The 61703-nt window shown below is 41.3% G+C and overlaps 1 protein-coding gene across 1 annotated transcript; it reads left to right on the top strand.

The window, feature by feature from the left end:
* Positions 1–25707: 25707 nt before the first annotated feature.
* adgrl4 (adhesion G protein-coupled receptor L4) lies at positions 25708–56819 on the top strand. Its single transcript, XM_020493054.2, has 16 exons — positions 25708–25810; positions 26332–26481; positions 30830–30979; positions 33038–33187; positions 33475–33545; positions 33846–34025; positions 34286–34469; positions 52273–52386; positions 52633–52832; positions 53187–53366; positions 54124–54327; positions 54574–54794; positions 54880–54946; positions 55213–55304; positions 55598–55766; positions 56035–56819. The coding sequence occupies exons 1-16, from the start codon at positions 25765–25767 to the stop codon at positions 56095–56097; spliced, it is 2241 nt and encodes a 746-aa protein (XP_020348643.1). The 5' UTR covers positions 25708–25764; the 3' UTR covers positions 56098–56819.
* Positions 56820–61703: the final 4884 nt, after the last annotated feature.

Below are 61703 nucleotides of genomic sequence, written 5' to 3'. Positions count from 1 at the left end.
AAAGCTTACATTCTTGCTAATCTAACTGCACGGTCCAATGTTCAGTACCTATTACAGTAAAATAATACCATGTTATTGTTTGAGGAGAGTGCACAATTTTGAACATGAAAAGTAATTAATGAGAAAAAATTGCACATTTGGGAAGTCTTGGCACAAAAGTTTGAACAGAAATGCGATGGTTCATTGGATCAGTCTAAAACGTTGCACATACACTGCTGCCATCTAGTGGACAAAATCAAAATTGCACTTGGGCTGGAATAATACATTATGGCCTTTCTCTTGCATTTCAAAGATGATGGTACAAAAAAATACGTTGTTGCTTTTTCTTTGTATTATTCAGATCTTTTGTGTTATATTCTCCTACATTCCTTTCACATTTCCACAAACTTCAAAGTGTTTAATTTCAAATGGTACCAAGAATATGCATATCCTTGCTTCAGTGCTTGAGCTACAGGCAGTTAGATTTGGGTACGTCATTTTAGGCGAAAATTGAAAAAAAGGGCGGATCCTTATTAGGTTTCAAGGTCTTGTAAGTAAGCATTTCAGTTGGATCTCATTTATAACCATGGCTTACATTTTTAAGTAAATATCTGCGTAAAAAATTTCTGAAAATACTATACGCACAAAAACATTTCGCTAAGCTGTGCACGTGTGAACGTGCATTAAAACTGTGCCTGAATAACACCCATCATTCACCTTTTATGGTGACGATAACACCCTTATTTACTATATGGTTTGGAAGTATTGGAATTAGGCTCAGACAATATATCTGAAGGAAATATCAATGGCGCAGTTGATCAAATGTCTGGAGATGTTGGCAGAATGTTGTTTTTTTGCCGTGACATTTGCTGTATCTGATTGTTCCTGAAATACAAAACCAATTCCAAGTTTTTGTGGAACTGGTAACAGATCGTTTGAATTCAATTTTACATTTATTTCTCCCTAACCTAAATATGCTGCATTCCCTGTGAATTCTGAAACATTGTCTACTCTGAAAAAAATGAAAACAACAGTAGCAGTGGTAGCCTGTAAGTTTTTATTTAACTAGGCAAGTCAGTTAAGAACGAATTCTTATTTAAAATGACCGCGTCCCCCGGGCCAAACCCAGACAACGCTGGGCAAATTGTCCACCGCCCTATGGGACTCCCAATCATGGCCAGATGTGATACAGCCTGGATTCAAACCAGGGGCTGTAGTGACACCTCTTGCACTAAGACCACCGCGCCACTTGGGAGCCATTGCATAGAGAGAATACGTGAATTATAATAGCCTATCTAATAGGCCCAATTAAACAAGAGATGTGCATGGCAATTTGTTGTATGGCTACTCATCATGGCCAGAAAAGGTGGTTACGATACACTATAAATACAAAAGTATGTGGGCACCCCTTCAAATTAGTGGATTCAGCTATTTCAGCGACACCCGTTGCTGACAGGTGTATCAAATCAAGCGCACAGCCATGCAATCTCCATAGACAAACATTGGCAGTAGAATGGCCTTACTGAAGAGCTCAGTGACTTTCAACATTGCACCGTCAGAGGATGTCACCTTTCCAACAAAAATGAAATATTGTCTGGGCTACTCGAGACATTTGACATTAGACGACAGTAGGCTATTCAGACGTAGCCTACAAACGTCAGTGGATAAGGTGAACTGCATGTTCTACCTTTAAACTGCGCTTCGGATCAGATCACAGAGCAAAATACTTTTAATACCGGTAGCTTATCTATTTACTACTGTGAAGTGAGTCCAATTCAATGAGAGTTGTGAAAATGGCAGCCGATCCTAACTTGTTGTAGGCCTATAGGCTATTTAGTGAGTATGAAACCATCACAGTCAGAAAAGTGAGAAATATATTCCTCAATGATCATGGAAAATAAATAAATCATCGAAAATAGATTGAATGAAGATAAAAAATTAATTGATTTTCGCTTTTCTCACTAACAGCCAATGATTGCATTTTGTTATAATATTTAGCTACCTGTTTTTTTGTTATGAATAAGTCATCGTATATCAATCCAATTTATTTAGAATGCTCTTCTTACATCAGCTGATGTCACAAAGTGCTGTACAGAAACCCAGCCTAAAACCCCAAACAGCAACCAATGCAGGTGTAGAAGCACGGTGGCTAGGGAAAACTCCCTAGAAAGGCCAGAACCTAGGAAGAAACCTAGAGAGGAACCAGGCTATGAGGGGTGGCCAGTCCTCTTCTGGCTGTGCCAGGTGGAGAGTATAACAGAACATGGCCAAGATGTTCAGATGTTCATAGATGACCAGCATGGTCAAATAATAATAATCACAGTAGTTGTCGAGGGTGCAACAGGTCAGCACCTCAGGAGTAAATGTCAGTTGGCTTTTCATGGCAGATCTTTCAGAGTATCTCTACCACTCCTGCTGTCTCTAAAGAGTTGAAAACAGCAGATCTGGGACAGGTAGCACGTCCAGTGAACAGGTCATGTCTCCCGTTCTGACCTTAGTTCCTTTGTTTTGTCTTTTGTTTTAGTATGGTCAGGGCGTGAGTTGGGTGGGTTGTCTATGTTCGTTTTTCTATGATTTTCTATTTCTGTGTTTGGCCTGGTATGGTTCTCAATCAGAGGCAGCTGTCAATCGTTGTCCCTGATTGAGAACTATATTTAGGTAGCCTGTTTTCGATTGTGTTTTGTGGGTTTTGTGGGTGGTTGTGTGTGTCTACACCAGAAAGAACTGTTCCGGTTGTTTCTTTGTTGTTTTGTTATTCAGTGTTCAGTTTACTTTATTAAAAAGATGAACACGTACAACGCTGCGCTTTGGTCTTCATCTTATTCCACTGACGACGTCCATTACATCAGGGTTCCATAGCCGCAGGCAGAACAGTTGAAACTGGAGCAGCAGCATCGCCAGGTGGACTGGGGACAGCAAGGAGTCATCAGGCCAGGTAGTCCTGAGGCATGGTCCTAGGGCTCAGGTCCTCTGAGAGAGATAGAGAGAGAGAAAGAAAGAAAGAATGAATTAGAGAGAGCATACTTAAATTCACACAGGTCACCAGATATATCTGGAGTATTTCTCCTGTCTAACAGATTGACCCTAGCCCCCTAACACAGGGCCAAACAGGCAGGATATAACCTCACCACTTTGCCAAAGCACAGCCCCCACACCACTAGAGGGAGATCTTCAACCACCAACTTACCATCCGGAGACAAGGCCGAGTATAGCCCACGAAGATCTCCCCCACGGCACAACCCAAGGGGGGTGTGCCTACCCTAACAGGAAGACCACGTCAGTGACTCAACCCACTGAAGTAACGCACCCATCCTAGGGATGGTATAGATGAAAACCAGTAAGCTAGTGACTCAGCCCCTGTAATAGGGTTTGAGACAGAGAATCCCAGTAGAGAGAGGGGAACCGGCCAGGCAGAGACAGCAAGGGTGGATCGTTGCTCCAGTGCCTCTCCGTTCACCTTCACACTCCTGGGTCAGACTACACTCAATCATAGGACCTACTGAAGAGATCTTCTTCAATAAAGACAAAGGTTGAGACCGAGTCTGCGTCTCTCACATGGATAGGCAGACCATTCCATAAAAATTGAGCTCTATAGAGGAAAGCCCTGCATCCAGCTGTTTGCTTAGAAATTCTAGGGACAGTAAGGAGGCCTGGGTCTTGTGACCGTAGCGTACGTGTAGGTATGTACGGCAGGACCAAATCGGAAAGATAGGTAGGAGCAAGCCCATGTAATGCTTTGTAGGTTAGCAGTAAAACCTTGAAATCAGCCCTTGTCTTAACAGGAAGCAGGAAGCACTGGAGTAGTATGATCAATTCTTTTGGTTCAAGTCCAGATTCTAGCAGCCGTGTTTAGCTCTAAGTGAGGTTAGTTTAGTGCTTTATCAGGGGTAGTCGGACAGTAGAGTATTGCAGTAGTCTTACCTGGAAGTGACAAAAGCATGGATAAATTTTTCTGCATAATTTTTGGACAGAAAGTTTCAGATTTTTGCAATGTTACGTAGATGGAAGAAAAGCTGTCCTTGAAACAGTCTTGATATGTTCGTCAAAAGAGAGATCAGGGTCCAGAGTAACCGCAGAGGTCCTTCATAGTTTTATTTGAGACGACTGTACAACCATCAAGATTAATTGTCAGAATCAATAGAAGATTTCTTTGTTTCTTGGGACCTAGAACTAGCATCTCTGTTTTGTCCGAGTTTAAAAGTAGAACATTTTCCGCCACCCACTTCCTTATGTCTGAAACACAGATTTCCAGGGAGGGCAATTTTGGGGCTTCACCATGTTTCATCGAAATGTACAGCTGTGTGTCGTATCCATTGCAGTGAAAGTTAACATTATGTTTCCGAATGACATCACCAAGAGGTAAAATATATAGTGAATATAATAGTGGTCCTAAAACGGAGCCTTGAGGAACACTGAAATGTACAGTTGATTTGTCAGAGGACAAACCCTCCACAGAGACAAACTGATATCTTTCCGATAGATAAGATCTAAACCAGGCCAGAACTTGTCCGTGTAGACCGATTTGGGTTTCCAATCTCTCCAAAAGAATGTGGTGATCGATGGTATCAAAAGCAGCACTAAGGCCTAGGAGCATGAGGACAGATGCAGAGCCTCGGTCTGACTCCGTTAAAAGGTAATTTACCACAAGTGCAGTCTCAGTGCTATGATGGGGTCTAAAACCTGACTGAAGTGTTTCGTATACATTGTTTGTCTTCAGGAAGCCAGTGAGTTAGCACTAACACAAAGTTAGCACCGCATCACTGCCTGGTACGGCAATTGCTCGGCCTCCGACTGCCTGCCATCCAGGACCTCTACACCAGGCGGTGTCAGAGGAAGGCCCTAAAAATTGTCAAAGACCCCAGCCACCCCAGCCATAGACTGTTCTCTCTACTACCGCATGGCAAGCGGTACTGGAGTTCCAAGTCTAGGACAAAAAGGCTTCGCAACAGTTTTTACCCCAAGCTATAAGACTCCTGAACAGGTAATCAAATGGCTACTCTGACTATTTGCACTATGTGCCCCCCCCGAACCCCTCTTTTACACTGCTGCTACTCTTTGTTAATCATATATGCATAGTCACTTTAACTATACATTCATGTACATACTACCTCAATTGGCCCAACCAACCAGTGCTCCCGCATATTGGGCAACCGGGCTATCTGAATTGTGTCCCGCCACCCACCACCCGCCAACCCATCTTTTATGCTACTGCTACTCTCTGTTCATCATACAGTATATGCATACTCACTTTAACCAGATCTACATGTACATACTACCTCAATCAGCCCGACTAACCGGTGTCTGTATGTAGCCTCGTTACTTTTATAGCCTCGTTACTGTATTATAGCCTAGCTACTGTTATTTTTCACTGTCTTTTTACTGTTGTTTTTTACTTCTTTACTTACCTATTGTTTACCTAAAACCTTTTTTGCACTATTGGTTAGAGCCTGTAAGTAAGCATTTCAATGTAAGGTCTACCTGTTGTATTCGGCGCACGTGACAAATAAACGCCGACGCAGATTTAAAGAGGAGTCCATCATTTTCTTTCTAATGATCATGATCTTTTCCTCAAAGAAGTTCATGAATTTATCTCTGCTGAAGTGAAAGCCGTCCTCTCTTGGGGAATGCTGCTTTTAAATACATTTTGGATTGTTCTTATTTTCCTCAATTAAGTTGGAAAAATAGGATGATCAAGCAGCAGTGAGGGCTCTTCGACACTGCACGGTACTGTCTTTCCAAGCTAGTCAGAAGACTTCCAGTTTGGTGTAGCGCCATTTCCGTTTGAATTTTCTGGAAGCTTGCTTCAGAGCTCGGGTATTTTTTGTATACCAGGGAGCAAGTTTCTTATGACAAATTATTTTTGTTATTATGGGTGTGACTGCATCTGGGGTATTGCACAAGGTTAAACTGAGTTCCTCAGTTAGGTGGTTAACTGATTTTTGTACTCTGATATCCTTGGGTAAGTAGAGAGAGCCTGGAAGGGCATCTAGGAATCTTTGGGTTGTCCGAGAATTTATAGCATGGCTTTTGATGATCCTTGGTTGGGGTGTGAGTAGATTATTTGTTGCGATTGCAAATGTAATAAAATGGTGGTCCGATAGTCCAGGATTATGAGGAAAAACATTAAGATCCACAACATTAAGATCCACAATATTCCCCATTTGCACATGGCTACTAGGCTACACTGCTTGAAAATGTACATTTACGGGTTGAACACTCCAGTTTACAATTCACAATTTGGGAAATTTGCGGGCCAGTGTCCAGCCGTGTATGGCCCTGCACAAGTCCCTTATATCTTTGATAATGGACCACTTTTGTGCACGGACGTGTACGGGTGTGTATATGTGCAGAAATGGTTCAGTAAATCCCCTGAAACTACCACCCACGTCCACCCACGTACCAAGACACATCTTGAAATTCCAGTGCACGTTTGACATCAGTTGCATTACCATCTCCGTCCACGTCCGCCAAATTCTCTCCCATAAATGTCAGTTAATGACTGTGCACTTTTTCAAGGTTGTGCATGCTTATTTGCCCCACTGAATGCTAATGCTAGTCATTGCTAGCTTGCCTTAGTGGCTGTCACTGGTATATTAAAAGCACAATTAATTATTAAATGAATTAATCATTACAGTGAATTATGAATGAATGAGTACATTTTTTATTATTTGTTATTATTATTTAATATCACAAATCCGGGTTCCTACACCTTTTCAGAAATCAAATTTGAGCACCACTATCAAGGTTTTCCCAGCACCTCACGACTTAGGTATACTAATCGATAAACATCTCTTAGATCCTTGAATAAAACACACAAATCCACTTAATCATTTCGGATGGATGATAATGATGATGAAGGATGATAATTAATTTCAGATGAGCAGGAAAATGCGGGTAATAGTATTTGCATTTATGCTAAGCAGGGCCCGAAACTAAAGTAACTCCCATGGAGGCTCGCCCTGGGTCAAGCTGGATGACTCCTGCCAGTGATCTGCTTAATTATTCTTTCATTAATCTTTGCATTTCGAATGTGGTGCTTACCTGCTTACATGGGTGTCAACAGGTAACCCCAGATGAAGGATATGCAGTTGAAGTCTGAAGTTTACACACACTTAGGTTGGAGTCAATAAAACTTGTTTTTCAACCACTCCACAAATTTCTTGTTAACAAACTATAGTTTTGGCTAGTCGGTTAGGACATCTCCTTTGTGCATGAAAAAATCATGACATCATTTGAGTCCATTGGTGGTACACCTGTGGATGTATTTCAAGGCCTACCTTCAAACTCAGTGCCTCTTTGTTTTGACACCATTGGGAAAATCAAAAGAATTCAGCCAAGACCTCAGAATTGTTTTTTTAGACCTCCATAAGTCTGGTTCATCCTTGGGAGCAATTTCCAAACACCTGAAGGTAACACCTTCATCTGTACAAACAATAGTACGCAAGTATAAACACCATGGGACCACGCAGCCGTCATACTGCTCAGGAAGGAGACGCGTTCTGTCTCCTAGAGATGAATGTACTTTGGTGCAAAAAGTGCAAATCAATCCCAGAACAACAGCAAAGGACTTTGTGACGATGCTGGAGGAACAGGTACAAAAGTATCTATATCCACAGTAAAACGAGTTCTATATCGACATTTGCTTCACGGAAACATGGCTCACTGGAGAGACGCTATCCGAGGCTGTGCAGCCAACGGGTTTCTCCACGCATCGCGCCGACAGAAACAAACTTCTTTCTGGTAAGAAGAGGGGCGGGGGCGTATGCCTTATCAAATCAAATCAAATCAAATGTATTTATATAGCCCTTCGTACATCAGCTGATATCTCAAAGTGCTGTACAGAAACCCAGCCTAAAACCCCAAACAGCAAGTAATGCAGGTGTAGAAGCACTTATGGCTAACGAGACATGGTGTGATGAAAGAAACATACAGGAACTCAAATCCTTCTGTTCACCTGATTTAGAATTCCTCACAATCAAATGTAGACCGCATTATCTACCAAGAGAATTCTCTTCGATCACAGCCGTATATATCCCCCCCCCCAAGCAGACACATCGATGGCTCTGAACAAACTTTATTTAACTCTTTGCCAACTGGAAACCATTTATCCGGAGGCTGCATTCATTGTAGCTGGGGATTTTAACAAGGCTAATCTGAAAACAAGACTCCCTAAATTTTATCAGCATATCGATTGCGCAACCAGGGGTGGAAAGACCTTGGATCATTGTTACTCTAACTTCCGCGACGCATATAAGGCCCTGCCCCGCCCCCTTTTCGGAAAAGCTGACCACGACTCCATTTTGTTGATCCCTGCCTACAGACAGAAACTAAAACAAGAGGCTCCCACGCTGAGGTCTGTCCAACGCTGGTCCGACCAAGCTGACTCCACACTCCAAGACTGCTCCATCACGTGGACTGGGATATGTTTCGTATTGCGTCAGATAACAATATTGACGAATACGCTGATTCGGTGTGCGAGTTCATTAGAACGTGCGTTGAAGATGTTGTTCCCATAGCAACGATTAAAACATTCCCTAACCAGAAACCGTGGATTGATGGCAGCATTCGCGTGAAACTGAAAGCGCGAACCACTGCTTTTAATCAGGGCAAGGTGTCTGGTAACATGACCAAATACAAACAGTGCAGCTATTCCCTCCGCAAGGCTATCAAACAAGCTAAGCGTCAGTACAGAGACAAAGTAGAATCTCAATTCAACGGCTCAGACACAAGAGGCATGTGGCAGGGTCTACAGTCAATCACGGACTACAGGAAGAAATCCAGCCCAGTCACGGACCAGGATGTCTTGCTCCCAGGCAGACTAAATAACTTTTTTGCCCGCTTTGAGGACAATACAGTGCCACTGACACGGCCTGCAACAAAAACATGCGGTCTCTCCTTCACTGCAGCCGAGGTGAGTAAGACATTTAAACGTGTTAACCCTCGCAAGGCTGCAGGCCCAGACGGCATCCCCAGCCGCGCCCTCAGAGCATGCGCAGACTAGCTGGCCGGTGTGTTTACGGACATATTCAATCAATCCCTATACCAGTCTGCTGTTCCCACATGCTTCAAGAGGGCCACCATTGTTCCTGTTCCCAAGAAAGCTAAGGTAACTGAGCTAAACGACTACCGCCCCGTAGCACTCACTTCCGTCATCATGAAGTGCTTTGAGAGACTAGTCAAGGACCATATCACCTCCACCCTACCTGACACCCTAGACCCACTCCAATTTGCTTACCGCCCAAATAGGTCCACAGACGATGCAATCTCAACCACACTGCACACTGCCCTAACCCATCTGGACAAGAGGAATACCTATGTGAGAATGCTGTTCATCGACTACAGCTCGGCATTCAACACCATAGTACCCTCCAAGCTCGTCATCAAGCCCGAGACCCTGGGTCTCGACCCCGCCCTGTGCAACTGGGTACTAGACTTCCTGACGGGCCGCCGCCAGGTGGTGAGGGTAGGCAACAACATCTCCTCCCCGCTGATCCTCAACACTGGGGCCCCACAAGGGTGCGTTCTGAGCCCTCTCCTGTACTCCCTGTTCACCCACGACTGCGTGGCCACGCACGCCTCCAACTCAATCATCAAGTTTGCGGACGACACAACAGTGGTAGGCTTGATTACCAACAACGACGAGACGGCCTACAGGGAGGAGGTGAGGGCCCTCGGAGTGTGGTGTCAGGAAAATAACCTCACACTCAACGTCAACAAAACTAAGGAGATGATTGTGGACTTCAGGAAACAGCAGAGGGAACACCCCCCCATCCACATCGATGGAACAGTAGTGGAGAGGGTAGCAAGTTTTAAGTTCCTCGGCATACACATCACAGACAAACTGAATTGGTCCACTCACACAGACAGCATTGTGAAGAAGGCGCAGCAGCGCCTCTTCAACCTCAGGAGGCTGAAGAAATTCGGCTTGTCACCAAAAGCACTCACAAACTTCTACAGATGCACAATCGAGAGCATCCTGGCGGGCTGTATCACCGCCTGGTACGGCAACTGCTCCGCCCTCAACCGTAAGGCTCTCCAGAGGGTAGTGAGGTCTGCACATTTCATCACCGGGGGCAAACTACCTGCCCTCCAGGACACCTACACCACCCGATGTTACAGGAAGGCCATAAAGATCATCAACCACCCGAGCCACTGCCTGTTCACCCCGCTATCATCCAGAAGGCGAGGTCAGTACAGGTGCATAAAAGCTGGGACCGAGAGACTGAAAAACAGCTTCTATCTCAAGGCCATCAGACTGTTAAACAGCCACCACTAACATTGAGTCGCTGCTGCCAACACACTGACACTGACACTGACTCAACTCCAGCCACTTTAATAATGGGAATTGATGGGAAATGATGTAAATATATCACTAGCCACTTTAAACAATGCTACCTTATATAATGTTACTTACCCTACATTATTCATCTCATATGCTTACGTATATACTGTACTCTATATCATCGACTGTATCCTTATGTAATACATGTATCACTAGCCACTTTAACTATGCCACTTTGTTTACATACTCATCTCATATGTATATACTGTACTCGATACCATCTACTGTATCTTGCCTATGCTGCTCTGTACCATCACTCATTCATATATCCTTATGTACATATTCTTTATCCCCTCTTACACTGTGTATAAGACAGTAGTTTTGGAATTGTTAGTTAGATTACTTGTTGGTTATTACTGCATTGTCGGAACTAGAAGCACAAGCATTCCGCTACACTCGCATTAACATCTGCTAACCATGTGTATGTGACAAATAAAATTTGATTTGATTTGATTTAACATAACCTGAAATGCCGCTCAGCAAGGAAGAAACCACTGCTCCAAAACCGCCATAAAAAGCCTGACTACGGTTTGCAACTGCACATGGTGACAAAAATAGTACTTTTTGGAGAAATGTCCACCCTGTCTGATGAAACAAAAATAGAACTGTTTGGCCATAATGACCATTGTTATGTTTGGATGAAAAAGGGGGAGGCTTGCAAGCCGAAGAACACCATCCCAACCGTGAAGCACGGGGGTGGCAGCATCATGAAGTGGGGGTGCTTTGCTGCAGGAGAGACTAGTGCACTTCACAAAATAGATGACATCCTGAGGCAGGAAAATCTTGTGGATATTGTGGTAAACCGTGGGGCGTTTGGTTGAGCGGGCAGAAACTGACACAGAGACAGGGAGGCTTTAGTCCGCAAAAACAACTTTACTAAGACAGAAAAAAAACATAACAAGAAAATCACTGAGGTGTGGCTTGGTCCTTCTTCTCTCCTTTCGCTTGGTGTCGGTCTCTCCCCGTTCTCTCTTGCGGTGTGCCACCGTGCTCCTTTTATTTGGCCTCCACGGCTGGTTGGCACTTTCCTCTAATTACCTCCACTTAGAGCTGTCTGTGTCGGGGTGCCCAGCTCCCGTATTCCCAGCAGAGGGAGCCAACGTCGCCTCACGTACCTCCCCTCTATTACCATCCCCCTTGGTAAACCTCCTGGGACACCACAATATATTGAAGCAACATCTAAAGACATCAGTCAGGAAGTTAAAGCCTGGCAGACCATGCACAAGCTCCACCACAGTCTGGATCTTCAATTCTTGATCACAGACCACACCAAGTTTGCCCCCAACTGGTGCTTCGGCCTCATCAAGCAGTGCTTCTGAAAAAACAGAATTAACACTTTGTCTGAGATTGCTGGTGTTACGAAGGTCAGCACTGTGACAGGGGTCAACATCCCACAGTTGGTCGGACTGGAGGATGATACGGTGCTGGTGGAAAGCTATGGCTGGCAACAACACCTGACTCCGTAATTCAGGCAGCTGCCACAGAGCAAGTAGTACCAGCACTTCAGGTGAAAATAATTTTCCTTGCATTGTATGAGGTTATTTTTCTTATATAAACTTGGGAGGTGAATTGATGTTGTGCAAGATTGTAATGTCTTCTGATTTTTGTTGTTGTTATTCCCTGTTTTATAGCTTCGATGCTCTGGAGCCTGGTGTTGTTGTCGCCAAGGAGCATTCGGACTGCTGACATCCTTCCTCCAATTGATGGTCTGCATGTACAAGCACCACCTGGACTGGACACAGCTTGACAAACGTATCTTTTTGAGAAGATCAGGGAGTTTTGCGATGAAGAGTCTGTGGACATCACATGCCCTGCACCAAAGTCAAGGGCAGGACAGAAACAGGCTCTCCGAATGTAGATTCCCTTGTTCATGCGTGGTTCGGACAGACCTCTCATCAGCACTATCAGCAGTGCCTCTATTCAAATGACTCTCTCCTAACACAAACGCCATACGTTGCTACTACAATTTTTTTATGTATCCTGCTGCTCAGCCACTTTACCCCTGATTGTATGCATATAACTACCTCATCATTGATATTGATATTGTTCATGTACATGCTATATATGTTATTTATATTTACACTATCTACTTCTGATATTGCTACTATGCAAGTAACCATTTTGCTGTGCCGTTTACACCTTCCGTAGAGACCCATCCACTTAGCTTAATATTAATACATAAAATGAATATTGATATGTGTGGTCGTAACATGATTTTGTGACATACCACAACAATATCATGTGACCGTATCAAGTGTCCACCACATAAATATATGGTGAATGCATCTGTTTATGTACTGTACATGTGCACCTCACTCACTTTCAACTCAGGTTGCATGGCCTTAACTTATGTATGGAATACTATGTGATGCATGCGTATGTAACTGTGTATATAAGGTATGCTAATGTACTGGTGTGATGGTATTTGGGCAGTGGTGTAAAGTACTTCAGTAAAAATACTTTCAAGTAATACTTAAGTTTTTTGGGGGGGTATATGTACATTACTTAACTATTTATATTTTTGCCAACTTTTACTTTTACTTCACTACATTCCGAAAGAAAATAATGTACTTCATTCTCCATACGTTTTCCCCAACACCCAAAATGACTTGTTACACTTGTTTGCACACACTGTTTTTAGATTTCTTCTATTGTGTTATTGACTGTACCTTTGTTTATTCCATGTATAACTCTGTGTTGTTTGTGTCGCACTGCTTTGCTTTATCTTGGCCAGGTCGCAGTTGTAAATGAGAACTTGTTCTCAACTAGACTACCTGTTTAAATAAAAGTGAAATAAAAAATTATAAACATTTTGACAGGACATTTGTCCAACTCATTAAATAGCATATATATATTTATTCACTATAAATCATTATAGTCTATATATAGCGCATATAGGCTGTGACTTAGTTAGAATTAAATACAAATGAAACAAAAAATGGCCTATTGTATAGATAAGAGATCAGATTTTTTGTTTATAAATACTTTGCTACAATGACACACTTAGTTACAGTATCTACCCATCTCATTCCTGTAATATAGCATGTGCACGTAGTAAGCATACCATCATGCTTTTGGGATACGTATCTTTTCAGATTTCACAATGGTTTTTACATCACCGGACTCCCTCTTTGCGTGTTTTGTAGGTTTCTTTATGAAAATATTTAGCGAACTCCATTACAGTTGCTAAAGGAATCTCGCTCCACACTCCAGTCAAATTGGGCATGCTCTGCTCCTCACTCAGCTCTGCTCACATATTCTGACACAAATGCACTTTTCCACTCATCATTTGCTGCTCTGTTTGTTATTTACTCATATTATTATCTATTCTGATGCCTAGTCACTTTACCCTGCCTTAGTGTACATACCTCAAATACCTTGTACTTCTGCATATTGATATGGTACTGGTCTCCCTGTAAATAGCTCCATTCTTGTGCATACTTGTATATTTCTTGTGTTACTATTTTATTATCAAACTCTGCATTGTTGGGAAGGGCTTGTAAGCAAGCATTTCACTGTGAAGTCTACACCAGTTGTATTCGGCGAATGTGACAAATACAATTTCATTTCATTGATTTGATACAGAACTAGTTATTGGTTTATGGCCACAGCGTGACACTCTTTCGGGCCAGATAGGAAATGTGAGTCCCAACTGCTCCCCTCCCATTGTCTGGAGCCTCAAGGAAGCAGTCCCTGCCCTAATGCCTGACCATTTTTAATAGGTCATGAGATGAGCCAACTGCGGAGCACAGAACCAATCTTTCCTTTTTCCGTAGTACCACTGAACCAGTAGGGACAATGTAGTGTGGGTGGCGAAGGAAAACTGTTGGTAAAATGTAATTATATTTCATGAGTCATTTTGCTCGTTTTATTGTAGTCAGACTTCATGCTGTATTTCTCTCAACAGAACATTTGAGTCATGCCTAACACATTCAAGGCCATTCTGTTTCTCTGTAAAACATTGGGACAGACCAAATCAAGGCCATTTTGTTTCTCTGTAAAACATTGGAACAGACCAAATAAGGTGTTACATTTCTTGTAACACAGAAACATAATGTGGGCCAATTATAGTTAAAGTCGGAAGTTTACATACACTTAGGTTGGAGTAATTAAAACTCATTTTTCAACCACTCCACAAATTTCTTGTCAACAAACTATAGTTTTAGCAAGTCGGTTAGCACATCTACTGTGTTCATGACACAAGCACTTTTTCCAACAATTGTTTACAGAGAGATTATTTCACTTATAATTCATTGTATCACAATTCCAGTGGGTCAGAAGTTTACATACACTAAGTTGACTGTGCCTTTAAACAGCTTGGAAAATTCCAGAAAATTATGTCTTGGCTTTAGAAGCTTCTGATAGGCTAATTGCCATAATTTGAGTCATTTGGAGGTGTACCTGTTGATGTATTTCAAGGCCGACCTTCAAACTCAGTGCCTCTTTGCTTGACATCAGCAGCATACCACCCTGTATACCACTGCTGGCTTGCTTCTGAAGCTAAGCAGAGTTGGTCCTGGTCAGTTCCTGGATGGGAGACCAGATGCTGCTGGAAGTGGTGTTGGAGGGCCAGTAGGAGGTGCTCTTTCCTCTGGTCTAAAAAAAATATCCCAATTCCTCAGGGCAGTGATTGGGGACACTGTGTAGGGTGCTGTCTTTCGGATGGGACGTTAAATGGGTGTCCTGACTCTCTGATGTCATTAAAGATCCCATGGCACTTATCGTAGGAGTGTTAACCCTGGTGTCCTGTCTAAATTCCCAATCTGGCCCTCAAACCATCATGGTAACCTAATAATCCCCAGTTTACAATTGGCTCACTCTTCCTCTCCCTGTAACGATTCCCCAGGTTGTTGCTGCAAATGAGAACGTGTTCTCAGTCAACTTACCTGGTAAAATAATGGATGAAAATCAAAAGAAATCAGCTAAAACCTCAGAAAAAAATTGTAGACCTTCACAAGTCTGGTTCATCATTGGGAGCAATTTCCAAATGCCTGAAGGTAACACCTTCATCTGTACAAACAATAGTATGCAAGTATAAAAACCATGGGACCACGCAGCCGCATACTGGTCAGGAAGGAGACGTGTTCTGTCTCCACGAGATTAATGTACTTTGGTGCGAAAAGTGCAAATCAATCGCAGAACAACAGCAAAGGACCTTCGAAGATGCTGGAGGAAACAGGTACAAATGTATCTATATCCACAGTAAAACAAGTCTTATATCGACATAACCTGAAAGGCTGCTAAGGAAGAAGCCACTGCTCCAAAACTGCCATAAAATAGCCAGACTATGGTTTGCAACTGCACATGGGGACAAAGATAGTACTTTCTGGAGAAATGTCCTCTGGTCTGATGAAACAAAAATAGAACTGTTTGGCCATAATGACCATCGTTATGTTTGGATGAAAAAGGGGGAGACTTGCAAGCCGAAGAACACCATCCCAACCGTGAAGCACGGGGGTGGCAGAACCATGTTGTGAGGGTGCTTTGCTGCAAGAGGGACTGGTGCACTTCACAAAATAGATGGCATCATGAGGGAGTGAGTTAAAGCTTGGTCGCAAATGGGTCTTCCAAATGGACAATGACCCCAAGCATATTAAGGACAACAAAGTCAAGGTATTGGAGTGGCCATCACAAAGCCCTGACCTCAATCCTATAGATAATTTGTGGGCAGAACTGAAAAGTGTGTGCGAGCAAGGAGGCCTACAAACCTGACTCAAGTTACATCAGCTCTGTCAGGCAGAATGGGCCAAAATTCATCCAACTTATTGTGGGAAGTTTGTGGAAGGCTGCCCGAAACGTTTGACCCAAGATTGACACCTCGTCAACAGCCAGTGAAAGTGCAGGGCGCCAAATTAAAAACAACAGAAATTAAAATTCCTCAAACATACAAGTATTTTATACCATTTTAAAGATACACTTGTTGTAAATCCAGCCACATTGTCCAATTTCCTTTCAGAAATGCAATGGAACTCAAGCTAACTATCATGTGAACGCTCGTGGCTCTCTGGCAGATCTCTGACTCATTCCCCTCTCATTCGCCCCCACTTCACAGTAGAAGCGTCAAACAAGGTTCTAAAGACTGTTGACATCTAGTGGGAGCCTTGGGAAGTGCAATTGGACCCCATAGACACTGTGCATTCAATAGGGAATGAGTTGAAAAACTACAAATCTCAGATTTCCCATTTCCTGGTTCTATTTTTTTCAGGTTTTTGCCTGTCATATGAGTTCTGTTATACTCACAGACATCATTCAAACCGTTTTTGAAACTTCATAGTGTTTTCTATCCAAATCTACTAATTATATGCATATTCTTTTATGTCTGTTTAGCAGGCAGTTTAATTTGGGCACGCTTTTCATCCAAAATTCCCAATGCTGTCCCCTACCCTAGAGAGGTTAAACAATTTAAAGGCAATGCTACCAAATACTAATTAAGTGCACGTAAACCTCTGACCCACTGGGAATGTGATGAAAGAAATAAAAGCTGAAATAAATCATTCTCTCTACTATTATTCTGACATTTCACATTCTTAAAATAAAGTGGTGATCCTAACTGACCTAAGACAGGAAATTGTTACTAGGATTAAATGTCAGGAAATGTGAAAAACTGAGTTTAAATGTATTTGGCTAAGGTGTATGTAAACTTACAACTTCAACTGTACATGTTTGCTTCAAAAGATGCTTTCTTGACACAGCTTCTTGTTTCACCACCCAAAATGTGAGAAGACTGCAGTGCAGAGATGGCCGAGGGCTCCCTCGTAGTGAAAATGACTAAGCTGAGGAATGCGAACAAAGTCTGAGGACAAGTCCAGCGAGCCAACTCCTTCACCACCAACATTACCATCATCAAACCTGTCCCTACCAACTAACTCAGCAACTATCAAACTCGGCTGCCATAGGAAACCGGTAGATGTCTTCACCAAGCGCAGGCATCCTCTGAAAGCTAGAGACTTGATGCTTGTAAATTTTACTTTTCAAGCGATTTAAGAAAAACAATTACTTGTATGTGTTGTGTACCACAATTAGGCCAAGTAAGGCCTACATCTAAAATTAAATAAACCACTCCTAAATTAATCAACAACAGCTCCGTAACAGTATGATAGAAGTGGGGGCATCCTGTTATCAGCAGAGTATCAATCTGGTATGATTTTGCAAAAAGATATGCCTCACAATACATGATGCCTCAGTGAATACATTGCATTCAACTGGGGGGAAGATTAACCTCACACTATTGATGTCTAGAGCAATGCATCAAGGATATGATGCATAAGTGAGTACATTGCATTCAATGGGAGGAAATAATCATTGCACTGTGGAGACAGACAAACTAATCCCACAATCTCCTCTCTTTCTTCTTTCTCTCCCTCCCTCCGTCTCTCTACCTCTTTATCCCCCCTCCTTCTCTTCTCTCTCCCTCCCCCTTCTTTCACCCCTTCAACCTCTAACCCCTCTCTCACTTCCTGCCTCCCTCCATCTCACCCTTTCTCCCTCCTCTCTATCTCTCAATCTCATGCATGTAAATTATGCACATGATGCCTTTCTCTAGGAATCCATATTGTGTTGCTACTCTCACCCCCATTGAATGCAATGTTTAATGTCTTGTGAAGCCTATATTTTTTGTCAATTGTACCACTTTGATGCTTTTTAATGATTTCATCATATCCATGTGGAGAAATGGAAAGAAGTGAAACATTTCAGAGCTTTATTTTCCAATTAGTTTTTACAATGTCATTGTGTATCAAGCACCTCCAAGAGGTTTTAACATTTACAATTAATGAGAGATTTCCTGACTTCAAAGGACTGAAGAGGAAGGGAGCAAACAACATTGGTTTGTTCTAGACAACATCTCTTCCTTCCTCTCCGTTAGAAAAGTGTCAGAGTGAGACATTCAGATGTTTTTTCCTTCGAACATTTGACCCAGAACCAGACCTGGGATAACTATAGTTTTAACTATGCTTTGTGGAAATGAACTATTTTTCCAGGGGAACAAATAGTTACTTTAGGGGTGACTACAACTATTTGAAAACAGATCCCAAAAAATGACTACTTCTGAAAACTATTTGAATACAGTTCTCAGGAAGTGACAACTTTTCTGAAACTATTGGATTGGCTGTTACTGGAACTGCATGTTGAAGATAGAAATATAATGAATAGAGCACACACAACCTCCTACACTATTCCAATCTATCTGAACGTCATATTTGAACTACACAATACATTTCAATTTTTGTGAATGTCAATATTCCTGAATGTCCATTGCCTCAGGTGTACATAATCAAATCAAACCAATGATATGTTGTACACATTAGTATAAATAAGTTGTGATGCTCAACTACTGTATGACTCTTTCAACATGCCATTGAAAAGGTTGAAAGCTGCAACTCATTTTATGATACCTGAAAATACTGCAGAGTAATTCAGGCATTTGCAAACATTGCAAATAGCAAGTTGAATGCTTAGCAAAAACAACTTTGAAACTCTTTGTCCATTTGAGGGTAAGTGTTCTTGTTTAAACACACACTATACCATTTTAAAGGGATAGTTTTATTCAGAATACAAACTAAAATGATTGCCCACCTAACTTGGCTGTAGTTGATTGAAGAAGGCAGTGATGGGATATTTAGTTTCCTTTAGACACATAATAGCCATATCTTGTTACTGTTAGTATTCTCAACAACTCTTAACATTCAACTGTCATTGTGCCTCTGGAGCAACATTTCATTAGCATACATAATACTTTGGTAATTGCATAGCAATGAGCTGAGAGTTTGCGTAACTACTGCACACAAGGGGAATGGTGGCTGTTCCTTATTCCAATTGTAATAACTCCATTATTATGCAATTAAAAAGCCATTTCCAAAGTCCTATGTAACAACAATGTTGCTATTGTAATAATCACACATTTACTACACATGTATAAGAACTTGATGTCAAGTGTTACTGTATTACTCATTATGAAAATACATTTCTTAGTCATTTTGAAGCTGCAAAAGTGGTCTACTCTAATGTTTCAGTGATTCCATGTCCCTAATTTATTTCATATTCAGCTATATGCTATATTAAGAATCATATCTACGTAGATGTAGTTGTTGCACCACTAAATTACATTTTCTCTGGTAAACACAATAGATTTTGGTCCCACATTTAAGTCACCAGTTCATATTCCTTATCTCATCATTTTGTTATGTGTGACTCAGATGTTTGGCATGAGACTTTCTCCTCACCGCCCATAATCTGTTTCTGTCTGTTTCCCACACAAAGAATAGGGTCATTTTGGCATTAACAGTGTCAAATAACAATAAATTAAACCACCAGCTGAGTGTTATTTCATGCCTTATCTTCAAATGCACACTTGGTATAGAAACATGAGACAAAAGGCTTTATCGTTTTGCATGTATGGTTGTTTTTAAACACAACTAGACTCTGTTGATAGAAATATGCTATCATTCTAGGGCATAGCGGTGGCATATTTTTTTTTAACAATGGCAAATTGACCGATATTTCAACACATAGCACATGGCTATTCATTATGACAGTGCATTGTGATGTGTGTAATGTCTGACAAGAAACAGTGAAACACCATTCCATACAATGAAATTTGGTATCATTAGAAAATGTGGTGTTATGGAGACGGTTGTCACGAATACCACCGAAGGTGGCTCCCCTTCCTGCTCGGGTGGCGCTCGGCGGTCGTCGTCGCCGGTCTATTAGCTGCCACCGATCCCTTTTTCCTTTTCGTTTGTTTTTGTCTAATTGTTTTCACCTGTTCCTTGTTGTGGTTTTGGGATGGGTGTTATTTAAGTTAATTTGCCAGCTGGTGTTTATGCGGGCTTGTTGGTTGTTAGGTTTGGTGATGTATCGTGTTTTTGTTTTGGGTTTTCGCTGTCCAGTGTTTGTATCTAGGTTTTGGGTTGGTTTAGCGCCAGTGTTTTGGGCCTTCACCCATGTTTTGGACCTGTTACGATTTGAAGGACATTAAAGCGATTTCCCGTTCATTTCGCTCTCTGCATCTGACTCCTCACTCATTTCACTCACCCGTCATTACAACGGTTTAGACGGTCTACCCCCAGCAGGCATTTCACCCAAAGCCCTTCCTTGTTTTCTTGATTTCATTTAATCTAAATTAATTTACATAATGTTTCTTTTGTTTGTGTTGCGGCCACTCTATCCTGTTGTATTGTTTGGTTTGGAATTAGGCCTATACAATGCTAATTAGCAAATATACTGTTATTACTCATGAGAACTCAAAAGTATATATGCTAAAATCCTAGTCAATGTCTGCTTTAGAAATAGTTATGAGCATTATGTATGAAGGTGTTTTGCCTGTGTTTATAAACTGGGTAGTTTGGATACTGCATTCCTGCCGTGTGTATCTCAGACAATACACCATGGGTATGACACAAAAATACTTCTTTACTGTTCTGAGTGTTACATTCCCCAGGAAGAAAACAAAAATTGTCACTCAAACAGAAGGGAGAACTAACAAGGAGTCATTAACAACAAATGAAAATGAATGTGACAGTTGTCACAAAATGAAACAGTTGTGGCTCTAGAAGGGGTTATGAAACACACTCATGGGAGTGTCCACTGAAAGTTGACTACCAACAACAACTGGGACCTAAAAGACACCCACCATGAGTGCCCACTTAACTTCCAAACAGGAAGTGGAAATTCTGGGGCTGGTTGATTTTCCACTCATCGCCTATTCACATCCCAGTAAGATATGGATCTGTTTGCACTTCCTACGCCTTCCACTAGATGTCAACAGTCAGTAGAACGTGGAATGAAGCCTCTAGTGTGATGTGGGACCGGATGGGAAGGGAATGAGTCAGTGGTCTGGCAGAATGCCAGTTCCTGGTTACGCACATTACTCTTGATATCGCCATGCGTTCCATTACTCTGTAGACAAAAACGAATGCTCCGGTTGGAACGTTAATGGATATATATAATAATAACATCCTGAAGATTGATTCTCTACTTAGTTTGACCAGTTTATTCAACCTGAAATATAACTTTTTGAAGTTTTCGTCCAAGTTCGCCTGGACCGGCGCCAGCTTTTGGACATGTGAGCTAAACGTGCTAGCAAAAGTAGTTAATTGGACACTAGTAATGGACATTATCGAACAAAACAACGATTTATTGCAGAACTAGGATTCCTGGCACTGCATTCTGATGAAAGATAATCAAATATAATGGAATATTTATGATGTAATTTCGTATTTCTGTTGACTCCAACATGGCGGAGAAATGTTGTGTATTTCTGACCGCGTCTCAGATTATTGCATGGTATGCTTTTTTGTAAAGTTTTAAAAAAATCTGACACAGGGTTGCATTAAGAACAAGTGTAATTATATGTAAAACATGTCTTTCGTCAAAGTTTATGATGAGTATTTCTGTTATTTGACATAGCTCTCTGTAATTACTCCGGATATTTTGGAGGCATTTCTGAACATGGCGCCAATGTAAACCGAGATTTGTGGATATAAATATGCATATTATCGAACAAAACATAAATTTATTGTGTAACATGATGTCCGATGAGTGTCATCTGATTAAGATTATCAAAGGTTAGTGATGAATTTTCTCTATTTCTACTTTTGCGACTATCTTTGGCTGGGAGAAGTTTTTTGGGGATTTGGTTGTGATCTAACATAAATATATGTTGTGTTTTCACTGTAAAACATTTTAAAAATCGGACACGATGGGTAGATTAACCTGTAGTGACACCCCATCCCGTGAACGGGACCGTCGTCATCATCTGACACTAATTAGCATAACACAACGGACATACATCTTCCAAGAAAATATTCCTATCCATGAAAATCACAAGTGAAATTTATTGGAACACAACTTAGCCTTTTGTTAATCACCCTGTCATCTCAGATTTTCTAAATATGCTTTACAGCCAACGCTAGACAAGCATTTGTGTAAGTTTATCATAGCCTAGCATAGCATTATGCCTTGCTAGCAGCAGGCAACCTTGTCACGGAATTCAGAAAAGCAATCAAATGAAATCGTTTACCTTTGATGAACTTTTCACTCACGAGACTCCCAGGTAGACAGCCAAAGTTCATTTTTTCCCAAAATATTATTTTTGTAGGCGAAATAGCTCCATTTGTTCTTCACGTTTGGCTGAGAAATCACCCGGAAATTGCGGTCACCACAACGCCGAAAAATATTCCAAATTAGCGCCATAATATCGACAGAAACATGGCAAACGTTGTTTAGAATCCATCTTCAAGGTGTTTTTCTAATATCTATTCGATAATATATCCGTCGGGACAATTAGTTTTTCACTAGGACCGATTGGAGTAATGGCTACCTCTGTATTTTACGCAAGAATCTCTCTTGGAGCCACCATGTGACCACTTACGCAATGTGGCCGCCTACGGCTATTCTTCAACAGAAATGCGTAAAACTACGTCACAATGTTGTAGACACCTTGGGGAATACGTAGAAAGCGTAAGCTCGTTGATGGTACATTCACAGCTGAGTCATTGGAACGCAGCGCTTTCAAAACCTGGGGCACTTCCGGATTGGATTTTTCTCAGGCTTTCGCCTGCAACATCAGTTCTGTTATACTCACAGACAATATCTTTACAGTTTTGGAAACGTTAGAGTGTTTTCTATCCAAAGCTGTCAACTATATGCTTATTCTAGCATCTTTTGCTGACAAAATATCCTGTTTAAAACGGGAAAGTTTTTTTTCCAAAAATGAAAATACTGCCCCCTAACACCAAGAGGTTAACAAGATGTTTATCTTTCATTTGCTGTATTAGACTTGTTAATGTGCGAAAGTTAAATATTTTTGAATTTCCCACGCTGCATTTTCAGCAGAATGTTGGGGGGGTTCCGTTAGCGGAACGTGTGTCCTAGACAGGTTTTTAACAGCTAACATTTCGATGGCAATAATAAATAGTTATGCCGATAGTGGACAACTTTGTTTTACTCCTCAAGAGAGTTTAAAACTTTCTGAGATGTAGCCATTATTTACTATTTTACACCTAGGGTTAATATACATAACTTTAATCCTCCGAGGTGAGGATTTACAGATTTACTCCTGTGTACATCTGTGTCACGGCTGGGGTCCGCCCCTATATAGACCCAATGCCCGCGACACACGTTCTCTTTCATTTTCTCAGCGGACGTCCATATGGTTTGAGGTACACATTTTCTGAAGTTCACTTGGTAAGTCACTGGTAAGTGTAATATCTTATCGGAGTTACTCCATCATATGGTGCTGTTTTCACTGCTTGGATATTAAACCAACTAGATAATATTGCAGTTGGCGTAAAACAAAAACAAAAAAATAATAAATCAAATCCATTACCTGGTTGCTGTTTCTTTGTCTGCCTGCTTTTCCTACACATGTCTTCCCCATTTTTTTGCAGAGGTACTGGGCAATATATTCCTCACCGGGTTCCTATTCCCCCAAAGCGGGTCACGACATAAGCTCTCCCAGGGGGTTTCGATCCCTGCTCCGTGGCCTTGTTGGCTTGGCTGAGCTCATGGCTGAGCTTATGGCTTCCCTTTATGAATTCTGTATGCACTGCCTGGGTTTGAGCCACAGTAAGCTGTTAGTCCCTCTACTGGGCCTAGTGTCCCTCCCAGGAAGCATAGCCGGAGCCACCACAGGCAGAGCCCATCTGCTGCCAGTCCTGGACGGGGGAAGTAGTCGGACCACTGAGACCACCTTGAATGGAGGGCGTTTGCCCTGCATCAGGAGGTTGATAGCTTCGATGGCTATTCCCTGTTGGCCAGTGATAGGCTGTTCCTGGTGGACGATGCTGGCACTGTTCACCACCGTGAGCAGGGCTACCAGGCTGACAGGCCATCAGAAGCCAGCAACGGGGCTTCATTGCCCCCAGCGGCTTGAGAGGTTATGAGGAGCCTACTCACTCAGGTAGCCACTGCACTGGACATCAAACTGGTGGACAGTGATGACTCTCCATCTGTCCCCATCTCTACTGAGTTCCGCAAGGCCTTGCAGGAGAGTACACAAGAGTAAATCTGTAAATCCTCACCTCGGATGTATCCCTCCGCTGCGGAGTGATACCAATTTATTGGAGTGATCCATATAGCTCACATAACCATGGTTACATGCGTAACCTTTGTTATGGTACCTATTCTATTAGCATTGTTTTGTGCGTAATGTCCAAATCATCCTGAAGTATTTACATTTGATTGTGTATTTTAACAAAGTCACTTATAGACAATTTTGGGCATTATGCATGGAAAATACTAATATAAGTATCATAACTTTCATGGGAGTTGCGCTACAAATTATAAAAGTTTAGCATTTGGAAACAGTGCCAGGGAAACTAAAACAAAGCATAGATTTCTGTCATACCTTGTCCAACATATAAAGTGTTACCAATAATCCTTTTAATTTTGGACTTGCACCAGTGTGTTTTTTTTTTCAATCTTTCTGAGCATTTTCCTAAACAATTTTGCCAACCTTAATTGTATATCACCCATCATTTAATGAACCTACAACGAATTTTGCAGGCTAAAGTGTAGGGTACGTTTACTTACATTTTCCATCAAATTTGTTTGGAAGACCCTATACCCCAAAAGTCCTCATTTAATTCTACATGCATGTAAATGAACTGATAATGTGACAGGAGAATATAATACAATGAATCAGTCCAACTTGGCCAAATTGACTTTCCATGCAACTCAGCCAGTGAAATGGTCCACCACTGGGAACTTATCAAAGGGATGAAGAGTGAATTAATAGCATGCAGGAAACCATTACTTTCATTTTCCATATTAAAACATTTACAGTATAAGATATTCATATTCCTTAATTCAATTACTTAGCAGCTTCAGAGTGGCTTAGTGGCTATCATCCTCTTGAGTGCTAGTCTGGAGATCATCTGAATAAAATGAATGAAAAGATGCGTAAATACTGATGCAAGTTAGTCGAGTGCATTGAAATCAGTGTTACATTTGTAGGAAGACATCTCTGGAATTTTTGTAGTGTCCTAGAAAAAGAGGGTGTTGTCCTTCACTGAAGTCAATGTTGTTCAGCTAGTGTTTCTGTTTCTTTTGAGAACAATGTCCTTGTGGTTTTGTAAAATGGCCACCCCAGATGCACAATAACATTACTACTTAAAGAACACTTAGTATTGAGATGGAGTTGAAAGAAAAAGCCACCAAATTGCAAATAATAAATTGTAAGAATGTATACTCTTATACTACAGCTACAATAACTTTAATTAGGAAGCCAGACTATACTGGTTAATAAGCATTCTCTTATGCTGTTGATTAGACTCCATTGTCATGGGACGGTGGCGTGTTCCCAGTTTAATGTTTGTGAAAGCTGATTAAAGATCAGGACAGGAAGGGTCAGGTTTAGGGAAACAGGAAAACTGACGCAAGGAAATGGACCACGTCACCAGCCACAGAGTTTCAGCTAAAAGTATTTCTGTCCCAAAGCAAGTATGGAGTCTTTGCTCAAGTCCCAGATGAAACTTGTACTTTTAGCAGGTAAGTGAGTCTATCCATTCTTCTGTCATATAGTATGCACTGTAGCATAGCAGACCCCTTGAACATGGTACAAATACACATATGTTCTTTGCCATTTCCGTTATGTGTATGTGGGATTTACCAGAGAAAATAATCAGGATGCATGGCGGGATATTTTTTATCCCAAATTCCAGGTCTCCTGGCCTTTTAGTGATCATAGTTGCATAGATATAATTAGGAACTTTGCAGTTGTGCGAGTCCATTTCAATATCAGTCAAACATTACTTCTGAGTAGTTTATTGATGTTGAGTAGGCTTACATATGATTTTTGTCTTTCTGTTATTATATTACCATTTGCTGAAAATGTAATCATTCTTAGTCATAATAGCATAATATGATTGTATGCAACATTCAATACATAACATAGTTCATGGTACCATTGTTCCTTCCATATTGATGAGTTAATGCTGATCTGGTAGTACATTCTTTTCACATATTTTAATCAATTCACAAAGCAAATGTATTCTATTTTTATCTCATAGCATGGCTTTCCAGTGTTATAGACCCATGCAGATGTTATGACATTTGTCATACATGCCATCAACTTGCCTCGTGTAAAACCCTGAATGGATCCAATAATGCCTGTTACTGCAACCGTGGATATACTGGCGATGGAACCAAGTTTTGTAATGGTAAATATAAGTTCTAGATTTTTTACAAACCTATACAGAGCAAGTTTAATTAGGCCTATGGAATACATAGCACTTAAAGGGACATTACACTCAGGTTTAGACCTGATAGGTAGTCTAATGCCTCAACCCCCAAATAAATGAAAAAAATTATTAAATTAAATTATTATTAAATTATTATCCTTGCATTAATTTAGGGTTAAAAGGGTGTATATTACTGGTCTGTAAAGTAAAGTTGCATGATGATGTCTGTGGCTAAAGGCACAATCCGATATTTGTGTTTTAGTCAAACAACAGCCACCTGGTTGGCTGTAAAGCTGAGGGGATGTAGGATTTTAACCATAGTTCATAGAGGATGCTCTGGATGCAAGGACTGAGAGAGTCCATACGATCAACAGGATTTTGAATAGTGTTTTTTTGAGGCTATTCTTTGTTTACAAAGACTCAAATGGACACCATTAATATAACAATGGAAAAGTTGGGATAAAACGGTTGTACTAAGCTCATTTGGGATTTAGAAGTTATATTATTCAAGCATTCAAGCATGAGATAACCATTGAAACTTTTAAATCAACACGTTTAACACCAACACAAGAAGTATTAGCTTTTAACACTCAGAGTTTTTGTAACTCTAGGTGAAAATATTCATGGCCAACACTGGTTATTGTTGCATTCCATCTACACTGGTGTAAAGTGTGAAAAACACTCCAACATTTGACTACCTTTTAACACTAGGAGTAAACTTGAATCATAATCAGCTGATTGTACTTGGATCCTTACTGCATACATGTATGTACTGCTTCACATATATGGAAAACTTTCAGCCGGTGGTACCCATTTGTCTTATATCTTTCAACAGCAGGCGTACTACCATCATCAGGTCTGCAGGTTTGCAAAAATGAACACTTTCTCTGTCCTGTTTTACAATGTTAAGGCTGGAATTTAATTTACACACTGTCTTTGTTTACAAATTACTGCCTGAGAACACTTGCTATTCTTAAAATTTGAAGAATCTACAGTACCTGTGAGAGGAGTCCACTTTGTGGTAATTCAACGTTTACCCAAAACCAATGAGCCAAAACCAATCTGTAATTTAATTTGCATAAGTACAGCAATGCAGGTTCAATTGAATTGAACCCGGGGTTCATCTGTCCATGTGGACTGGAAGTTACCCAAATCTAATTGGAAATATACACTTAGTATACAAAACATCAGAAACACATTCCTAATATTGAGTTCCACCCCCTTTTGCCCCCAGAACAGCCTCAATTTGTTGGGGCATGGACTACAAGGTGTCGAAAGCGCTCCACAGGGATGCTGGCCCATGGCGACTAATGCACTGTTGTGTCAAGTTGGTTGGATATCCTTTGGGTGGTAGACCATTCTTGATACACACAGGAAACTGTTAGGCGTGAAATACCCAACAGTGATGCAGTTCTTTACACACTCAAACCGGTGTGCCTGGCACCTACTACCATTCCCCATTCAAAGGCACTTTCATCTTTTGTCTTGCCATTTCACACTCAATGGCACACATACACAATCCATGTCTCAATTGCCTCAAGGATTAAAACTCCCTTCTTTAGCTACACACCCAGTGCAAATACATTAGGACATTAATTCAATCAAAAAGGGCTTATTTTTCGACAGCATCACTTTTAAGTAGAACAACACTTGACATACATGTATTCCCATGGTAGAAATGGTCAGATTGAGATTTGAGAAGAAAAGTATATCAACAAACTTAGCCGTTTTTGTGGCAAAAAAAAATTCTAGACATGTTAGCAAAGGAAGTTAGCTAACAAATAATAACGTACTCAGCAGTGAACACAGCTTTTTAACAGTGTCACTAAAAATAACTGTCTCACTAATTCCTTACTATGTACTTAGTATTTTTATGCTGCATTTTGTGAATCAGGGCTTCCTTGTAAAAGGGACATTGGTCTCAATGGAACTTCCCTGAATAAATTAAGGTTTAATGACATGCTGAAGAAAGGTTAGACAGCTAACATATTGTTAGGGTAACAAACAATTTGGCCAGTTTGTTTAGCTCCAATATTGACTTAACTTTATTACATACACTGATTGTACAAAATATTAGGAACACCACTTCTTTCCATGACATAGACTGACCTATGATCCCTTATTGATGTCACCTGTTAAATCCACTTAAATCAGAGTAGATGAAGGGGAGGAGACAGGTTAATTTTAAGATAGGACCCTTTTTTTCAATTTTCACCTAAAATGACATACCCAAATCTAACTGCCTGTAGCTCAGGACCTGAAGCAAGGATATGCATATTATTGATACCATTTGGAAAGGAAACACGTTGAAGTGTGTGGAAATGTGGAATTAATGTAGGAGAATATAACACATTAGATCTGGTAAAAGATAATACAAAGAAAAAAAACAGATTTTTTTTTGTACCGACATGAAATGCAAGAGAAATGTCATAATGTATTATTCCAACCCAGGCGCAATTTAGATTTTGGCCACTAGAAGGCAGCAGTGTATGTGCAAAGTTTTAGACTGAACAAATGAACCATTGCATATCTATTTAAACTGCTGTATCAAGACTGCCCAAATGTGCGTAATTGGTTTATTAATACATTTTCAAGATCATAATTTTGCACTCTCCTCAAACAATAGCACGGTATAATTTTACTGTAAATTGGACCGTCCAGTTAGATTAACAAGAATGTAAGCGTTCTGCCCATATCAGATATGTCTACATCCTGGGGAAAGTTCTTGTTACTTACAACCTATGCTAATCACATTAGCCTATGTTAGCTCACCCGTCCCATGGGGTGGACACCGATCCCATAGAGGTTAATTAGCACCTTATGGGCACCATCCTCTCAGGCAACTAGCACAGTTATTGTAAACCTGTTTCAATCATGAATCATTCCTAGTGGGTTTTTCCCCCCAACCTATCTACCCTATTGAAATTGTAAACATCAAAGTGTGTTTATCATAACAAAAGGACTGAAATGTGAAAAATTATTGCTCCTGTTGAAAGTGGTCAAATTGTTTTATTGCTCAAGTTCGTCTGTCAGCCAACATTGTTGCATTTAGGTTTGTGGGGCACTTTTGCTTAGTATTCATATTTCCTTATCTGATCATAATCATGGGGGTTTACATATTCAAGGGCCCGATGTAAATTAAACTGTGGTAATATAAACATACAGTAAATGGCTTCTACATGGAAATACAGTACAAATATGGGTTTTTGAGAATTTAATTTTGAACAATATATCACTTCATTAATATAGAGCAGAATTGATGGCCCCATTAAATAAAATATTCCTACTCTAAATTTAAAGATAGTCCATAATTTTAAGGTACATTATAATTTTTGCTCCCAATGAAATGCTCTTAGATTCTCTAAATCAGACCCCATTCATTTTATTCTAGAGAATAGATATGAGTGGGGAACTGTCCCTTTAAGACAGTCAACTTGAGTACGTAATTTTGTTTATATCCCTAATGCATATTCATTTTGCTACCATTGTACTGTGAAATCCTATTGAGCTACCCATAGGCTACTCAGAGAAAATGGAAGCCAGTCATTGTCATTATGGAACACTTTCCTACACAGTGTTTGTGTTAACAATGGCGGTTCAGAGGTCTGGAATCTTAAGGTCATATTTCATCCTGAATATTGTCACCTCCCTTTCTCAGAACTAAGGATATCCCTTCCCGGACAGGCTTTGTACACAAGGTACAGTGGGGGGGAGGAAGACCAGTATATTCATCATAACTAGACAGATGAACACAACAATTGAAAGTCCTATCGGATCACTTCCAATAAACACTGTGAATAGCTCATGCAGGTGTGTTTTGATGTGAACTGGCATGGTGAATATCTGACGGTTGCCAGATTTTACAAACCAGTTACAACCAGGATGAACTGTGTGCACAGCAAGCTATATCAATGTAGTTAACTTGTATGGGGTCGTAGTAACGTTCCTTGTAAATCTAACTATGACTTGTCTCAGTAATGTTTGAATAATAACCCCTTGTTGATACAGTTAATACTGATAAACAGCTCCTATCCCAAGGCCATCAAATTGTTAAACAGCCACCACCCTTCCCTCTGCCCAGTACCCTACTCTGCCCCTCAGTAACAATCACTAGCCAGCTACGACAGGTATTCTACCCTGCACCGTAGGGACCTGTGCAATATGTACATCGCTGTAAAAAAAAAAACATTGACATTTACCAAATTGATTGATAGGTTCAGGGAACATAAGCATTTCGCTGCACCCGCCATAACACCTGCTAAACTGTGTACGCAGCATCTACAATTGAAATGTATTTTGTTTCTGTGTCCTTCTTCCATCATAACAGACGACAATGAATGCCAAAATGTCACTAATATCTGTGGAAACAACAGCAACTGTACCAATACAGAGGGCAGCTACTACTGCACCTGTGCCTCAGGATACACTTCAACCGGGCTGAATCACTTTCAACCAAATGACGGGACAGAATGCACTGGTATTATATATATATATATATATATATTTATATAGTACCAGTCAAAGGTTTGGACACACCAACTCATTCAAGGGATATTCTTTATTTTGCTATTTTCTACATAGTATAATAATAGTGAGGACATCAAAACTATGAAATAACACATATGGCATCATGTAGTAACCAGAAAAAGTGTTAAACCAATCAAAATATATTTTAGATTCTTCAAAGTAGCCACCCTTTGTCTTGATGACAGCTTTGCACACTCCTGGCCTTCTCTCAACCAGCTTCACGAGGAATGCTTTTCCAACAGTCTTGAAGGAGTTCCCACATATGCTCCAATTTATCCCAAACCATCTCAAAATGGCTTGAGGTCGGGTGATTGTCATCTGATCCAGCCCTCCATCACTCTCCTTGGTCAAATAGCTCTTACACAGCCTGGAGGTGTGTTGGGTCATTGTCCTGTTGAAAAACAAATGATAGTCTGACTAAGCGCAAACCAGATGGGATGGCGTATCAATGCAGAATGATGTGCTTTGAATTCTAAATAAATCACTAACAGTGTCACCAGCAAAGCACCCCCACACCATCACACCTCCTCTTCCATGCTTCACGGTGGGAACCACACATACGGAGATCATCCGTTCACCTACTCTGCGTCTCACAAAGACACGGCGGTTGGAACCAAAAATCTCAAATTTGGACTCATCAGACCTAAGGACAGATTTCCACCGGTCTAATGCCCATTGATCGTGTTTCTTGGCCCGAGCAAGCCTCTTCTTGTTATTGGTGTCCTTTAGCAGTGGTTTCTTTACAGCAATTCAACCATGAAGGCCTGATTCACGCAGTCTCTTCTGAACAGTTCATGTTGAGATATGTCTGTTACTTGAAATCAGTGAAGCATTTATTTGGGCTGCAATCTCAGGTGCAGTTCACTCAAATTAACTTATCCTCTGCAGCAGAGGTAACTCTGGGTCTTCTTTTCCTGCGCCGGTCCTCCTGAGAGACAGTTTCATTATAGCGCCTGATGGTTTTTGCCACTGTACTTGAAGAAACTATAAAAGTTAAATTTTTTCCCATATTCTTAAAGTACTGATGGTCTGTTGTTTCTCTTTGCTTATTTGAGCTGTTCTTGCCATAATATGGACTTGGTATTTTACCAAATAGGGCTATGTTCTGTATACCAACCATTCCTTGTCGCAACACAGCTGATGGGCTCAAAAGCATTAAGTAGGAAAGAAATTCCACAAATTAACTTTTAACAAGACACACCTGTTAATTTAAATGCATTCCAGGTGAATACCTCATGAAGCGGGTTGAGAGAATGCCAAGTGTGTGCAAAGCTGTCATCAAGGCAAAGGTGGCTGATTTGAAGAATCTAAAATCTAAAATATATTTTGATTTGTTATGTGTTTGATATGTGTTATTTCTACAATGTAGAAAATAGAAAAAATAAAGGAAAAACCCTGGAATGAGTAGGGGTGTCCGAACTTTTGACTGGTACATTCGGAAAGTACTCAGACCACTTAACTTTTCCCAATGTTGTTACGTTACAGCCTTATTCTAAAATTGATTAAATTGTTTTTTTTTCCCCTCTCATCAATTACACACAACACCCCATTACAACAAAGCGACAACTGTTTTTGCAATTGAAAAAATATAAAAATACAGAAATATGACATTTACATGAGTTTTCAGACCCTTTAATCAATACCTTGTTGAAGCACCTTTGGCAGCGATTACAGCCTTGAGTCTTCTTGGGTATGACACTACAAGTATGGCCCACCTGTATTGGGGAGTTTGTCCAATTATTCCCTGCAGATCCTCTCAAGCTCTGTTAGCTTGGATGGGGAGCGTTGCTGCACAGCTATTTTCAGGTTCAAGTTTGGGCTCTGGCTGGGCCACTCACAAAATGTGGAAAAAGTCAAGGGGTCTGAAAACCTTCCGAATGCACTTTATATATTAGTTTTTTCTCAACATTACAACACATATTTAAGAAACTGATATTCTAGATTTTTTCTCAGTTTGAAAATGTCATTCATCATTAAAAAAATACCCTGTTATTCTTTTTACTATTAGATATTGATGAATGCAAGAACGACCAAATCTGTGGGCCATTCTCACATTGCACAAACACAAATGGATCTTTCTCTTGCACCTGCCAAAGAGATTACATTTCTACTTCAGGCACTAAGCGATTTCATACAGAGAATGGGATAATATGTCAAGGTAAGCCTATCAATTCACCCTCAAAATTTTGAAACCAAAGTTGAGGGAATTGGGAGGATACATTATTAAAATTATGTGAGGTTACCATATTATATAAAATCTTGATAAACAAATTGTGAGCAGTGTTATCTTAATTATCTTTTAAAAATTAAATATGTAACAATTTTGGTATGTCCTGGTGATATCATAGTTGTAAATATTTAAATATTGTTAAGCAAACAAGCAGTTTTGAGGTTACTCTAGCAGACTGTTAAATTAATATGAGGATTCCATATGTTGTATTCCAGAGCATCCCAAGAAAAATTGTCATGACAACGTTGTGTGCCTAACACAAAGTGTCAACAGAACACTTGAATATGTAAGTACTCCAACAAATGAACTAGGAAGGTAGTACCACTTATAATATATAATAGGACACCGCCCTCTGTTGGTCACTATATAGATATTTAATTGGTACATGTGTTTGTCAATCAGGATCTCCTATTAGGAATATATGTTAATATCCATGTGTAGAAATGTGCATAGGTCTGAACACTTTTTGTGGGAATAACTTAGTTTAAAGATTTAGTAGACATTTTTAAATTGACCATCCTATTTATCCTATTTGGAGAGGAGGCATCCATTGGAGCTTACTTAATCTTGTCTCTTCCATTTGTAGATCAGAAATCTTACAGATCTTCAGAGCCTGCTGGTGGAGATTGAAAAACAGACGTCGGGAGAGCTAACGTCGGTGGATGTGATCTCCTATGTGGAGGCCCTCTCTCAATCGGCCTCGCTGATGAGCTCTGGGGTGAAGAATCAAACCGCCAAACCAGCCGTGACCAAAGCAACTCTCAGAGTAATCTTTATTTCCACTAGCATTGTTATTGCTTTTTTTTTAGAAGTAGGATACTAAATGTTCTTGGCCTAAGGGTATATATATGTATATATATATATATATGGTTTCTGTCATCATTCGTAAGGCTACTTAAACTTTGCTGCGTATACATTAAAACAGAGAAAGGGTTGTTCAATCCATGAAAATAAACAGTATGATTTGTTTGTCTTGTTTCTTGATATTCATAAATGCTTTTGTTTGCCTTCCTTTCTATTCCACAGACATTTTTACACGTGGTGAACAATTTGGTTGAGAAGGATGAGTTGGTGGCCTGGAACAGACTCAAAGAGGAGCACCGGGACCACACCATAACCAAACTCTTACACACAGTGGAGGAGAGTACTTTGACACTGGCCAGGAAATATAAAGGGACAACTGAGATTGAGATCAAAGAGAAAGAAATGGGTAAGAAGAGCACAACACCCATGTCTCTTAGCACGGACACACCTGTAGCAGTTGTCGGCTGAGAGCAGGGGCATTTCTAGGATTTAAGGACATTGGGGGCTTAGCCCAAAGCCAGAGATGGAACACTAGTAGGGTAAAAAAAAAAACTACAGCTAAATGCATAAATCTGGTGCACTTTGAGATGAAAATTGAGAGATTAGATATATATTAAGAGTTTGTACAAAAAACTAATTATTATAATATGTAGAAAAGTACATTTCCTGAAGAAAATGTGGTGTGCATGCTAGCTTGTGAAGGATCGATTAATTGAGAGGATAGGATAGCCTGAACATGTGAAAGTTGGTCTGGTGTCTCTAGCGTGAACGTTTCAAGAGTTGCTAATGGTGGGTTATTTTATGCAAATCTTTGCAAATGTATGTAGTTATAGTTTATAAAAGTGTTTAAGAATTTGAAGTCAGGATAGCCTTAACATCTGAATGTTAGGGTTAGGTTTCTGAGACTTTCTTTGGATGTAATTTGCATCAGTATACACGCACCAAGGCCGCAGGCGACAGAGTCAATTCGGATAACCATAGGTATAAACAGGGGATCAATTTAAGGACTAGAGTGACTCTCAGTCCCGTTGAACTACCGCAGCATCCATGCCATGCAACGAGGGCGAGGTACTGAGCTCAATCGAGAGGATAAGTTTCTGAGACTTTCTCTGGATGTAATTTGCATCAGTATACACGCACCAAGGCCGCAGGCGACAGAACAGCTGTTCAATAGTTAAACGGTATATCGGAGAGACACTTCTCAGATCCAACAAGTTAGAATCTTTAAGTAATTTGAGTCAGGTGCCAATTACCCTAAGTCAAATGGTTGTCTAAATGAATTCAGAATTAAAGAAGGCAGCGCCGATGTATCGGCAGTTTCTCTACATATACCTTTTTATCCCTCACTTGAGGTCACGTGAGTCCTCCCCTCTACAAACTTGGAGGACACACAGCTGCTTTACCACACATTAACAGTTCATATATGGGCATCCGTTTATGACAGTGCGCTTACTCTTATAACAGTACATATATGGTCTTCCCCTTAAGGCGGTGCCTTTTACTCTATTAGCAGTGCTTCAAGCAGTTTCTCCCATTCTGCAGCTTCATCAGATGGTGGAGGTGGTTCTTCCTGGTACCATGTTGTTGAGGTGGATGGTTGACTGGCGCCCTCTCCTGGTGACTGTGCCCACTCTGGTAGCTCATCAGACCTGCTCATGTCTAACTGTACTGGTGGTACGTAGGGTAGTGGCAGTGGGAGGGGGGCAGGAGGGAGATCCATGTTGCGTTTCACTACAGTTGAATTGAACGTTAGGATAGCGTGAACATGTGAAAGTTGGTTTGTTGTCTCTAGCTTTAACGGTTCAAGAGTTACTGTCGGTGAGTTATTTTATGCTCATTTATATAGTTATAGTTGATAAAGATCTTAAAGAATTTTAAGTTAGGAGAGCCTGAATGTTTTAAAGTTGATCTTACCAAGCCTACCTACATAAATGCCTACAAAAAGGCATAGCCTCTTGTAATTCATTTAAAAAAACACAAGTATGCATATTGGATTTAGACATTAGATTGCAGGCAATAAGATACACCAGACAAATTGGGAAGAAATGTAATAATAAAAGAAGTATAAGGAATAACATTACTGTTCTTTCTGACAAGCATATCCTATAATATGAAAGACAATCATAAGTAATGGGAATTGGTCCACTGACTTACATCAACTAGTGTGAAATAAATATATGAAACAGACAATCTCCTGAAGACAACATGGCATAACGTAAATCTGCCCAGGGCTACACCCAAATTAGGCTGTCTATCTATTTTCCCTACTCCCCCCATAGGACAAAACATATACTTCTGGGTTCACAATCTCTTTGTCAATGTGCCATCTTAAACCAAACGTGTGCCTGTCCAGTTACCTGGGGGGGGGGGGGGGGGTAATTCCAAAAAGATGGTTTAACAAATTCAGGATTCCCTGAACATATCCAGCTTACCTTAACCAGATGAGGTAGTCTGTGATTTCTTGGTTCCAGAATGGCTGCCTCTCCTTGAAGTAATTAGACTAACCGAAGTGCAGATTGGTCGATCTGACAATTGGCGCGTGCACACACCATTCAAAAAGGTCCTCATGTCGATGACATAAAAGTATATAGATATGGAGTCAAAAGACAGAGCCCAATAAGTCCACAACAAGAAACACTTGTAACAACATACAACAAATATGTTCACTTATTTACCCCAAAATAGTAATATAGCCGCCACAGCAAAATACAGCCTGACAGAAAATTGCAAACAGAGTAAATGTCTAAGTGAACCGGCACTATTCCAATATCTAATAGGCCTAATTTACACATGGGTGATTAGTAATAATGCTTTCACTTTATAGAGCACTTTTATTGCCACGTTGGTGATAATACATGTGAAGGCTATATACCAATATATAAATTGTGATAGCCTATGTCACAATTGCATTGGTAGGCCCATTCCACAGCCTATGTATGAGGAATAAGAATTTATTGAATTCAGAGTGCTTTTCATGACAACACGGGCAACAATATCTTCTATGTTTAGTTTTAACACCAGAAATGTTAAACTTTTTTTTATCATGTTGCCTAGTGTTGTTCATTTGAGATTAGCAAAACATCGCTGGCAGTCAATTGACCACAGCCAACAGTGCCTGCAATTCTGTAAAAGTCCTCCTTGATTATATGGACAGGTTGATGGCCAAAAAAGTATTCAATGTGAAGCAGACTCTTCTTATGGCTCTACACACAATTGCCTTTCCAAATCATTCTACATCACCCATATTGTACAGGAAACGTTGTGGGGGAAAAATCACTAAGTAATGCACAGAGTTTTTAGGCCTGTAGCAGTCAAAGCAAAACTGGGTACATTGGCTATGTAGGGGTTGAGTAAATTGTCCAGATATATTATTGTGTGGAAAAACTATAAAGTTCCAAAAGAAAATCTTCTGAATGACCTAAAGGATCTATTCGAGATCCAATAATTCCTCCCATTTGTAATACAAGGCGAACAATGCAGGCTCGGATGTCAATTGTATTTTCTACACGAATCTGATTGGCGGAGAAGCCCTGTCTTTATTCGCCATTAAAGGCTAAGATCAACTTAACCTAGTAAGTAGCAGGTTTGCTTCAGAGCATTCGTTACCATTGCTCAAAGTTTGGTTTGACAGATTTCTCTAACTCACGAATCAGGCTTTCTGGAATACCCCTCAGGTTGTCAGCTGATAAGGTAACATGACTTAACCAGCTTGTTTGTTATCAAACAAATAGGCTACAGTCCGTGAGTAGCATAGTTTTAAAACAGCCCACGAAATGGTTTATTTATCTCATGTTTCCCTCGAATTTGCAATAAAAAAAAACAACAGGACAAGAGAAAGAGTGATGGTGTGTACATCATCAACCTGAAGAAGACATGGGAGAAGTCTCCCTCTCCCTTATCTCTGGTAAAATGAACCATATCTTTTGAACAGCTTGGGCACACAGTTTTCAGTAAAGTATTGAGGAAATCATGAAGGTCACGAAGCTGTGCTTATTTTTTCCCTATGGCATTCAGGTTGCACTATGCAGGCACACATATTTTAAAAGATAGTTTATGCCTTTTGAAAAAGTAGACTGCTGAAAATGAGTCAATGGACGTGAGTTGATGGGTCCAGAGTTGATGGGTCCACTGCGTTGTGGAATCTCGACCAATCACAGCAGGCACTGCTAGCTGTGCTTCATTCCAGGGGCTTCTTGCAATGCTTACTCTTCTACTTATACCACAAGTGATGCAGGTTTATGGAAACTCATATTAGAGTACAGCTAGCCAGCAGATCTGCTTGTTGCAGATCGGACAGGCTTCCTGTGTAGATTAAGACACAGCTGAGCTGGTGCGAGATATGTCTCGGAAAACATACCTCAATCCAGGGATGAGAAATGCGTTGTACTCTGAATTGTCCCATTACCCCAATTGTTACACTGAGGTGACAGCTCATTTTTCCAGAAAACTCATGCTAGGTAGCAGAAGCCACAGCATCCATTTTGGAATGGCAATGTCAGCCAATCAGATCCTTTGCCAGTATGCCAAAAATGCCCACCCGCTTGCTATTTTCCGCATTCCCACACCCAAGGCTATAAATTCCTACCACCTGCAGGTAAGCGGTGTTTGGTGTTCAAGACGTAATTTACATCTCTGGCGGGTAGCCAATTAGGCAAGTCAGTTAAGAACAAATTATTATTATTTGTACTTTGTCAGCTCGGGATTCAATCCAGCAGCCTTTCGGTTACTGACCCAACGCTCTAACCACTAGGCTACCTTCTGCCCCTTGCCAGGCTGGTGTTGCATCTCTGGCATTTAGCCTCAGAGGACAGCTATAAACCTGTGTCAAGCCATCCAGCCATGAGTTAATTTGAAAGACAATAGCAAGGAATTTCTCTAATCTCAAATTCGGCCTGCCGCCTTCAAGCTAACCCCAGCCAACCAGAGGCTGCAAGCTGTTTTTGTTGTTTCTATAAGTACCTTACATTTGTTGTGATTTTAATTTGATTCGATTTATTTGCCAATTTAAAAACACAACTACACGTGGACATAATTCATTTAAAATCATCTAGGATGACACAAAAAGGATACACCTAAATTTACAGTTTGAGTAGATTATATTGATTATGCCCAAAAATACCCTACATTTAATCCATTGATTTAATATACTATATTTTCGGGGCAATCCAAACTGCTCCTTTTTTAACAAATTCCACTCCCTAAACCACCTCACTCACTTGAAGAAAAGTGTTTATCGCTATGTTACAGTAGGTGGCAGCACTTCTTAAACCCCACAGAAGAAGCCAAAAAGCCTTCAACAGGAAGTTACCATCCATCCTTCGTATGCTAGCTCAAGCTGGTGCCTTCCTGCTTTGGGCTCAAAACAAAAGAGAAAATCATACATGTAGTTGTGTAGTACCTCATCTGTTCTCCTTTGTAATTTGTCAACTTTTCACCACCTTGGCTTTGTGCTAGCCCGCTCGGTGACTGACGTCTGGAATTAATTTATTTGAGATTTTCCTCGCTATATACACTGTATATACAAAAGTATGTGGACACCCTTTCAAATTTGTGGATTTGTATTAAATCGAGCACACAGGCATGCAATATCCATAGACAAACATTGGGAGTAGAATGACCTTACTGAAGAGCTCAGTATCTTTCAACGTGGCACCATCATAGGATGCAGTTTGTCAAATTTCTGCCCTGCTAGAGCTGCTCCGGTCAACATGGCTCAGCTGCGAAGTGGTAGTCTACACCAGTTTACAGAACAGGACTGCCAAGTGCTGAGGCTCGTAGTGCGTAAATATTGTGGGACCACCTCCATATCAATACCCATGATTTTTTAAATTAGATATTTGACGAGCAGGTGTCCACATACTTTGTGTCATGTAGTGTAGCTACTGGATTTCCCTGACTCTCCCTCGCTTTGGTATCTAACACAGCCTGCACTCTTTTAAAAGTTTTACCATCGGATTGGCCCCCGCCATCAATCTGTAACACGGAACCCAAACCGGCTGTGCGCGTGCGCCATCGTGTATTTGTCCCCCACACCAAACGTGATCACGACAAGCAGGTTAAAATATCAAAACAAACATTACATTAATTTGAGGACAGGTCGAAAAGCATTAAACATCAATGGCAGTTTAGCTAGCTAGCTAGCTTGCACTTGCTAGCTAATTTGCCCGATTTAGCTAGCTTGCTGTTGCCAGCTATTATTATTTTTTATTTTTTTACCCCCTTTTTCTCCCCAATTTTGTGGTATCCAATTGTTAGTAGCTACTATCTTGTCTCATCGCCACAACTCCCGTACGGGCTCGGGAGAGACGAAGGTCGAAAGTCATGCGTCCTCCGATACACAACCCTAACAATCCGCACTGCTTCTTAACACAGCGCGCATCCAACCCAGAAGCCAGCCGCACCAATGTGTCGGAGGAAACACCGTGCACCCGTTGCCAGCTAATTTGTCCTGGGATATAAACACTGAGTTGTTATTTTACCTGAAATGCACAAGGTCCTCTACTCCAACAATTGTTGATAGTGACTGGCTGACTCATTCAGTGCTTAACGTCAGCAGGCTGACTAATAGAGCTAACGTTAGCAGGCTAGTTGGCTAGTAACCTTGCAAGTTGATTTCTAACAATAAATTCATAAAGCATTTGCTTGTAAAATTGGCTGAAAATGTAATTGAAACCAGCATGGGTGCAATGAGTGCAAAATATTTGGTTTAATTTGAAGTTATACATTTGAAGTTATTTCTGTTGGAGTTTGTTATAGTGAATAGGCTTGCTTGCCAGGTCCTTCATATTAAATCACACCCCAGAAAAACATTTTCAGACGTGACTTTGGCATTCTTCAGAATTCTAATAGAAAAATAGAAAAGTGAGGTGTAACTTTGCATTGGGTCTTTGCATGTGCATACTAGTGCAAATCCATATGTTAAGTGTGGTGACATTTATGCTACCCAACCTTTAATGACAGAATATGTTTGAAACTTAACGCACATTAACTTTTATATGACAAATAAAATCATAATTATGATATAATTATTTTATCTATAGGTGTGAAAAAGGTGTTCATGCATTGATAAGCACACCAAAGACGGCATTAATGATAAGAAGTCAAATGAAGATGGCACTTCTAAAAGCCTATTTCACACCATCCTTAGTTATCTAGTAAAACAATGGTCAAATCAACACGTTTGAAAATGTTTCTCGCTTTTAGTTTTCTCGGCTGTTCATGCACCAGATTGGAATGAAACCTTTTTTGTTCAAGTAAGTAACGTTTCTACTTTCCTTCATTTCTGTGTAGTTTTACTTGTGTAATGTCAACAAGGACAATAACGCAAGCTCGCTATCTAGCCTAGCCAGCTAATTAACGTTTCTTGGCTATCTAGCTTGTTAACGTTAGCTAGCTAAAAACATTAACATGGCCGTTGCTAGCTAGCTAAATGCTGTTAAGTTGCTATCTTATTGTGTCCTTGCTAGCCAAGTTACTTAGCTAGCTAGCTTACTAACGTTAGATGGTTTGTTAATGTTAGTTAGTCAATGTTGTTAGCTAGCTAGTTAACTAACATGATATGTACATTCAGAGGAGAAAATAGCCCCTTTATTCATGTAGCTAATCTGGTACGGGTGGTAGGGAAGGGAAATATGTTAACATAGTGTGCCATTTCTAATACTTTCTAATCCTACATTGTAGCTTTGGTTTCTGCTGTAATGGGTGCCAAGGACCTGAAGTCGACGGTGTGGCGGATGCTATCTTGCACCATCTTGCCATCGCCACAAGCTGGATAATTCCATGCTGCTACTGGACAGTATGTTGTCCAACTCACTTTGCACATGGGAAAACAATGTCCACTATGGGTATCCATGTGGGCAATTTAATGATTTGTTGTATATTGTTTATGTACAATGTCACTTATTTGATTGCTTTACTGAATCACTTTGATTACTGTCACTTTTTTTGCCATTGCACTGTCAATAAATGTATTTTATTTTAATTTATTTATTTGTCGTCACCTGTTGATCACCTGTTGATCCAGGGAACCAGGACTGGCCTTAGTTATCATAGAACCTATCACTGTCAATAAATGCATTTTATTTTTATTTATTTATTTGACGTCACCTGTTGAACCAGGACTGGCCTTAGTTATCGTATATGTTTTGGACACACATAATCAAACTGAAAAAATTGCTTGCCCCCCCCCCGGCTGTAGTGTCGCCTGTCGGGAGAAGGGTGGCTGGGTCATGTGAGAAAAGTGTCACGTCAGCGGGAGGAACATGGCTGCCGCGTGACTCATGCAACCTATCAGGAGTTCCCCGTCAATGAGGACGATGGGCAAAAAAAGCTGTTACACGGCACCTGACGACGTCCTCCCGAATGCCCATTGCTAACTGGGTTGTTGTTCAACGTGACGTGCCATTCCATAATGGCTGCTGTGGCTACTGCTTGCTAGCTAGCATGTTTAAAAAACAGCAGTTGTTCAGCCTTCTCAGTGTAACAGTTGGGATAATGGGATAATTCAGAGTACAACGCATTTCTCATCCCGATATCTCATGCCAACTCTGCAGTGTCTTAATCTACACAGGAAGCCTGTCCGACCCTAGTGCGTCTGTTAGCCAGCTGGTCGGCTCTGCTTGCTAACCTACAACTTGCAATTTAAAAATTATTCGACCATCAAAAAGTTTGGGGCTGGAGTAAAAACATATGGGGTTGATGTCCCAGAAGCCCACACTGTACAACTTTTCCCTTTAAATTGACAGCATTATGCTGGCTCCGGAGTTTAGTACTGCAATATAACTTTACAGCAGAGATGCTGTAATATATTTAACAATACTATTTTCCTTATTGTAAAACATTACTGCAGTAGAAATATCTGTTATAAAGCAACATTATAGTATTAAGCTGGAAATTCTAGTGCCAGTATAATGCTGTAAATGTACAGTGTAATTCTCCCTGAAATCTAAATGTGTAAAACAAAAACATACAGTTGATGTTGAAAGTTTTATACATACACTTAGGTTGGAGTCATTAAAAGTTGTTTTTCAACCGCTCCACAACCGCTGCCAAAACTATAGTTTAATTCACTGTATCACAATTCCAGTGGGTCAGAAGTTTACATACACTATGTTGACTGCGCCTTTAAATAGCTTGGAAAATACCAGAAAATGATGTCATGGCTTTAGAAGCTTCTGATAGGCTAATTGACATCATTTGAGTCAATTGGAGGTGTACCTGTGGATGTATTTCAAGGCCTCCCTTAAAACTCAGTGTCTCTTCGCTTGACATCATGGGGAAATAAGCCAAGATCTCAGAAAAAAATGGTAGACCATTACAAGTCTGGTTCATCCTTGGGAACAATTTCCAAATGCCTGAAGGTACCACGTTCATCTTTACAAACAATAGTACGAAAGTGTAAACACCATGGGAACACGCAGCCATCATACCGCTCAGGAAGGAGACGCGTTCTGTCTCCTAGAGATGAACGTACTTTGGTGCAAAAAGTGCAAATCAATTCCAGAACAACAGCAAAGGACCTTGTGAAGATGCTGGAGGAAACAGGTACAAAAGTATCTATATCCACAGGAAAACGAGTCCTATATCGACATAACCTGAAATTCTGCTCAGCGAGGAAGAAGCCACTGCTGCAAAACTGCCATAAAAAAGCCAGACTACGAATTGTAACTGCACATGGGGACAAAGATCGTACTTTTTGGAGAAATGTCTGGTTTGATTTAACAAAAATAGAACTGTTTGGCCATAAAGGCCATTGTTATGTTTGGAGGAAAAAGACGGAGGCTTGCAAGCCGAAGAACACCAACCATGAAGCACGGGGGTGGCAGCATCATGTTGTGGGGTTGCTTTGCTGTAGGAGTGACTGTTGCACTTCACAAAATAGATGGCATCATGAGAGAGGAAAATTATGTGGATATATTGAAGCAACATCTCAAGACATTAGTCAGGAAGTTAAAGCTTGATCGCAAATGGGTCTTCCAAATGGACAATGACCAATGTTGTGGCAAAATGGCTTAAGGACTTAAGGACAACAAAGTCAAGGTATTGGAGTGGCCATCACAAAGCCCTGACCTCAATCCTTTAAATTTGTGGGCAGAGCTGAAAAGTGTGTGCGAGCAAGGAGGCCTACAAACCTGACTCAATTACACCAGCTCTGTCAGGAGGAATGGCACAAATTTCACCCAACTTATTGTGGGAAGCTTGTGGAAGGGGCTACCCAAAATGTTTGACCCAAGTGAAACAATTTGAAGGCAATGCTACCAAATACTAATTTAGCATGCATAAACTTCTGCCCCACTGGGAATGTGATAAAAGAAATAAAAGCTGAAATAAATCATTCTCTCTACTATTATTCTGACATTTCACATTCTTAAAAGAAAGTGGTGATCATAACTGACCTAAGACAGGGAATGTTTACTCAGACTAAATGTCAGGAATTGTGAAATACTGCGTTTAAATGTATTGGGCTAAGGTGTATGTAAACTTCTGACTTCAACTGTACATTTTTACATGAAATACATTTATTCAAATTGGTGACAACATATTAACAGAATTGACAATTAAGTAACAACAGTTAACACATAAGAGCACCAAATAAGAGCATCATTAGCACACTCATTTATAAACTATATTGTGTGCCTGTGCATTGGAGATGTGGGGGAGAGAGAGAGAGAGATGGAGTTAAAATTGGGATTGGCTACAATCCTAGATCTATGATCAGGAGCAACTCTATTCTGGGTATGGTGTTTCAAGGGTGGTGAAACACACAACGGGACAGTTTGGGCAGGAGAGCATCCAGGAGAGAGAAGTCAGTGCAGCATCAAGCGTTCCCCTTGAGTCGCCATAACAATCCTCCTAATTTCTGATTTGTTAGCTCTTCTCACCCCTAGGACAACCATAGAAAAATAAAGAATACAGTATAATGAGAGCACCAGGGCTGTTACTCTGTGGGTAAAAAGAAAGGTGACAAGGGACAGATCAAGAATGTGTGTGTGTGTGTGTCTGTACTTACCACACTAGAGGGCTTCATTCAAACTCAGTGAGTAGGGGTTGAGATCGGTGGGCGGGAAGCCTAGTGGTTAGAGCATTGGGCCAGTAACTAAAAAGTTGCTGGATCCAATCCCTGAGCTGACAAGGTAAAAATCTGTCATTCTGAACAATGAAGTTAACCCACTGTTCCCAGGTAGGCTGTCATTGTAAATTAGAAATTGTTCTTAACTGACTTGCCTAGTTAAATAAAAACATGTGTTTGGCCATGCTCATGTTTCATGAGCTGAAATAAAAGATCCCAGAGTTTTCCATATGCACAAAAAGCTCTCAAATTTTGTCCACATACTTGTTTAAATCCCTGTTAGTGAGCATTTCTTCCTTGCCAAGCTAATCCATCCACCTGACAGTTGTGGAATATGGAGAAGCTGATTAAACAGCACGATCATTACACAGGTGCACCTTGTGCCGGGGGACAATAAAAGGCCGCTTCACAATGCCACAGATGCCTTAAGTTTGAGGGTGCATGCAATTGGCATGCTGACAGCAGGAATGTCCACCAGAGTTGTTGTCAGAGAATTTAATGCTAATTTCTGTACCAAAAGCCGCGTCCAACGTTGTTTTAGAGAATTTGTCAGTACGTCCAACCGGCCTCACAACTGCAGACCACGTGTAACCACACCAGCCCAGGACCTCCACATCCGGCTTCTTCACCTGCAGAATCGTCTGAGACCAGCCCCCCCGACAGCTGATGAAACTGTGGGTTTGCACAACTGAAGAATTTCTGCACAAACTGTCAGAAACCATCTCAGGGAAGTTCATCTGTGTGCTCATCATCCTCACCAGGGTCTTTACCTAACTGCAGTTTGGCGTTGTAACCAACTTCAGTGGGTAAATGCTCACCTTCGATGGCTACTGGCACACTGGAGAAGTGTGCTCTTCACAGATGAATCCTGGATTCAACTGATGGTGTCATGTGGTCGAGCGGTTTGCTGATGTCAATATTGTGAACAGAGTGCCCCATTGTGGCGGTTAGGTTATGGTATGGGCAAGCATAAGCGATGGACAACAAACATAATTACATTTTATCGATGGCAATTTGAATGCACAGAGATACTTTGACAAGATCCTGAGGCCATTGTCGTGCCATTCATCCGCCGCCTTCACCTCATGTTTCAGCATGATAATTTTCAGCATTTTCAGCTAGGAATTGTGTACGTTGCAAGGATCTGTACACAATTCCTAGTTGAAAATGCTGAAAATGTCCCAGTTCTTCCATGACCAGCATACTCACACGACATGTCACCCATTGAACATGTTTGGGATGTTCTAGACCGACGTGTACAACAGCGTGTTCCAGTTCCCGCCAATATCCAGCAACTTTGCACAGCCATTGAAGAGGAGTGGGACAACATTCCACAGACCACAATCAATAGCCTGAACAACTCTATGCGAAAGAGATGTGTCATGCTGCATGAGGGAAATGGTAGTAATACCAGATACTGACTGGTTTTCTGATCCACGCCCCTAACTATTCTTTGAAGTTATCTGTGACCAACAGATGAATATCTGTATTCCCAGTGAAAATGTGTGAAATCCAAAGATTAGGGCCTAGTTTATTTATTTCAATTGACAGATTTCCTAATGAACTGTAACTCAGTAAAATATTTGAAATTGTTGCATGTGCATTTATATTTTCTGTGTAGTTTATGAAATCAATTGAGGCAATGAACAAATACAAATAAGACGACTAGATTCACCTATTTCAATCCAATAAAACATTGATATACTGTACCAGACTCACAACATTTCTTTCTTTCTCTGCCACCAAATGTTTATATACTACTGGTAAAGTGAACAGGTTTGGCTAATACTGTAACATTATGCAACAAAGTTTAGGAGTATATATGGATACGGCTGAGAGCCGAGTGAACAGTGACAGGTTGTTGCCGTTCATGCTCTCCCCATTTAGCATACTGTATCACTGGACATTAGATGGCTACCAATATTAGTAATTTCTTTTATAGGCTGTTATCTTACTTGACATATAATCCTGGGAGGAAAAATTATTGGCCACGTTACTACCTACCAATGGTGACACTGTGATACAGCTCCCCAGTGGAATCACTTTAGATCGGAAAGCACCTCGATACAACACTGGTCATTCGCTGCAGCTGTGATTTATGTGTTAAATGCGACCTTTCAATCATAATGTTGTGCCGGTAATATATTTTGAACTGCTAGATACGAGCCATTTTCTCTGTAGTAATGGTGAAAACATAATGGTCACGAATCTGCACTCAGTTTATGATCTATGGCACTCAGAGGCTGAGGGAGAGCGACGCCTATCATCACAACAATCATTATCAGGGTGATTTGTTTTTTTCCCCTAGGTATCACAGAAATATATTTATGAGCAATTTAGGGCAGACCGGAATGGCTTGTGTCCGCTTGAGCTAGTTTATTATAGCTAGCTAGCAAATGTAAGGCAGCTAGCTAGCTAGCTAGCTAGCTAGCTAGGAAAACATGTAGTAATTCAACATTGGTCAGCAATAAAGATAAACTGTAACGATTCTCTTCTATCTCCTCCTCTGATGAAGAGGTGGAACAAGGATCGGACCAAAATGCAGCGTGATGATGATTCATGATATTTTAATGAAGGAAAAAACTATACATGAAGAAACTACAAAATAATGAAATGTGAAAACCGAAACAGCCCTATCTGGTGCAAACACAAAGACAGGAACAAGGACACTAAAGACAATCACCCACAAAACCCAACACAAAACAGGCTACCTAAATATGGTTCCCAATCGGAGACAATGACTAACACCTGCCTCTGATTGAGAACCATATCAAGCCAAACATAGAAATAGACAAACCAGACACACAACATAGAATGCCCACCCAGCTCACGTCCTGACCAACACTAAAACAAGGAAAACACATACGAACGATGGTCAGAACGTGACAGTACCCCCCCCCCAAGGTGCGGACTCCGAACGCACAACCTAAACCTATAGGGGAGGGTCTGGGTGGGCATCTGTCCGCGGTGGCGGCTCTGGCGCTGGACGTGGACCCCACTCCATAATTGTCTTAGTCCACCTCCTTAGCGTCCCTTGAGTGGCGACCCTCGCCGCTAACCTTGGCCTAGGAAACCTAACAACGGACCCCACTGGACTGAGTGGCAGCTCCGGACTGAGGTAGCTCAGGACTGAGGGGTAGCTCGGGACTGAGGGGAAGCTCAAGAGGAAGCTCAGGACTGAGAGGAAGCTCAGGACTGAGAGGAAGCTCAGGACTGAAAGGAAGCTCAGGACTGAGAGGAAGCTCAGGACTGAGAGGAAGCTCAGGACTGAGAGGAAGCTCAGGACTGAGAGGAAGCTCAGGACTGAGAGGAAGCTCAGGACTGAGAGGAAGCTCAGGGCTGAAAGGAAGCTCAGGACTGAAAGGAAGCTCAGGACTGAAAGGAAGCTCAGGACTGAAAGGAAGCTCCGGCAGGTTGATGGATCTAGCAGATCCTGGCTGGCTGGTGGTTCCAGCAGATCCTGGCTGACTGGCAGATCCTGGCTGAATGGCGGATCCTGGCTGACTGGCAGTTCTGGCAGATCCTGGCTGACTGGCGGATCCTGGCAGACTGGCGGATCCTGGCAGACTGGCGGATCCTGGCTGGCTGGCGGATCTAACTGATCCTGGCCGACTGGCGGCACTTGCGGCGCTGGACAGACTGGCGGCACTGGGCAGACTGGCGGCGCTGGGCAGACTGACGGCACTGGCGGCGCTGGGCAGACTGACGGCACTGGCGGCGCTGGGCAGACTGGCGGCACTGGAAGAGTCCGGTTGACTGGCAGATCTGGAAGAGTCCGGTTGACTGGCAGATCTGGAAGAGTCCGGCTGACTGGCAGATCTGGAAGAGTCCGGCTGACTGGCAGATCTGGAAGAGTCCGGCTGACTGGCAGATCTGGAAGAGTCCGGCTGACTGGCAGATCTGGAAGAGTCCGGCTGACTGGCAGATCTGGAAGAGTCTGGTTGACTGGCAGATCTGGAAGAGTCTGGCTGACTGGCGGATCATGGCAGCCTGACTGATCTGGCTGCTCCATGCTGACTGGCGGTTCTGGCTGCTCCATATAGGCTGACAGCTCTGGCGGCTTCTTACAGACTGGCAGCTCTGGCGGCTCCGTGCAGACTGGCAGCTCCTTGCAGACTGGCAGCTCCTTGCAGACTGGCAGCTCCTTGCAGACTGGCAGCTCCTTGCAGACTGGCAGCTCCGTGCAGACTGGCAGCTCCTTGCAGACTGGCAGCTCCTTGCAGACTGACATCTCTGGCTGCTCCTTGCAGACTGACATCTCTGGCTGCTCCTTGCAGACTGGCACCTCCGGCTGCTCCATGCAGACTGACAGCTCTGGCTGTTTCATGCAGACTGACAGCTCTGGCTGTTTCATGCAGACTGACAGCTCTGGCTGTTTCATGCAGACTGACAGCTCTGGCTGCTTCATGCAGACTGACAGCTCTGGCTGCTCCATGCAGGCTGGCATCTCTGGCTGCGCTGAACAGGCAGGAGACTCCAGCAGCGCTGTAGAGGAGGAAGGCTCTGGCTGCGCTGAACAGGCGGGAGACTCCGACAGCGCTGGAGAGGCGAGGCGCACTGTAGGCCTGATGCGTGGTGCTGGTACTGGTGGTACTGGACCGAGAACACGCACAGGAAGCATGGTGCGGGGAGCTGCCACCGGATGGCTGGTGTGTGAAGGTGGTACTGGATAGACCGGACCGTGCAGGCGCACTGGAGCTCTTGAGCACAGAGCCTGCCCAACCTTACCTGGCTCGATGCCCACTCTAGCCCGGCCAATACGAGGAGCTGGAATATACCGCACCGGGCTATGCACCTGCACTGGGGACACCGTGCGCACCACTGCATAACACAGTGCCTGCCCGGTCTCTCTAGCCCCCCGGTAAGCACAGGGAGTTTGCGCCGATCTCCTACCTGGCATAGCCATACTCCCTGTGAGCCCCCCCCCAATACATTTTTGGGGCTGACTCTCGGGCTTCCATCCGCTCTGCCGTGCTAGCTCCTCATAATGCCGCCTCTCTGCTTTTGCTGCCTCCAGCTCGGCATTGGGGTGACAATAATCTCCAGGCTGTTCCCAGGGTCCTTTCCCATCTAGAATCTCCTCCCAAGTCCATTTCTCCAAGTAGTGCAGCCTCTCCCACTGTAGTTGCTGCTGCTCCTGCTGCCTCTGTTGCCTCTCCTGCGGCTCCTGCCTGTTGACACGCTGCTTGGTCCGGTTGTGGTGGGTGATTCTGTAACGATTCTCTTCTATCTCCTCCTCTGATGAAGAGGTGGAACAAGGATCGGACCAAAATGCAGCGTGATGATGATTCATGATATTTTAATGAAGGAAAAAACTATACATGAAGAAACTACAAAATAATGAAATGTGAAAACCGAAACAGCCCTATCTGGTGCAAACACAAAGACAGGAACAAGGACACTAAGGACAATCACCCACAAAACCCAACACAAAACAGGCTACCTAAATATGGTTCCCAATCAGAGACAATGACTAACACCTGCCTCTGATTGAGAACCATATCAGGCCAAACATAGAAATAAACAAACCAGACACACAACATAGAATGCCCACCCAGCTCACGTCCTGACCAACACTAAAACAAGGAAAACACATACGAACGATGGTCAGAACGTGACATAAACAAGTCAAGGTACCTACCCAGCAGCTGCTGAAAATATTATTCCACTTCACAGCAGCTTCAAGAAGATATTTTACTAAAATAGTCTAGCTTTATATCTCACCTGACAGTATGAGGTTGGCACCTGAAACCGATCATTTGAATCTACAGTAGGAAAAAGATATTACTGTAAAGATGTACAGTATGTTGGATAATTTTTTACTCAAGGCTTCCAATTACAGGTAATAACACTATTTTCATAATTTTACCCATAATTCAGTGAAATCCACAGCAATAATGGTGTAAAACAGATTGACTTATTTTTTTCTGAGCATTCAGTGATTTACTGTTGACATGACTGAAAAGTCTTATGCAGGCCTAATGGCCGATTGTACTTGGCACCTCTGAACAGAGTGCCAACCGTAATTTGCAAACCGATTCTACATGTAGAAACCTGAGAAAATGTCGACAGTTAGATGCCTACCGGCGGTTGGTCCATAAAGCACACAGCGCTGAACGAATGGTGAACAAACGGCATATGAACAACAGACCGTCATTTGGTGCAATGTGTTTCCTCCTTTACATCCAACTCTAACACCAAAAGCTATTCAATGCCTACTTATTTTTTAAACTTTTTTTCTCTCCAATTGGTAGTTAGTCTTGGCCCATCGCTGCAACTCCCCTACGGACTTGGAAGAGGCAAAAACCGCACAGTTTCTTGACACACTGCTCGTTTAACCTGGAAGCCAGCCGCACCAATGTGTCAGAGGAAACACTGTCCAGTTGGTGTCCGAGGTCAGCTTACAGGTGCCCGGCCCGCCACAAGGAGTCGCTAGAGCGCGATGAGACATGGAAATCTCGGCCAGCCAAACCCTCCCCTAACCCGGATGACGCTGGTCCAATTGTGTGCCGCCTCACAGGTCTCTTAGTCACGGCCGGCTGTGACACAGCCTTGGATCGAACCTGGGTCTGTAGTGACGCCTGAAGCACGGCGATGCAGTGCCTTAGACCGCTGCGCCACTCTGGAGGCCACAATGCTTACTTTTGACCATATGGGGATGATGCCGGGGATGATGCTCCAGTGGGGAGAACAAGTATTTGATACATTTTGCAGGTTTTCCTACTTACAAAAGCATGTAGAGGTCTGTCATTTTTATCATAGGTACACTTCAACTGTGAGAGACGGAATCTAAAACAAAAATCCAGAAAATCACATTGTATGATTTTTAAGTAATCAAATTTGCATTTTATTGCAAATTTGATTTTTTTTTTGATTCCGTCTCTCACAGTTGAAGTGTACCTATGATAAAAATTACAGACCTCTACATGTTTTGTAAGTAGGAAAAACTGCAAAATCGGCAGTGTATCAAATACTTGTTCTCCATACTGTATATAGTTAAAGTCAGTTTTATGCTGCAAAGTGTTTATATGTGTTAAGATCTTGGTTTATTGGAAATCTGTTCTCTATTGACGCAGATGCTGTATTAATCAGATAATTATTATTCCACTCAACTGAATCATTTCTGTTCTTTCATTTACAGAAATGAAACTCTACACTTTTGATGTCCAGCAAACAAAGAAAACCGAGCTCTCTGTCTCCATGGGAGGAGATCGTATCAACTTAAATCCTAAAAGGCAGAAGGGAAACAAAAATGGTAAGAGATCAGATTAAAGGGAAAAAACATTCACTATGACAACATTAAGACATTATTGTCAGCTAAAGATGCCTTTAAATGAGATGAGAATCTTATCAAAGTAACAAGTCAAATGTTATTGTTTTTGGGGGAACCTCTACATTTGTCAAATGTAGAACCAGACACTAGCACTTACTGTATCAACACCTGACATAAACTTCAATATTACTACATTCAAATTCAATCATTTTTTTTTCTGTACATCAGGAAGTGTGTCCATAGTTTTCCTGCGGTATGACAGTGTCGGTGGCATCCTGAAACCAAACACTGACCCTGGTGTTACAGACTACACGAGCTACGCAGAAACAGGGGAAATCACTGTGAACTCTCGGGTGATAGCGGCTGCCATCAAACCTGCTGACATGTACCAGCTGGACCATGTGACCTTCACTCTCAGACACACAGAGGTACGTTTGCAGTCACGCAGACAGCCTAGACTCATCCATTAGCTCTCCAGTGGCAGACCTCTAACTTGTGACACACACACAAAATTACAACACTCCTGTAAATCCTGTTTTGATGTCAATGGGAGATTTGTGTTACAATTTAAGTTAAGTTATGGAGAGTTGTGATTAATGTGTATGGCCATATGTTAGTTTAAAAGTGCATGCAGGCACGATATGGTCGTTCAGTATTTCCACAATCAAAAGGTAGCCATTTTTTTTACACAAACCACCTTGTTTATTTTGTACCTTTTTCGAAAACATATTTTGCCATAACATATCCAATTCCTATCCTATTTCCTTCCCTTTCTTTTGAAGCCTATTGACACTAAAGATGATGTAACCAAATGTGCCTTTTGGGAGTACGATCCGGCCAGCATGCAGGGCCATTGGGCCACACAGGGCTGTGAGCAAACCCACGTCAACAGCACCACCACCACATGCTCCTGCAATCACCTCACACACTTCGCCATTCTTATGTCTTCTGGACGGGCCAACGTAAGTGTCCATACCATCCATATGAATGTATTCCAATCCCCTGTGGCTGTCTCGTTGGTGATCTGAACATCTTGCATGAAAGGCCAAATGGAAGGGATTTTTAATAGAAAAGACAAGCTAACTTGTATTTAGATTTTTTTTAAAGGAGAGTGGAATTGCACCCTCTTTCACATTTTTTTTGTTGTTTATTCAGACAGCACATAAATATAGAGGGATATAGGGCAGGATAATAGAAAATGGTGATTGAACCCACAACCTTTTGGGCTCTATCCATAGTATTGGCGGCTATACCAATCAACCACACCTACTAGATTGTAGGTTTAACCTCTCAAACTCTGACGCCTTCCGGTGGCCTTTTCTAAACAACACATAATATTGTAAACTACCCTCATAAAGTACCGATATACAGCAGGCCAAAAAAAACTGAATATGTTTACAATAAAATATGTTATTACTGTTCCAATTACTGTTCCAAAAGGATTAAAAAAATATATTTTAAAAAATTCAGTTAATTGTTTACCTAATGGTGTCGCTCTAAACATGTGCAAATTCCCATAGGAACACACCCATTTGAAAAGCACAGGGCATTCTTATGACATTGCCAGCAGTAAGATGCGAGTTTGATTTCCAAAACCACAAGGGCTGAAGCTTTCGAATGATATGTCACTTTCTATTTTCTGACAACAACAAAACTAGAGGAGAAGCAGGGAGCTGTAAAAATGATTCACCTTTCCATTGTGTTGGTTCTTCTTTTCAGATGGCGGCCCACTACAACATTCTGACCAGGATCACTCAGCTGGGAATGATCATCTCAATCATCTGCCTGTCCATGTGCATCTTCACCTTCTGGTTCTTCAGTGAGATACAGAGTACCAGAACCACCATTCACAAGAACCTGTGCTGCAGCCTCTTCATGGCTGAGTTCATCTTTCTGGTCGGGATCAATATGAACACCCATAAAGTGAGCACTGACTGCACTTCGGCTCCAGTAAATATTGAACAGTATATCCTTGAACATATAAAGACAGTATGTTGAATAAAGTGAACCTGTGTGTGTATTTGTGCCTCCGTCTGTATCTCATTTGCATTTGTTTACATGTGCAGTCACCGTTGCCTTATATGATTTCATAGATGTCATAGATTTCATAGATTTCATAGATGTCTAATTTGATAAAGGTCCATTTTGTTTCTCTTTCTCTGCCCTCAGCTATTCTGCTCTATCATTGCTGGGCTTCTCCATTATTTCTTCTTAGCGGCTTTTGCCTGGATGTGCATTGAGGGGATCCATCTGTACCTGATAGTGGTTGGTGTCATCTACAACAAAGGATTCCTGCATCGCAACTTTTACATCTTTGGATATGGAAGCCCTGCAGTGGTGGTGGCCATTTCGGCAACACTTGGCTCCAAGTATTATGGTACCAATAAAGTGTAAGTAGAAAAAGTGTGTGCTTGTTAAGTGTTGTTGTAGCACTACACACCAGCATGTGGTTAAATAATGTTTTATGTTTCAAAGGTGTTGGCTGAGCACAGAAAATAACTTTATTTGGAGTTTCATTGGGCCTGCGTGTTTGATTATCCTGGTAAGGTTCAACATTTTAATTTCATCATATTATTTTCAATACATTTTCACAAATTTTATTGGACATTCAAGAATTTCCTTTCTTTCAGAAATGTCTGGAAACACTGATTAAATCATTTACAACATGTTATCATTTTGCATGTCAGTAATGGGTAATAAAGTTTATGACATTCCACAATTACATCAAAAAGTTGTTTACTCCAAAGAACATATTGCAGTAGTCCTAGGTTGTTTCTCATGGTTTTGTATGCGTCTATCCGGTCTAAGGTCAATCTCCTGGCTTTTGGAGTGATCATTTACAAAGTGTACCGACACACTGCTGTGAAGAAGCCAGAGATTAGCCATTACCAAAACATAAGGTAAGCTTGATAAAAACATCCCAAGAATGTATTGACTTTATGCCAAAGACCCAGTGTTTGTTGAGGAAAATTCAACATGTGTAAAAAAAAAATATATATCAATAAAGATTACTACAGTTAGTAAAATTGTCACACAGGAGTATTGAATATTGAGCAGATACTTTACGTTAGGGCAGAACTTGAGCTACAAACGTTAGCATTAAGCTGATTGTATGAGCCTTAGTTAAGCACACATACTGTACATCACGTCAGAATATGGCTCACAATGACAAAACCATATATGATCCTTCCAGGTCCTGTGCTCGTGGTGCCCTTGCCCTTTTGTTCGTCCTGGGCGCAACCTGGACATTTGGTGTGTTGCACATTCTCAATGAGACTACCCTCACAGCCTATCTCTTCACCATTGCCAACGCTTTCCAAGGGATGTTCATCTTCATCTTCCTCTGTGTGTTGTCCAGAAAGGTAAAACCTTTCTCTAAAATAGATTCATAATTATGGCCAGGGGTTTTTCCTGACCACATGACCTGACCAGGAGAAACGCAGGGCCCAGAGTTTTGCCTGGACATATCACATGGTCAGGAGATAAACACCTTCTGGCCCTCTTTGTAATTACTTTAGCATTCCTTCATTTAGTTTCTTTATTATAAAATGTTGTAATATTTTACCTCATCCACACACTGAGGCTAACTAATGCGTGTAACACATTCCCCCTTCCATTTGACTTTACCAGATCCAAGAGGAGTATTACCGGCTGTTCAAAAATGTGCCATGTTGTTTTGAGTGCCTGAGATGAACAAGGCTGCGAAATCCAGAGGGCCCATCATCGGCAAAAGTTACTGGGGAACTCTGGAGTCTTTTTAAAAAAGTAGAGTACAGCACTGCAATATCTTTACCCCAATGTATGCTTTGTTTACCAGGCAAAGAGAATAATAATGAGAACAGACTTGTTCAACTGATGTAAATTGTTCATGTAGCAAATAATGTTTTGTGTTTAAATCTATTTTGTCTTCTCGTAAGATTGACTTAAAGGTAGACTCTGGGAAATGACATTGCCACAAGCAGCACCACAGCTTTGTGATAAGTGAGATGTAAGACTTCTCTCTCACACACAGCAGTATCTGTGCATGTGCACGGGTTCGCTTCACCACGGGCCCAAAACAGCTGAGTTGTTGCTGAAATTGACCCACTATGCTTTTTACATCTACGGCACATCGCTGAGTCGACCTTAAATATTCTACATTTTGACTTGTAAGGATTTTTGGAGGGTTAGTTTTTATCTTATCTTAAACCTAGAATCTTACTTCTGTTCTATTTTTATCTAATGACTGAGCATTCTCACATTACTTAACAGTTTCTCAGATACCTTATTAACTTGGTGCTCACCAGTTTGCACTTCTGTTTTCTATCAAAATCTCTCTTCATTGTTAGCAGATGGAGGATAAGGGTAGTACACCAACACGGCATGGTATGTCCTATTAAGTATTTCCTTTTAATAAAGATTCAGCTTTTTCAGTATGTGTGTCATACGTTTGTAAATTATTCAAGTTAGTCAAAAACAAATAAAAATGCACTAAAATATAGACAGAATGACCTCTTCTGAACGTTTTCCACTTTGTAAAACCTAAAGGTGTTTTCTTTATCTTCTCATCCCTTTAACAGTAGTTATTTGTGACCTGTTTCTGGAAACTAGGCGTATGTCGTGGGTCACTACTTCACAGGAGAGCCGTTTGCACCGAAAAAAAACGTTTTTTGGCTGGCTCGCTAGCTAACATTACGTATATGCTCTCCACTTTCTGGAGGACCGAGTTTTAAAATGAGTGGGATTCGAGTATGATAATTAAGGAGATGGACAAAATGCCTGTCTCTGGATTACATCTTCAAACTAAGGGCAACCATGACATCCGACAGGGGATGCGTCCATCCATGATGTATAAGATAGTCTAGCTAGTGACATTTACAGATATTACACATTTCTAATTGTAACAGTCTTTTCATTTCAAGTTAGTGTACTGTTAGCTAGCTAGCTAACGTTAGCTGGCTAGCTTGCTAGCTAACATTACATGTATGATCTTATTATTCGTATCTCAGAGCCATTTGCTTGACTAGTTATAGCCTAATGTTAGCTACCTAACATTGAACCTGGTTGGCTAGCTACCTGCAGATACATGCAGGGTAGAAGCGTCATGAGTTGGATTATGTTTTATTGTTTACCTAGTTAAATGTCTTAACAAAAGACTCTCGTCTGAGTGTGCCAGAGTGCAGAATAACTGAATTTATGAACACTCAATACCCATTGAATAGGGCCGGTGTCAGTAAACATCGGCAAAAAAGCATAATTCAATTGTTGCCAGCAGCACAGTTGCAGTCACCAACACTCTAGATAACATGAAAACAGCCTAACCAGCTCTGCTAGGTCGAGTAAAATGGTCAGAGTGGGGTGTTCTCTCATCATGTGTCTGGAAGTAACTAGCAAGCTAGCCAATTAGCCCGTTAGCTTGGGTGCTTGACTGCTGTTATGAGGTTAAAACGTTAAGACGCCAAAGCGTCCAGTGTGATCTCTGAACACTCCGAGAGCAAAACACTCTGAATTTACAAACGGACAATCTGACAGCAAAGTTGCAGTCACCAACACTCTGGATAAAGTAACAGCCTAACCAGCTCTGCTGGGACGAGTAATATTCAGTGAGCTGTTCTCTCATTTGTGTCTAGAGTAGCTTGAGTGCTTTAAAAAATATGAGCAAAATAAATACAAAACCAGAAATCTACAAACAAAAGTACATAAACCTAACAGGGGTATTACATATCAAGATACGTTTTTAATTTGTCAAAGTTTTATGGTATGTATTGTTTTACACTTACTGATAATTTCAAAATAGTATTTAAATTCTCTCTTAAACAATGTGAAGAGGGATTTGTTCTTCCCCCACTTCATTTCATGGATAAAGAATCTGCCATGAAAAACTAACAAATTAACCATGAAAGTTAAATCAGGGTCCATATAATTTGGATCAAAATAAATCTGTCTTTCTAATTAACATTAATAGTAGTTTCTTTTAAAATAAGATCTTCTAACTCACTCCAACATTTTCTGACATAAGAACAGTCCCAAAATAAATGGTCACGAGTCTCTGGGTCACAACCACAACATCGGAGTATAATAAGTATTTTACAGGGGTGCTTCACTGCTGTTAATACAGAACGCTCGGCTCAACACTTAAAGAGATAGGTGGGGCTAAAGCTTAAGAAGGTGTTGTCTAGTTTTGCACGCTTTGTACAAAATAATAAAATACTACAGGATATTTCTTAACGTAGATCTTTATTAGCTAGCTTGTTCACGTATCTCCAACCATGATCAACTGCCCATGACCTACAGTGCCTTGCGAAAGTATTCGACCTTTTGCCACATTTCAGGCTTCAAACATAAAGATATAAAACTGTATTCTTTTGTGAAGAATCAACAACAAGTGGGACACAATCATGAAGTGGAGCGACATTTATTGGATATTTCAAACTTTTTTAACAAATCAAAAACTGAAAAATTGGGCGTGCAAAATAATGTATATCTTTCCTCTATCCGATAATGCTCTCACCATTTCATATTCCGGTTTTCCTTCCTGATCCTAGATCAGCACTCCTACCCTGAGATGCTTTATGAATACAGGTCCTGGTTTTTACAACAGAGATTTACATAACTAAGGCCAGACAGGAGCTACAAGCAAAACCACAACAAAGACTGTCAGGAACATTGCCAGAAGAAAATATATATATATTTTTTTAAATGGCCACTCAAATGGTTGATTGCTGCTTGATGACATCATCCTCCTGTAGTTATCTGTGTCTGTGGCCTTCATGCTCTTTTACTGGGAGTAAGAGCCAGATGTCCATCAAACAAAGAAAACCAAGCTCTCTGTCTCCATGGGAGGAGATCATATCAATTTAAATCCAAAAATGGTAAGACATCAAATGAAAGGTTTGGAGAGCATGGCACTTGCAACGCCAGGGATGTGTGTTCGATTCTCACAGAGGACCAGAAAATGTATGCAGTCACTGCTGTAAGTCGCTCTGGATAAGAGCGTCTGCTAAATTACTAAAATGTAAAATGGCACTTGCAACGCCAGGGATGTGTGTTCGATTCTCACAGAGGACCAGAAAATGTATGCAGTCACTGCTGTAAGTCGCTCTGGATAAGAGCGTCTGCTCTTAACATGATAACATGTTAATGTTAATATGATAACATGAACACTAGAACAGCTGGGTGTCGATGCCCCCCCACCCCCACCCCCACCCCACCCTTCAAGCTAATGAGAAGTAATTTTGACTGCAACATTCTTGGTGTAATTCATATATGCTAAAGCAAAAATAATCATTTTGTTGTGTTTATGAAGGCCTTGGGTAACATTAGAAAACAATTTGTATTTTATTTCAAATAACACAATAGCAGACGCGTGGTCAAATGATGAAAACATCAGTACTCTAAACATCATTATAAGCACGAAGTGGCCTGAACAAATTGTGAAACTCGGCACAAAAGCAATAATGGCATTATAATGAATACAGTATGTGTCGATATGACAGCAGTCCAAAATAAATTGTCAGCTCGTGCTTGTGTGCATCTTCACGGAGTAGCATTAGTTGGGGCATGACATTGATACGGCGGTAAAATGCGTACATGACATTGAAGTGAAGAAATTGTCCATGGTGACATCGCTCCCCTTGCCAACATAAGGTTCCACAAGCCTCATCACCACATTCTCCAACTCTCACGCCTGCTAACCGATGTGGATATTTTCCCAGAGATTGATAGACATTCAGCATGTACAATTACGAACGTTTTTACCATGTAGCCTATTCCAAGTAGGCCAGAGTAGACTGATAAACCTGCTTTGATTTGGTGAACTGATATAGGGTACATACCATTTTAAGATTAGGCATATAATTAGAATGGATCAATACAATAGAATGGCCTGCCCTCATACTTTAATTTATTTGATCTGTTATGTGTGAAATTAGTTTCGGTATAGTTTAGGTTCAGTTTCTAGGCAATTGTTGAGGCGATTATCAGTCAAAATGACTGCTTAGTGGTTTTAGTGTTAAGGCATTTTGTCATCTACAGATGCATTTAAATGTGACAAGAATCTTATCAAAGTAACAACACAAATGTCGTTCCTTTTCAGGAACCTCTACATTTGTCAAATGTAGAACCAAACACTAGCACAATATTGTATCAACACCTGATATAAACTTCAATATTACCTCATTCAAATTCAATATTTTTTATGTACATCAGGAAATAGTCCATAGTTTTCCTGCAGTAGGACAGTGTTGGTGACATCTTGAAACCAAACACTGACCCTGGTGTTACAGACTACATGTGCTATGCAGAGGCAGGGAAAATCACCCAACTCTCAGGGAGTTCTGGGAGTACGATACGGCCAGCATGCAGGGCTGTGAGCAAATCCAAGTCAACAGCACCGCCACCATATGTTCCTGCAATGACCTCACACACTTTCGCCATTCTTCTGTCCTCTGAACGGGCCAACGTAAGTGTCCACAGCATCGATGTGAATGTATTCCAATCCACTGTGAATATCTTGTTGGTAATCTAAATGTCTTGGATCAAAGGCTAAATGTAATTATTATCTTTGATGATATCCAATTGGTGGTTACTGTCTTAAATACAACATTGCTGCAACTCCCATATGGACTTGGGAGAGGCGAAGGTCGAGAGCCATGCGTCCTCCGAAACACGACCCCACCAAGCCGTACTTCTTTTTGACACACTGCTCACTTAACCTAGAAGCCAGTCGCACTAGTGTGTCAGAGGAAACACCGTACAGCTGGTGACTGAAGTCAGCGTGCATGCAAATGGCCCGCCACAAGAAGTCGCTAGAGCGCGATGGGACAAGGACATCCCGGCCAGCCAAACTTTCCCTAACCCGGATGACTCTGGGCCAATTGTGCAAATCCTCATGGGTCTCCCGGTCGGGTCGGCTGCAACACAGCCTGGGATCAAACCCGGCGCTGTAGTGACGCCTCTAGCACTGCGATGCAGTGCCTTAGACCGCTGCGCCACTCGTGGGGCTTATCTTTGATTTCAATAGAAAACACTCGCTGACTTGTATCTATTATTTTTTTTAAAGGGTACTGGAATTGAACAATTTTTGTTTATTCAAAAATATAAGTGGATATACAGTGGGGCAAAAAAGTATTTAGTGAGCCACCAATTGTGCAAGTTCTCCTACTTAAAAAGATGAGAGAGAGGACAACAGAGGACTAAATCCCACTCCCCTGTGGTGTACCGTTATCTACCTGGTAGCTGCCTTATAGAGACTTCCCCACCCTCACCTGGCAAATCATTTATCCAGTTGTACGTTCTTCCTCCTAACCCCATAATATCAA

The sequence above is a fragment of the Oncorhynchus kisutch genome, linkage group LG10 (assembly GCF_002021735.2).
Source record: "Oncorhynchus kisutch isolate 150728-3 linkage group LG10, Okis_V2, whole genome shotgun sequence".
Classification (NCBI taxonomy): domain Eukaryota; kingdom Metazoa; phylum Chordata; class Actinopteri; order Salmoniformes; family Salmonidae; genus Oncorhynchus; species Oncorhynchus kisutch.
Note: the sequence above shows the minus strand (reverse complement) of the source record. Positions and strands in the feature narration are given on the sequence as shown.

Excerpts from the sequence above, each read along its gene's own strand:
- adgrl4 (XM_020493054.2), top strand. The coding sequence starts at position 25,765 with ATGGAGTCTTTGCTCAAGTCCCAGATGAAACTTGTACTTTTAGCAG. Across the intron at positions 25,811-26,331 it reads GAAACTTGTACTTTTAGCAG|CATGGCTTTCCAGTGTTATA; the intron begins GTAAGTGAGTCT and ends TTTATCTCATAG. Across the intron at positions 54,328-54,573 it reads TCAATATGAACACCCATAAA|CTATTCTGCTCTATCATTGC; the intron begins GTGAGCACTGAC and ends CTCTGCCCTCAG.